This window comes from Cynocephalus volans, chromosome 4 (genome assembly GCF_027409185.1).
Source record: "Cynocephalus volans isolate mCynVol1 chromosome 4, mCynVol1.pri, whole genome shotgun sequence".
NCBI lineage: Eukaryota > Metazoa > Chordata > Mammalia > Dermoptera > Cynocephalidae > Cynocephalus > Cynocephalus volans.
Genome location: NC_084463.1, coordinates 88,039,626 through 88,111,714, shown reverse-complemented (window position 1 = coordinate 88,111,714; position 72,089 = coordinate 88,039,626).

The following is a 72,089-nucleotide window of genomic DNA, read 5'->3' as shown; positions in this document are numbered from 1 at the left end:
TCTATATTAGTTTTCTGTCACTTATAACAGAATGCCTGAAATTGGGTAATTTATAGAGAAAATAAATTAGTATCTTTCAGTTTTGAAAGCTGTGAATTTAGAATTTGAAAGCAAGGTTGGGAGGCACATTTGGTGAGGGCTTTCCTCCTGGTGGGCTCATTCTTACCTTTATTCCTATTTACATGTAACTTGTCCTTTTTTTCTTCTGGCTGTTTTTAAGATTTTTCTTCTTATCACTTGTTTTGAGCAATTTGATTATGATACTGCCTTGGTGTAGTTTTCTCCATGTTTCTTGTGCTTAAAATTCACTGAGCTTCTTGGCTATGGATTTATAGCTTTCATCAAATATGGAACAATTCTGACCATTATTCTTTAAATATTTTTTCTATCTTTGTGGGATCTACTTACTTGTATATTATTAGGAATCTTGATCCTCTCCTCTCTTTCTCCTTCCCTTTCCCTCACTGTCCTCCTCCTCCTTTGTTTCCTCCTATGTACTTTTTCTGTGGTTCATTTTGGATAGCTTCTATTGCTATGTCTTCCACTTCACTAGTCTTCTCTTCTGTGATGTCTAATTGGCTGTTTATTTCAATCAGTGTAGTTTTCATTTCACACATTTTAGTTTTATTTCTGGAAGTACAATTTATGTCTTTTAAAAATATCTCTCACTTTTCTACTTAACAGTTTAACATATGGAATACAGTTACAATATGTTTTAATTTCCTTTTTTTGCTTACTTTAACATTTATGCTAGTTTTGGGTGAGCTTGGATTAATTAATTTTTCTCCTCACGATGGGTTTTATTTTCCTGCTTCTTTGCATGTGTGACTGGATGGTAGATGTGGATTTTTACCTTGTTGCATGCTAGATATTTTTGTATTTCTATAAATTTTCTTGAGTTTTGTTCTGGGATGCAGTTAATTTGCTTAGATCAAGTAAATAGCTTGATCCTTTTGAGTCTTGCTGTTAAGATTTGTTAGGTGGGTCTGAAGTAGTACTCAGTCTGGAAATCCCAAATTTCCCCTAAAACACAAGAATTTCGTTTGTGTGATACCCAATCCCTCATGATTTATGATGGTTTGCAATCTACCTATGTGAAGTCAGGCACTGTTGCTTCAAATTCTTTTGGGTGGTTCTCCCAGTCTCAGGGGATTTCTTTACATGCATGTGTTCATCAGTACTTAGCCAAATAATCTATGGGAAACTTTTTCAGATCTTCGGAGTTCTCTCTCTACACAGTTCTATCCTCTCCAATAGCCTGTTCTCCAACTACCTTGGTCCTTCAGGACCCTCAGTGTTATTACCTCAATTTGGGAGTTCAGTGGTCTCTTCCTGATTTCCTTCTCCTTGCATTGAATGGCTTCAAGAGAGTAGGGAAAGTTGAGCCCTTACCTCACTTATTTCTCATCTCTCAGAGACCACTGTCATCCTTTGCCTGATTTCCAGTGTCTTGAAGACCATTGTTTCATATATTTTGTCCATTTTGTGGTTGTTCCAGGGAGCGGGTAAATCGATCGCTCTTTTTTTAGATTTTCAGTGATACATACTCTATATTAGCTGAGAGTAGTGTCCATTGTCCAAGGCAGTAGGTATCCTACAGTGCAGTGGTTAAAATTTTAAGCGCTTTAAGGGCACCTAGTGAATATATTTCTTTTCTTTGCTTATATTTAGAATGAAATATTAGGAAATAGTTATGTAGTCAGAGAGGTGGGGATTATAAGGTCAATGCCTTTCTAATAAAGTTGGAGAAAGTAGCTAAGATTTGCAGTCAGCTCAGTACATTTTATCTTGATTTAGACAGACTAATCCACCCAGTCACAGGGAACCTAAACAAACATAGACCAACCTCATGGGCCAACATAGATAAACTTGCAGCAACGGGCAATTAAGTGTTGCTTAAGGCAGGTGGGAAAATGCCACGAAAGAAAAAAAAGAAGAAGGGGCTGGATGGAGCTCCTTTTCCCAAACTCCCCACCCTCAAGCTGAATGTAGTCTTTGAAAGAGGAATTGAATGCTACTCTAGGGAAGATTCCTACTTGTGGAAACTAGAGAGGTAGAGATGAATCATCTCACAAAGACAGAGGGTTCAGGAGTAGATGGCTCTTGGTTCTCTCAAATGACCTTGGACAAATTAACTTTGAGCCTTATTTCTTCTTTGAAGCTATCCCACAGGCTTCAGTGGGTTTATGCAGTTTGTGCTCCCTCTCTCTGTGTCTATCTCTCTCTCTTCCACTCTTTCTCTCAGTCCTTTTGTTATGATAGTACCAGCTTATAAGGCATATGAGATTGTGATAGCCTCATGTGTAACTTCCCACTTCCACAGAATGATAACCAGCCCTGTATTTACATGAATGAGAATTACGATGATAAGAAAGTTGCCATTGATTTCCTCCTCTCTGGAGAAGCAATCCTGTCTTCCTAACAGTGAGGTTATTAAAGCTGTTCGGTTCAGAGATACACACAGGGCTGCCACAGATAGGAGGTTTGGGCTCAAACCTGCTATTTTCTCTAGTGTTCCCCTGCTTCACTGCAGTATTCAGTAAGAAATTTAGGAAACACTTTGCCAGGCCGAGGTCCTGCAGCCCAGTGATGGCTCTCTTGCTGTCTGTCATCTGCCCGTTGAACATGGCAGATGGAGGAAGAAGCACCCATTCCTCCTGCAAAGTACTTGGTAATCCAATCTAAGCAGAGGGCTTTGAAAAGCTCAATAACAATATACCTCCATGTATTTCATCTCAGTTAATTAGGAAGCAGCTAGCAGGCTGACAAAGGCCTAGGCTGAAATTGACCTTTGCTTTGAAAAGCCTTTCTTCACACACAGAAAATTAATTGGGTAAAACAGAATGTCAGGTGAATGATGGGGAAAAGAAGCTGAAGGAGAAAAAAGCATTTAATTGCTCTCATGGAAAAAACAGCCTTTTACAAAGAAATAAGAGCCATCTCAGAGCAATGAAGAATAGTAAGGGCTGGATGTTCAGAGCCCCGAGACTGTTCCATAGCAACTGTGTCATTACGTATGCCACTTTCTCTCCCTGGGCCCAGGTTGATTCCTCTATAAAATCAGAAGTTGTTCTTCATGGCCTTTTATAACTTCACGCAATGATAAAAATTGATGTGTTCCATTTAAAATGAACCCTAGGTCCTCATTAAGCTGGAAAACCCATGTAAATGCTGCAGTAGGAAGGCCTGTTCCCTGCTAGGACATCTAGATACAATTACCACAACTGCAGAAGGCCAGTCTCACCCAGTTCCGATCTGTTCTCCTCACTTTGCCAGTGATATTTCCAAAAGTCAGTTCTGACCTTGTCTCTTCCCTTTTGGTGGCTCTTGGGACCACAGGATTCAGTCTAAATATTTTAGCAAGGCACATAGAGCTTCCAGTATCTCCTGTGTCAGCCTTGCCCATCCTCTTTATAGACCTTGGGTGTGAGCTATGCTGGACTGTGGGCAGTTCCCTCAGTGCTTTCTGCTCCTTCAGACTCAAGGAGTTTGCCTTTGGAACCACTGTTTTGCCTGGGAATTGCTATGATTCCTCCTCATCTTAGCTCAAGAAGCTGCTCTTTGTAAAGCCTCCCTTGAGTTCCCCAGACAGAGTTGGTGACTCCTCATCCATCATTTCCCTCGATTGCGGTTACGAGATGGCATGTTTCCCTCCTCCGATAGAGGGTGGATTCCTTAAGCCTGGGGATCTTGTCCTAATCATCTTTGTGTTTGTGAAGTCTGGCATGGGGATACAAAAGGGTTTATCGCATGGACGAATGAAAGCAGCATTTGAGAGTAATAAAGAGGCAATTACATAGCTATTTCATAATTCTGAAATTTCCTTATTTGAGATTGGCTTATCCCTGGTAATTTGAATTACTGAAGGGTAGTGTCATTTTTTAGGTTTCTATAAGAACCATTAGTCAGGAAGATTCTGCCTTGAGAATTGCATTTAAGATGAAAAAGGGTTTGGTTAGTGAACTGAGACTGGATGTTAAAGAAAAGTCGTTTGGAAAATGTCATGGGCAATTTTTTTTCAAAGTCCTTTTATCAGCTCATGATAGTAGAGGCTGGTTTATCTGATGTTTTGTTAAGCAGAATTATATCCACATTTCTGCATGCCCATTATGAATTATAATTAATTGCTGTAGAAATGGGTGGGCTTCCCCAGAATCTATGTTTTTGGTCCCTGAAAACGTTCAGGTAGAGGCTACAGGCCATCTGATGTGGCGGCTGAAAATGGATTTCATGTGCTTGGATGGGAGTACTTTCAACTGAAAGACTTTTTTATTGATACTATGAACTTCTAGATTTATAGACGAGAAGAGTGAAGCTGAAAAGTGCTTTATATTTTTTGAATGAATCCAGAGTTTCTCGATCTCAGCACTCAACATTTTAGACTGGAAAATCCTCTGTTGTCACAGGCCAGCTTGTGCATTGTAGCATCATCCCAGCTGCTCCCCACTAGATGCCAGTAGCACCCTATCCCCTGTTGTGACAGAGGTCTCCAGACATCAACGAATGTCCCCATTTGAAGACAAAATTGCCCTATTGAGAACCACTGGATTAAATAAAAGAATTAATAAACATTATTCAAGGAAAGCTAAAAGGCTGGATCAAGTCTGCGCTTAAATTTTTATTTTTGATTTTGATGTTAAAATGAATTAGATTTAATAAACGTTGTTGCACATTTGCCTGTGAGGCAATGACCAAGACACCATGCCAGGCACTGTGGAATTACGGAGAGCTGAGAAAAAATCCACTGTCTCTTTAAAAATGTACAAAAAAACTTAAACAGACATTTGAGAAAGAAAAGCAGCGTGAATAAAGCTGATGTAGCATAGTGGTAAAGAATGTAGCACTAAAGAATAGAATGCTGTTGTTATGACCACAGGGTCTGGAATTGGAATACCTGGGTTTCAAGTGCCAGACTCAATACGCTATACCTCTTTAACTGAAGAGAGGGGACAAGTTACTTAACAGCCCCATGCCTCTGTCTTCTTATCTGTAGGATGGATGTGATAACAACAGACTATATCATAGGGTTTCAGTGAGGATTAGATGAGTTAATAGATGTAAAGTGTTTGGAACGATGCCTGCTTCATAAAAAGTGCTATTAACATAGTTTATTGAATCAAAAACCATTGACTGAGAAATACTCCATATATTATGACCATTAAGAAAGGAAAAATGCTAACAATTATAATTTAAAAAACCCATCAATTATAAGACTCATCCAGATTTTAGAGGTGTAAAAATATGAAAAAGTGCATCTTAGATTTGATGTAATACAAGCATTTAGTATTATCATGGCTTTGTAGTCAGACACTATATGTGAATTCTTATGGCACCACTTTCTAGCTGGGTCACTTTGAATAAATTATTAACTTCTTTGAGCTTGTTTCCTCATCTGTGAAATGGAAATAATAACAGCCATCTCACAGGGTTGTAGCAGATATGAAAGGAGATCATATATGACTGCCTTAGCAAAAATTAAGTGCTCAGCACATAATAGCTATTATTATGGAGTGAAAATGTGAGAAGCAGGAAACCTAGTGTTTGGCATGTAAAGCTTTGTCATATGAAAATGTTTATTAGGAGATGCTATTAGGTAAGAGAATGGTGTCATCAAAGAAGGACATGGATGCCCTCTGTCAGTTCTAGAAAAGAGAATTAATTTCTCTTTCTTCTCTCCCTTATTTCCTGAGTTCCTAAAATGTATGTAACTCTGAGTATGTGGTGCTGGAACTATAAGACATGTGTCAACCGCAGTCTGATGAGTCAGAGTATCTACCCATCAGATGGGAAGAAAAGGCACATGTGAGTACAGGAGAGGGACACCAGCTTTTACGCAGTGCTTTCTACATGTCAGAAACCACGCTATGTGCGTGGTTTGTTTCTCACAATAACACTGTGCATAAGTCCTATTATTCCCATTTGCAGATGAGGTAACTGACACTCACAGAGGTTAAAAAACTTGTTTAAGGCTATATACCCAAGAGGAGGCAGAGCTGGGTATTCCATCCAAGTTTTTCTTACTGCTAATGCTGTAATCTGTTCATAGCATGGGTAAAATAGAATAGAAGACAGAATTGAAGACAGAAGCTAATTAAATGCTATGACATAGGAAATCAGAAGAAGGAGAGAGTACTTGGAGTTGAATTGTCAGAGAATGCTTCTGGAGGAGGGCTCTTTGAAGGAAAGCTAAGATTTGATTAGGCAGAAAGGAGAGTCCTAACTTTTTCTCAAGCACTCCAGTAGAAGGCATTTTGAATAAAGGTCAAGATAAACTTGACATATCAAGGGATAATAGGGAGGCTGGGCTGTGAGTCAACGAATCATGCGTCTCATGTTCTGTATACCTCCAGCACTTAACACATTGCTTGCCACATGGTAAGAGCTCAGTAGTGATTGGTTGGAAAATACTATTGAATTGATAGTGGTAAATAAAGCTGAAGATGTGGTTTAGGATCTCAGAATGTCCAGCTGAGGAGTTTGGATCTAGCCTTTTGGAGTTGAAAGCCATTACAGGTTTTCATGCAAGGGAGTGGTAATAATAATTGTACTTATCTAGTGCTTGCTATTTATCAGGTGCTCTTCCAGGTACCTTAAGCATAATACTTCATTTCCACTTCACAGCAAACCTATGAGCTCGATACTGTTATATTCCGCCCCATTTTCTAGATGGGACACTGAGGCATTGGGGAGTTAAGAAACTTGTCCAATGTCATACAGCTAGTAGGTGAGAGAGCTGGAGTTTGATACTAGGAAGTGGCCTAGCTTCTGTGTTTATACTCTTAATCACATACTATACTGACTTTTAGTGAAGATAGTTTTTTTTATATTGTGTTTCTTTAAGGGCTCCATTTTCCAGGTCCCCTTCGCAGCCTATGAATCTATAAATCAGTGTCATAAATGAGCACTTATGTAAAGACCTTGGGTTAATAGTTACAAAGTTCCCAATTCCTGTCTCCAATGCATTGTTTTCAGTCCTTACCCATGCCACAAGTTCTGCTCTTTCTGCCTGACAAAAGCAGGGAGAGCAGAGAAGTAACTGTCATCTGCTTAAGCATGTTGGTGTCTTTGTTAGCTAATTAGTGATCACAGAGATTATCCAAGACATGACATGTTTTCACATATGTCAAATGTATTATCAACTCTTATGATGGCAAATAAAATATTAAGTTTTGGAGTCCAAATGGAAGCAGTTCTGAGGCCACACATTATCTTGAATGTGTGGGAACTAGGCGTGGAGTCTTCATCTGCATAAAATGATTCTCTTGGAAAGCCTGGAGCTCCCAGAGGGTACATGGTGAGGAGAGCTGTGCCTGGCACTGAGCAGGGCTTCATCAGACTTACATGTGAAATGGATGAGTAGATCAAAAAGGCAGCAGAAATTTAGGCTTAGAAGATGTAGATTTAAAAGTTACCTGCTGCATCTACAGACTGTGTGACCTTGGGCAAGTTACTTTAGCCCTCTGATTCTTGGTTTCCTCATCTTGTCAATGGTGTGAAATCAAGCTAAAATTGGCCCAAGGAGGCCTCCATATGAGTTCCTAACTGCAACCTAACTCATTACATAAACAATCAGAAAACCTAACTCGAGAACAAATAGCTGATTCTCAGCCAATTACAGGCAGCTAACTCTTCAAACCGTGTTCAAATAAGACAGATGCAAGCTGTAGCCATTTGGACTGTCGCTGCCTATCACTTTCATTTTCTGTATGTCACTTCCTTTTCTCTGGCTATAAATCTAACCTGCACATGTGGTGGGGTGGAGCATTCTGAATCATTTTTGGTCCAAATTGCTGCCTGATGAGAATCACAAATAAAAGCCAGATGAGATCTACAAACTAAGAGAGGCAGGAAAGGGGATGGGGGATAAGGAGAGGTCGGTTAAGGGAAACAAAACTACAGCTAGACAGGAAAAGTAAGTTCTAACGATGTATAGTGGTGCTAGGCATCTACAATTAGCAATCATTTATTGTACATTGTCAAATGGCTAAAGGTAGGAGCTCAAATGTTCTCATTAAAAAATGATAAATTTCAGTGATGGTGATAAATTCACTAACTACCCTTATTTGATAACTACATATTGTATACATGTATTGAAATACAACTCTGTACCTCATAAATATGTACAATCAGTACATTTCAATTACATACAAAAACCTAAAACAACTAAATTTGTTATAATTTTGTCTTAACAGTTTAGACAAGAATAACTACCTTACAGGCTTGTGGGAAGGATTCAATGAATCAAAAGCAGATCACTGTATACAAGTTACCCAACAAACTTGTATGACAATATCAGACCCAATTTTTCCTAGCTCTCTGTCAGAGCAAACCTCAATACCTCTCCTCGTTGCTTGTACAGTCAGTCCAAAACTGTAGTTGCCAATCTATTATTGTACCTTACTGATCCAACATATGATATTCTAATGCCATAATAAACTTTGACTAGGTGGGGAGGGGTACACATAATTGTTACTACAGCTGTTAGTTATTCTTTGGGAAAATATTTTATTATATCCCCATATGACAGAAGTGCATGATGGAAGTTTTGTTTCCATTGGTGTGTAAGGAAAAGAAAATAGATTCCATTTCCATACTTTGAAAAGTCTGAAAAGTACTGTGCTTAAACCAAAGGGGAGAGGCAGAGTGCAAAAACGGGGTATGAACAGAATTAGGGAGTGGATTCTATCATTTCACCTTCAGCTGTAGAACCAAGGCAATTGGAATAGACTATCAAATGTAACATGGTTTAGGGGTTCAAATCCCAGCTCTCCTGCTTATTAGACATGAGGCCCAAGTTCACCTGTCATGGCGTGGTTGTAAAAATTAAGCAACTAATATCTAGTGTCTGGCACATTGCAGGCAATTCTAAGGGTAGTTTCAGTTTCCTCTTACATCAGAACACATTTAATGACTCAATCCTTCAATCAACATGGAGACTCCAGAGACAACAGAGGCCAATATGCTGTATTAGAAAGTGGGCTGAGAATGCAGGTAGCGGCTAGATCATTGTGGTCCTTGAGCAATCTCTTCTGTAGATGATGGGGGCAACTGAAGGTTTTTTAGAAAGGGAATGATAGTACGTGATCCATGTTTCAACTCATTTACACAACAGTAATCACTATTCTTCTCCCTTTCCTCTTCTCTCACACTCTCCCTCTTACATTTTTATTCTATTCTGTAATTTTTGTTATGCTTTTATTCTCACTAGTTAATTTGATTCCCAAAGCTATGTACTGGTGTATGTATTATCACTACCTGCACTTTACCAATTGGGAAATAGAAGCACTGTTTGCCCAAGATTACACAGCTCGTGAGAGGCAGAACTTATGCTTGAACTCAAATCATAATATTCCAAGTCCTGTCCTGTTTCTTCTCTACTTCACCACCATCATGGGAAAATAAAAACCATTGTGGAGCTTATGTGTCATCTACTCGGCAGGGAAAAGTACAGAACAGCTCCAAATACCTTGCTTCTAGGCCATAAAAATAACCATTAGATCTAGAATAACTTGTTTTCCCATTTTGTTTCAGTACTATTTAGTGATTATTCTCTAAGTGTCTTTCTGATGGCTATCATTTGATTTACGGACCCACTGAAAAAGAAAGTAATTTCAAACTATTATTTCACAAACAGGACTTTAACCATGACAATTTTGCCCCCAGCCCAATGCCTTTCAGAATATGTGCTTTTTGAAACCACATCTATTGCAGATAGTGTTCTCTTCAGTTTGGTATCACAACTAAATCCTAGTTTATTTTAATGTCGCTACTAAATCCTGGTTAGTTTTTCACAGGGTGCACTGCACAGAAATGGGTTACCTCTTGGTAGCTACCGTTCATAGATTTCAGCTCTCCATCTAAGCTATTAGAACAGATAAAAACTTCAGGAATTGTTGAGTCCAGTTACCTCATTTCACAGCTGAAGACACTGCAGCCCAGACAGGGGAGTGGTCTGAAGGGAAGTAGTGGCAGAGGTGAGAATCTAACTCAGGTAAACTGGTTCCCACTTACCCTTGTTACTTTGAGAGTGGCCAGCAGCAACAGTAAAACCTGGAAGTTGTTAGAAATTCAGAATCTGGGGCCCCACTCCAGATTTCCTGAATCAGAATCTGAATTGTAGCAAGATACCCAGGTGATTTGTATGCACATTAAGGATTTTTAAAAAATGTATTTATTAATATTATTATGATTTTACCTTCTAAGATGTTGAGGAGCAGTTGAGGGGGAGGGAGAGAGGGGGAAGAGGAGAGAAATAGGGTGGGAGGAGGAGGGAGGGGGTGTGTAAGGTTCAAGGAGTGCTGTTTTATATTACATGCTGCGTAGGTATTTCCAGGTGTGTGTGCTCCACAGTGAGGATGGGAGGGGGATTAGGGATGGGGGAAGAGAGAGAAGGAAAGGAAGAGGGGAGAGGAAGGAACAAGAGGGGGAAGGAGAGAGAGAAAAAGAGAGAATGATTAGTTGCTTCTGGGGAAATATGAAGTGAAGGTAATGAAAAGCCCACGTGATGTCCTTTAAACACCTGATAAATGGGACTGGCATTCAGGAATGGGGTCTAGGGGGGGATACTAGTCGGCAGGGCTTCTCTAAATAGGCGGTAGATAAAGCATGGAGGGGACAAAATCATCCAGAGAGAGTAGGACGGAAACACTGATATTTAGAAGCTGGCAGACCAGCTAAAAGAGCCATAAGGAGAGGCCGGGAGTTAGCAAGAGAACCTCAGGGTCCCAGAAGCCAAGGAGAAGTGTTTTAAGTTCTTTGGCTAGTGCTGTCAGATGACAAAGAAAGATCAGAGAGATGAAAACTAAACCTTCTCCCTCGTATTTATTAAGCCACTAGACCACTGATTATTTGGCTAGGGGTCCCAGCTAAGCACTGTGTCCTCCCAATTTTAGAACCTTTTCTTGGGCAGGTGTGTCAGATGCTAACCTTGGCCACTGTGGGCATTCCTGGTGGAACTGTGAGAGCCCACCTCAGTGGACAGTCATGGATAATCAGCCTCGAAGGAGCTATTGAGTAAGGTGCAGCTTCAATCAGAACACTAGCTAAAAAGTTTCTTTCTGTGACCTTGACAGACAACGTAGCTGATGAAAATGCCGCAGGCCTTGGTGCTTAGGAGGAAAAGGATAATAAGTTCATCAGCATCTTACAGAACTAACCATTCTTCCCTTTCAAGTCACAGCTCTCCGGGAGCTAGATAACACCTATCCAGCTTGTGGGAGCCAGACAGCAAGCACAATCCAGGATGAATGAAAGAATTCGAAGGAAAGAGTTACAGAACCGGCCCCTGAGATTAAAAAAAAAAAAAAAAAAAAAGCCCAGAACCAGCAAGATCTCACGTCAGCCTAAATGTCCATCGACAGACGACTGGGTAAGGCAAATGTGGTATATATCCACCATGGAATACTACTCTGCTATAAAAAAGAATGAATTTCTGCCATTCACAGCAACATGGATGAGCCTGGAGAAAATGAGTGAAGTGAGATGTCATGTAGCAGCTTTCTGAATGGGACTAAACTCCCCCTCTTTTTCCCTACACTATTCCCTTTGAAAGCCCTTGCTGAGGCTCTGTAGACTCTGAGACAGTTTGCAGCTGAAACTGTCTCCCAGGTTGTACTTCCTGATAATAAAGCTTCCAAACCTTATAACAGCATAAACTCTGGAATCTTTCATTTCCAGGTGAAGGAGCAGCCGTTCTTGGTTGCTGGTTACAGAACCTTGAGCCAGCAAATGCCTCATCTGCTCTGGTGCAGCCTGGTCCTGGCCTCTGTCCTGCCTCTCTCCATCTCTTTCTTGGCTCTTGACTTGCCTGTTGGTTGCTGGACTCTACTTCCCTTCTGACCTTTTCCTGCTGCTTTGTGTGTTCCCTCCTTCAGACCACTAGCACCTCCTAACTTAGGTATTGCTTGGACTGATCTCCACTACCAGACTGTTCTGTTCCCCTCAACTCCCAGCACATGTTCCAGGAGTTGAAATTATCCCAGCTATTAAGTCCCCACACAAAATAACTGGGGGCACCAAACTCTGTTTACATCTCAGCTTAATGTTATAGGAACATCTCCCCCCTTAGAGAAAGTAGATTATGGTTTAAAATAAGCCGTGGGGAGCAGATGTCTGCCTAGAAAAGGGTCTGGATTTGCCCTTGGTGCCAGTGCTTCCCCAATGCACAGGAGGGAAGTATTAAACATTGAAGCCATTTACTCCAACACAGTCATCTGTACAGAATTTTTAATGTGTTTTTTAGGCATTAGCACAATTCTGGAAGGAAATAGAAAACTCTTTACAACTTTTTAAAATAGCTGGTAGAATTTAGACTTCTAGTTACTGCTTTAAAAACAAGATTATTAAAAGTTATTACATAAGGTCTCCAGTTGCTGGCTTCCTTCTCTTTTTTAGGCTGAATTGCCTGGAATTGGAGACACTAGTGATTTCCTGTTGTCAAAGACAATAGCAGAGCTATGAAAAGTCAGGAGGAGGAAGTATGTCAAGAATAGGTGATAATAGCAAAGCACACTGAAATTCACTGATACCAGCCCCCAGCACTGCCTGTTTTGTGCCAGGAACATACTCGTTGCCTCCACACATTACCATGCTTCATCCTCACAATGACCATATGGAGCAGGTGTTATCTACATTTTGTAGATGAGTCTCAGTAAAGTTACACAGCTCTTTTGTAGCAAGAGACAAGACACAAACTTAGTATGCATTGATTCAGTGTATAATGGGGTAATTTTCAAACTTGGGTCAGTGGAAAAAGTATTGTAAAGGAGCATTTTCTATATTTACTTTATAAAATGTTACAAGCAGATGCCTATTATATTTCACCAGAGGTAAGATAGTCCTAAATCTGTCATTCAAAGAAAGAACTACAGATGGTGCCTTGAAGCTGGACAGCTTCTGGAGACAAAGGAGGATTTCAAGGTCCTGGGCCAGCTGGGTCTGCTCTCAACTCTGCTTCCACTTATGCTTAACGGGCTGTTCGTGACACCTGGAATGTTTATCTGCCCTGTTTGTCATCTCTCTACCTTCAGCCACCATCTTCAAAAAGTGCCCTTCTCAAGGGCATCCATGTGGCTACTTAGGTGCCATGAGCCTCAGCTTCTCCAAGTAATTTAGGAATAATAGAACTAACCCATGAGGTTGTCCGGTGTTTGAATGACACAGGGATATAACTTATGTGGTAATTTTGATGAGTTTCATAACTATTTGTTTCACTTTTGTAGAAACTGTTCTTTAAATACAAATTAGGCAACTCAATAATAAGAGATATTTGAGACATTTTAGTTTACCCAGCTACACTCTAGATCTTATCATGAGTTCTATTCTGTGCTCATATACAGTTAGTTTATATTTTTCCCGAATCAGTAATTATAATAAGGATTTTTTCTTACTGTCTACACCTGACTCTTTCCATAATTACAATTCAATGTAATAAGTATTTATTTAGTGTCTTATAAATATAGTACATGATATTAGGCACTGTGTAGAATCTGATAATTTGCACAAAATTTGTCTTCATGGGATCAGTTTCAAATATGTCTCATGAGGGCACAGAGTGTTTTATCCAAGTTCTGCACATGAAGACAAGGCAGGGAGTGGTGGTTTAAGAAGCTAGAAATAACATAAGTAATTTTGGGTTTCTTAGAGACTGTCTGTTAAGCAAGACAAATGATGAATTAGGCAAGGCCTGGGACATTTTTGTGTTCTTTGAAGATACTATGTTGCAAATGGAGAAAGCTGTTAGCACAGGATGGATGGTAAATGGAGATTTAAATTTTCTTCCAGGCTCATAATAGACTCTGGCTTTAATTGCTGCTAAAGTAGGTAAAAGTTTTTGTGCACACACATATTGCTTTTGCTAAAAGTCATAACTGGGTCATGGCAAGCAGAAAATGAAGAAAGTCACCACTCATGCCCAAGACGTGAAGGCCAGATTCATACTGGCAGTATGCCTATTACAAAAAATTGCATTCGTGGGGTGACAATCAGCTCTGTATCTCATGAATATTCATAACCAATAAAAACATAAACAAACAAACAAAAGAAAATGAAGAAAGTCTTTGTAAAATAAAGACAACTGAAACAGAGGATTTTACAGAAAGTAGAGGAGGAAGAGTTGGTATGAGGGACAGACTTGGAGTAGCGATAGGCAGGACATTTCCTTTGTAAATTGCACAGTTTTGAGCTTGGCTGGAGGCATATTCTTGCTGACTACTTACTCTCCATGGGCAAGGTGGCTAAGAAAGTGCTTTGGTTTGAATGTGTCCCTCAGAATTCATGTCTTAGAAACTTAATCCCCAATGGGATTGTGTTGGGAGGTGCGGCCTAGGGGGATGTGTTTAGGTCAAGAGAGCAAAGCCCCCATGAATAGATTAATGCCACTATAAAAAGGGCATGTGGGAGTGGATTCACTCTTTTGCTCTCTTACCCTCCTATCTTCTGCCATGTGATGACACAGCAAGAAGGTCTTTGAAAGATGATGGTGCCTTGATCTTGGACTTTCCAGCCTCCAGAATTGTGAGCCAATAAATTTCTGTTTACTATAAATTACCCAGCCTCAGGCAGTCTGTTATAGCAGCACAAAATGGACTAAGATGGAAGGTAATAACTAAAAACATGGGCTTGACTGACCTGTCTCATACTTGAGGTGTGATGGGACAATTGGTGTCATTCTCCTAACTCTTGGTGCCAAAGGTGGGGGCCCTGAGAAGGGGTTGCCCAGGACTCAAGTTCTGGGAGGACTGGCACAGTCAGCTGCTCAGCTTTTGTGGAATGAGTAATGGCCATCATCAGTTTAAGAGGCAGTGGAAAGAGAATGGTTGGAAGTCAGAAGTGAGAAGCCTGAAGACGAGAAGCTTCACTCCTTCATTAATTAGCTGTGTGACCTTGGGAGAAGAATGCTGAGCTGAACTTCCTTCTCACTGAAATACCTTCTCTGCCTGATGTAAGATTCACATGGGATGATTTCTGTGAACATGCCCTGTAAACTGAAAATTGCCCTAGCAATTGCCCCCAAATTTCCATCCCTATTTGTGAATAGATGGGTATCATTCCAGGGCAGGGTGGGGTGAGGCTGTTTTTATTGTTTATTATATTTCTTCTTTTTTAAACACGAAATTATGCTCATTGGTAAATACACAACAGATTCTTTTTCAACATTTTCTCTGAAATGACCCTATACTTTCTTCAAGTCTTGTCCAAGTGTGGTCTCAGCAGAATTGTTTGTAGAAAGTTTGGAGACTGATTTGTCAGAGCTGCATCATATTTATATTTTGGTGCAGTTTGATTTGTCTTTGCATAATTCACATCTTTCTTGATTTTATTCTAGTTGGTCATCCATTAAAAAATGGGTCTGCCTGATATTGCTCCTTTGAGACCTATTAGGAAACAGCAAAAGAAGATCTTATGAATATAATGAACCTTCCTTCCCAGACTTCTATCTGTCTCTGGTGGAGTAATTAAAAGTTGATCACAGTGATGAAAAGGAAGAAAAATAGAGGTAGAAGATGAAAAACCCGAGAGAGGGGTTTTTAGGTAGTTTTTAGTTACAAGCTGAGCTAGAATAGTCTGTTTACTTATTTAAAAAGGCACTTAAAATGGAAAACTTGGAAAAGTTACCCCAGAAAAAAGTTGATTGCAGTAATACAGGATGAGAATGCCTGGCCTAATATAGTGAGGAATTTCTGTTGCATTGGGTAAGTGAATATGAAATCTTCAAGAAGCTATGAAGAGTGATTTAGTTGTGCTTCTAGCACTATGGAAATAACTTATTGATGAAGCAGGATTTGTAACTTGTAATTCTACAAGCTGGCTGTAAAATGTTAGAAACCAGACAAGAGTGTGCAGACTAGTTAATAAGTTGTACTGATCCCTAAGGTGTTGTCTTTCTATGCAGAGTTGTTAGGAAAGTGTGACATTGTGTGAAGTTGTTGATTTACTGGTCATCAAAGTACTGAAAGTCTTCTGTCCAAGTCAGTTTTGTAGTTTCAGTGAGAAAGCCAAACCAATTGGAACAGGTTTTCTTCCCTATTTTACCTCCTCTGTTTGTTTCATGATTGACAGATTGACAGATGTGTGAGCATAAATGCAAGCCACTGTGACAGCTACTGTAAAGAAAGAGTAGCTTATGGTGACAAGGTATTTGTATTCAGCCAGCTTCTACGGTGCTTGTGTTATATAGCAGGTGACTATATAATGCACATATGACTTATATGACTGCTGTCTTAGCCAATAAAAACCCCTTATTCATACAGTATGGAATTATATGCAATTGATTTTAAATATTCGAATATGAAATATTTCCAGACAAACTTCAGTTGAGGATGCATATGGGAATGTTCCTTAACAATTCTAAAAGTCTTAGCTTTAATAGGTCCAAATATGGTAGATCCTGAGATGGGGCAGAAGGGCTCAGTGGCTGACCCCATGGTCTCAGTACCCAATGCTAAAGCAGCAACTTTTGACTAGCAACAGCTGAAGTGTCAGCAGCATTCAAGATATGATGAGCCTGTCATTTGGGAATAGTAGTACTAAGAATAGTAATAACAATGTCTCATCTCTTAACTATGTACAACTGAGCTGCTGCTTCTTGAATTCCTCTCCTAATGTAAGATTGAAAAATCGAAAGCAATGACCTTTCAGCTCTGTGCTAAGGCTCTGCTCTTTCACTCTCAGTGCCTCCACACATGCTATTCCTACTTGATTTATTTTGTTTGTACCTTTTTAGACTTCTGAAGTGGACCTCTGTCATTCTTTCTGGATGCCCAGTAATGTCAAATACTCTTCCTATTCTAAAGGCAGTCTCTACTTCTTAAGTCCCAAATGCAGAAAGCAGGCTTTTTTTTTTTTTTGACCAGTAAGGGGATCGCAACCCTCGGCACGGTGTGGTCTGCACCACTCTCAGCCAGTGAGTGCACCAGCCATCTCCATATAGGATCCGAACCTGCAGCCTCGGTGCTACCAGCGCCGCACTCTCCTGAGTGAGCCACGGGGCCGGCCCCAGAAAGCAGGCTTTTCTAATGTTGCTTGCACACTGACCCAGGTCCCACCAGTCAAATGCATTTTCGCCAGACTTGAAATCAGAAGCCAGAGCTGTGCAAAAGTGGCAGCAGCATGGAACCACTCTAGGCAGGAGATGGCAGGTCCATCCAGTTTCTGGAGGCAGCAGTCTTCCAACTTCTGTGGCCAAGTGGCTAGGTTAGAGTCCAGCCGTGTTGGCAGTGGTTTCTCCACTGAAACAGTTCCATGGTGAGATTTGGAGTGTTTTTCCTGGCTGTCTGGATTCTCAGGAAATCTATGAATTTTGCTCTGACAAGTTTATTTGTTGCTAAAAATAAACAAATGTAGTTCCTGTTGTTTGTAACTAAGTTCCCTATGTGATATGCTCAAAACCCAGTTCAGAGACCTCATCTCTGTGAAGCTACCCCTGCTCCTTCTAGAATGAGTTTACCCACCCCACTTTACTTCCCCTGCCTCACTGTTGCTTCATTCAACACAGGACATGGTCAGTACTTGTTTAAGGGCCTGTGCTTCCCTTCTGCCCATGTCCAGCACGGTGCCTGATGCATGGTGGTCTCTCAGTAAACATGTGTGAGTTGGGACAGTACCCATAGTGACCTGCAGACCAGCCTGCGCACCGTGCTTGGAGAATCTGAAATAAGCATGGTGTGACCGTGAAGGAACCTTGCCAGAAACCTGCCTCCTGCCTCATTTAGCATTTCTTGTTTAAAAGTCACATCCTGATCTGAGTAGTACCAGATTCTCTGTTGGTCCCCAATAGTGCATACTCACACCTCATTTGCATTTGTTAGTTTCTCTTTTACTGTTTCCAGTCTTACCAACTGCAATGCCCCTCCTAGTAACAGGCCTGAATGAATTTGTTGGATTTTATTGTGTCTATTATGTTTTTTTTAATATCAGTTTCTATCTGATAGCAGCAACTTGGTGTCACAGCTGAGGTCTATGATACTGAAGCAAAGAGATGAGCATTTTTAACTTCATCTCCCTGATTCACCACCATGTGCCCTTACATGCAGGGGGACCCAATTGCTGCTTTTTTTCTCTGTGTGTAGCTGTGGAAGTGTATTAGTCTCAGTTTCCTGATTTCTCTGCAGGCACAGCAGTTTTATTCACGACCATTCCTTGTTCTGTAATGATTTCAAACCTTTTGTGGGGTGCAGGATCTTGTCTTCCACCATTATTCTCTTTCCAAAACCTCTCTTCTATTATCCACCCAGAATTAATTGTACTTCCTCATCTCATGAACATGATTTTTGTTTCTGAAATCTATTTCCCTCTCTGGCAACTTTACACCATATCCATAGTTTTATGCACTTATGAGCAAAGAAATTGAGGAGAGAAATGCATCCTGGATGGCCAAGGAAAGCTGTTAACAAACTATGATCCTTTAATTATTGTTTAAATATCTGTCTGAAATCTTGGCATTTCAAGAGCCAACAAAAAAGGGAAGGAGGATACCATCTAGATGAAATGGGGCAATTTCACTTTACTGTGCTCTCTTAATTAATCTCAAGGTGAAACCCAAAGGGACCATGAAAAGGTAAAATGAAAATAAGACATTTCAGCCCCATTCTATTTTTGTTTCCTGAACTCAGTATCTCTTAAAGTTGGATGGTGGAATCTGGGTGTTAGCATGGTATTAGCCTGGGTATTAGCCTGGGTGTTACCATGGTATTAGATGTGAGAGCAGAGGTCATGCAGTAAAAGGGTGCTAAAGTATGCATATTGCAAGAGGGATTAATTTCCAGGAGCATGTGAGAAGAATTATTGCAGTTAATATTTATAACTTGAACAAATACCAAGAAATGGTCACATATTTGCAAACACAGGAGGCCTCTAAACCAATGAATAAAGAAGAAATTAGTATCTTTCTTCATAAATGATAGAAGATGCTGTTGGGTAAAGTCATTGAAGATAAGCTGCTTGGGTAGTTGACCTTACATATTCTTTTTCTAAAAAATTTTATTTTATTAATATATACATTTTTTACATTCTATGATGTGTTGCAGAGCAGTTGGGAGGGAGAGGGAGAGGGGAAAGGGGAAAGAAATGTGATGGAAGAAGGAGGAAGGAGGAGGGGCGGGATTGAGGCCTGTGGCACCCCCCACATTCCCACAGGGGAGACTGGGGGCTTCCAGTGGTGGCTTGGTCATTGTTGGGCTGGGTGCAGATGTGAGGGGTGTGTGGCAAAAGCCCTCACTTCCCACCTCCCCAGCTTGGGAATCCGGGGCCCTTCTTGCTGTGACTTGGTAGTCATCACTGGACTGACTGTGAGTATGGGGGGTGTGGCTAAGGCCCTCGGCCCCCCACCACCCCAGCTCACAAGGGCCCAGAGTGCTTCCTGTGGCGGTTCGGTGGTTGTCACTGGGCTGGCTGCGGCTGTGGGGGTGTGTGGCCAAGGCCCTCAGCCCCCAACTGCCCTGGCTTGAGAGAGCCTGGGGTGCTTCCTGTGGTGGCTTAGTGGTTGTCGCTGGGCTGGCTATAGGTGTGGGGGGTCTGGCTGACGCCCAAGGCCCCCCACAACCCCAGCTCAGGAGAGCCCAGGGTGCCTCCTGCAGTGGCTCAGTGGTCATCACTGGGTTGGTTGCTTGTGTTTGGGGGGCATAGCTGGAGCCTGAGGCCCCCACCCTCAGGACTGATTGTGGGTGTCGGGTGGCATGGCTGAGGCCCCCGGCCCTCCCCTCTTTCTGGTTTGGTAGCCCAGGGGACTTCCAGTTCTTCTAGGTGTTATAGGTGTTCTTTGGTGAAATGACACCGTTACTAGTTAATATCAAACTTAGTCTCTGGTGGTGGGTACTTTGTTTTTTCCTTCAGTTCTGTGTTGGATTATTTGTTGTTCCCTCCACTCAAACTCTGTGCTGGAACTAATTTGCTGTCCTTTGCTTACTTCTAAAATGGGGGAACTTCCTGTGGGGACCAGCACTTGAGCTCTGTGGTTGAGCTAAATTGCTGCTTTGCTGCTGATTCCCTAGGGAAGGCTTTTTGTGCAGCTCAGTTTTTAATGGTTGACTTTACAGGTACTTCTGGGTCTAGTGAAATCCTGTGCACCTGGGTTGTATAGAAACATTGGTCTGGGCCTGAGTCTTTTTATCAAACTGCACCCCATGCAATTCTATATTCCTGACCAGTCTCCTCTGAGTGGTCCTGTGCTGATTGGGGTGGAGATCAGCTGTCCTTGCTGTGTCCTAGTGTTACCGCAGTGGGCCCATCTCCCCTACCATCTGTGCTCTAAACACGTTCCATGGGACAGGCCATGCTCCGGTCCTTTGTGATGACTCACTGGCCTCTGAGTGGCTCCTTTCTTTTCAGTTGTTGTGGCTCCTCATCCTATGTGGGCCCATGAGGACTCTATTAGTGGTATTGCTGGCCTGGGGGCCACCAAGGCCCTCTTCTCCCCCGCCACCTCCAAGCAACTTCATCTGAAAGGCACAGCTGCAGCTTTTTGCCAGCTACTGCTCCGTGCGCTCAGCAGCTCCACCCTGGAAACAGCTGGGATTTGAATTGGTTGGAGGGTTTTTTTTCTTTCTCTCATCAAGATTTCTCCCCCTTCATGCACTCTGTAGGTCTCTCCTCCTCTTCCCCTGAGCTCTAGTGGCCCCAGCTTGCTTTTTTATAGTTGTAAATTGTTTGATTTGTGGGAGACAGTGATGCTGGGGACCATCTATTTTGCCATCTTCTAAATATTCTTAAGTTTAAATTCTGAACAATGCTTATGGTAATTGAGACCATGTGAAAAAAATAGTGGAGGGGTACCTTGCAGAGTTTCTAGGCTTTGCGGTACACCTTCTAGTCAAATTTGCTTGTTTTGTGAATCTGTAGCTATAATGCTGTATCCTGAAGATTTAAGCTTATCATTCAGAGGCTCAGGTGCTATTAAAACCTAGGCACTAAATGGGAATTCAATTATATTCTTTCTACCTTATTTACTAAAGCAGAAAATTGGAATCATTAGTCCTTAGATGATTCTTCCTTGTGGGTTGGGAGGGGACAGATATGCCTTCCCCCAGAAAAATATGTCATACTTTCCCAGGGGTGTATGAAAGTACACAATTAATATAAAAAAAATTTAAATTGAAAAGTCATTTTTCTTTTAATGTAAACTTTATCAGAAAAGCTACAGGAAACTTCTTGGTTGATGAGAATATATAGGAAGAACACTCTGCTCTGTCTCTCAGTGATTCCACAACAGAGATGAGAGCAAGGCCTCTGGACGTATTTAATGGAGCAGAAGCTCTGGAAAAGGGAGGATATTTTTATATTCATCAAGAGAAGATATAGGTTACAAAATATTGAGAAGCATAGTCATATAACAGGGTACCAAGCAGCAGGTTTCATAACAAGGCTATGATGCTTACCCTTTACTTCACTGAAATTCAATTTAATAGAGACTTCCTCAGCATTTTGATTAATAAAATATCAACTGTTACTCATTTTTTCCCCCATCTTTCTTTTGCATTAGCTGTTTTTGGTAGTATGCAGACCTGACCTCTATACAATGGCCTATTTGAAGCCAGAGGGATTCTTTATGGCACTACAGAATTCTTCCAGTGCTGGGGCAGTTTGCTAATATAGAAATAAGAGATATTATGTAGAACAGATGGCTGTTTTGATTTAATTCTTAGCAAAATGGGGTAATAGGGTGCTCACGAATGCACAGAATCTGTTATGTCTATTCTTTTGCTTTGCTTGGAAGAAGTACACAAGTAAGAAATGTCTTTTCTTTCATCTTTTCATTTCTCACTAAGCTTGTTAGGAGAAGAAATGATGTTAGGAAATTCTGCTAAATTTGTCCCTGCGTTCAAATATAGCACAGTTTAAAGTTACAACCATCAGGAGAATTTGAGTAAAGGAAGAAAAGGATGTAAGCCATGTAATTATAAGATAGTTTGAAGAATAATGGTTTCTACCGTGTTTTCCTTAAAACCCAAGACCTCCTGCCAAAATTAAAATTCTTAATTCTTAATATGGGGTAATCATTCAAGAATTTTTATCAGCTGAGTTCACAGGCAAAATGCTGCATTAGCTTTAAGGATCACATTTTTCTTTCCTTTTTACCTTTTTAAATTGAAGAGTGTGCTTTTTAACAAAAATACTGTCTAAGTATCCTTTCAATGATTATATCCACTGTAACTGACAGAAATGTGCACTCCAATATTGATGCACACTGTAGGGTAATCTTCTTTTACACAGCAGGGATGCTATGCTCAGGAGGGCTCTGTACACATTGCTGAGTTTCTCAACTTAGGAAGAATTTGGAGAAATCCAGAAGAGGCCAACAATATTAATAAAGAAGTTAAAGGATCTGGATTCTAATGCTGAGGCCAAAAATTATATTATGTATATACTCAGGAGAGAACAGGAGACTCAAGTTTCCGTATGAGGGATCTACACCAGTGTTTGTCATCCATGTTTGGAGAGACAGTAATTGCTCTTTTAAGTGAAAGCCTGCTTCTTTAAATAAAGTAATTGTTAACCATCCTGGTGTTGAATGGTTTCAAGGAATATTCCTAACACTTACTATGCCAGGCATTGTGACATGTAGACGCAAGGCTAGACATCACAACACAATACAAATGTGCCCTGCTATGCCTGGCCTTCTAGTTATGTGGGTAAAGTTTACTAGAAGGTGCTAGAATCCAGTTTGTGGGATGTTCTTCCAATCAGCAGACATATCACATTGTAAGCAAAGGAGTCAGTTCTCATTGATGCTTTCCAAACCACCATAATATAAAATGATATTTGATCAGCCATGCTAGAAAAAGAGCTCATTCTATTTTTCTACAAGGAATGATTCATATGAAGAGGCAATCAAAGAGTAAGCAGCAAAGAAAAAGAAAAAGAAAAAGAAAAGAAAAAAAAAAGAAAAAAGAATATATGAAGAAAGTGTAGGGGTGGAAAGTTGTGATACCTTTCCCCACTCATCATGGCCAACATCCCTATAACAAAAGACAGGTTAACAAGAGAAAAGCATAACAAATTTATTTAATGGTAGTTTTATGTGACATGGGAGACTTCAGATTGAATCGCCCAAAGACTCAGGATGAATGATCCATTTTTATGTTTAAGTTTGATGAAGCAGGGACAGCTGTGTAGAAATATGATTGGACAAAAAGGGTACTATCTCATAATAGTCGACTGAGAGGGGAAACCCAGCAAGGCCTGCCTGTTCAGATTCTTCTTGACATTTCTACTCAGCATCCCTTCCTTCCAGGTATGGAGTAGGATTCTTTCTAGAATGGGGCCTTAGGACCTACAATCAAACAAGGTAGGTCAGAGAACGTGTTAATGGCCAGTTTTTACACAGAAAGGGGCAGGAAAGTTAGGGTAATGTTAGGTTTTTATGGCTGGCTTTGGAAAAAAGGGGTTCTGGCTTCTATGACCAGCCTTTGGGAAGAGGGATTCAATATTCCAGGGCTTGCCCTGGGGGAGAATGAGGGTTAGTGAAAGACAGGAGGGCAAGAAAAGGTCAGAGAGAGACTTTCTTCTGAGGCTGATTTTGAGGCCTTCATTTAGGGTATTGTTTTCTGAGCTCCAGCAAAAGTATTATAGAAGTGAAACAGGCAGTTACTTAGTAAACATAGTACTCTATTTTTGTAAACTTTGGTAATGTTTGTAGTCTTTGTCACCTTTAACATTTTTCAATTATTAGGATTTTCTTAAAGTCTAATTCTGTATTGAATTTTGCACCTAATTTACGACCTATAAGTAAAAATTTTTTTCTTCAAAATGCCCCTCCCCCCCAATTGCATAAGCTTCAGGCCTCCCCAGACCTGAATTTGTAACTGTGACTGCCATCCTAGTTTATAATGACAGATCCCAGGCTTTTGTCTTTATAGATGTGTGTGCAAAATCTGAAACACAGCCCAAGAAAGGCATTTCTCAAGTGTTTCAGGAGGCAGTTTATCTCTTCTGTCAGTGTTCTCATTGCTCTCGCAGTTTTCCATTAGGAAGTCTGTGGAGGATTTGGTCTCTGACAGGGCTGATGATTAAGTAGCTCATCCAATATTTGATTCTCAGCGCTGCCCAGAAAGATTAATTCAACATAATTTATCGAGAAGGAAATAAATCTTGTTAATTCAAATGAGTCTAAATAAGAGTACATTTTCCTTGTTCTTAAAGACAATAGCTATGAACAAAATAAAATGGAAAAGAATGTAAGGACTTCCGTTCATTAATAAAATACGTAGTCTGTTTGCATTGGTTACTGATATATTTCAGCTGAGTCTTATCTTAACTATCATTTGGAATATATCTAACTACAACAACAAAAAAACAGAGTATGCAATTCATCATTCAGCTGCTGTTTGCCCTCAGAACATAATAAAGCCAGAGCACTTTGCTTCCCAATGAGTGATTTCTCTTTGGGGCTTGGTGAGAACTCAGATTCTCCTAGTACAGATATCAATCTTAATTGAATGTACGTAAGGACAAAACACAGACAACAGACAGGAAAGACAGCTAAATAGCTCTGCTAGAGTGAATTATACCTCAACACTTTCTGGACGGCAGAAGCCAGTAAAGCAACAAGGTGTCATTGTCATGGATTCCAGGGTGATATGAGGTGCTCCTCTTCTGCAGCTGACAGGCTCTGGAAGTCATAACCTCAAATGAGAATTCCAAGTTCTTCCATGCTGTGTACTGTGTCCATGAGGACCTGAAACACTAATGAGCCCACCTATGCTGTGAATACGTATTAGGGCTGTTGCCTTCTCTCCACCTTTATATACAAAGCCTGTTCAAAGCCTCCATCTAGCCTTCCCCACTTCTCTCTCGACCAAACAACCTAACTTCATTTCTTGTCAACATTTTTACTTTTTTGCTTATGTTGCATTGGTTATCATAGTGCCTAGCAGTGGGTAGGTATTCAATCATTTGCTAAACTAATGATCATGATAATTTACTTTAATGATAGCAAATGAAATTTATTATTAATGATAACAATGAAAATCATACAACAAAGAGCAACATTAGTAGTTACCATATAATAAATGCCAGAAACTTTTGACTTACTTTTTTGAGTCTTCACAGAAACTTTGCACAGTAGTTATAACTGCTTCAATTTAACAGTTCAGAAAACCAGGACTCAGAGAAATAAAATAATGTATCCAATATTATGCATTTAAAATTATTCAGATAAGATCTTGTTTAGGCAGGGGAGTGAACCTAAGCACCGCTTATTTCCATATTCATTCTCTATAGAATAAAATTATGTTTTATATATCCTATAAGTAACTATTTAATACATCATTTATATATGTGTGTTTACGTATCTACACGAGTCTGTTATCTGTCTCTCTTACCATACTATGAGCTCAATGAGGAAAGAGAAGGCTCCTATTTCATATTTGTATTCCCAAATCCTTCTAGAACCTACTATTTTAATAAATTCATCTGTGGATCTTTGTTTGTTTTCCCTTGAAAAGCCTTTCTGGGCATTTGTTCTGGTGCTTGAGACTAGCAGAATGTATAGTTGCTTTGAATTAAGCCAGATTAGTTTATTGGATTTAAAGTACTCTATGTAAAGCATTTAATGTCCAATACAGTGCAGAAAGACATCAGATTAGAAATGATGTGACTCTTTACTTCCAATACAAAAATAGGCATAAATTAAGTATGTAATTTGAAAGAGATGGACTCATTAAATGGGTTATAGCTTTCTAATCAACTGTCTATTCGTGTACTCAGTGGTTAGATTCTAGAAAAGTATCTTTATCTTAAGCTTCCCTGAAAACAGAACTTAGATAAAAAACTTGAAGGCAGGTGGTTTATTTGGGAATATCGTCCGAGGAGCAAAAGGGAGTGAGGAAGAAAATAAACGAGGAAGAAGGGAAGCCAATACAATGATGCCAATGTAATGGCCATTGTTAAGCATGACTGGTTGCTTAATCCTGTGGGGGAAAATATGTGTAATAACCATCCACCTGAGGGAAGAAAGGAGAAGCGTCTATTTATCAGCTCCTCTCCCCATCGGTCAAGGGGGGCCTCACACGTTGTTAAATCCCCTGCACTTGCAGATTACAGATATGTGAGTGAGACAGGTGGGGGGAAGGGACTGTGGGCGATCAAAGCCTGCTGGATCAAAGCCTGCTTGCTGGAGCAGCGGCTGACATGAGAGATGAAGCTGAGAAAGCTTTCAGTGGTGTTCGAGAAGCGTCAGGTACACTTGAGTAATTAAAAATACTTTTGTCAAGATAGATTTGCACTTAAGAAAGAAAGAAAAAGAAAAAGAAGGATAAAACATGTTTTTTTAAATCATCACATTAACAGGAAGGGCAAATCATCACCAGTTTGTGGGGAAGAAATAAACTTAAAAAAGTATTACAATATGAACAAGTTTCTGATAAAGTCCATTGATCCGGAAAACAATAGCAATAGTCTATTAGCTATGCTAGTCTCTTACCTTCTATATGAAAACTATTTTTACATATGAAGTTTCTGTTGTAATCAACAACATTCTGAACTTAATGCTTTTTAAACTTTTTTTTTGTTTCAATAAAAAATTTTATTTTTTAAAATTGTTTTTATTAGTATATTCATCCTTACAAATTGCAACATTTCCCCATGTCCTTCACCCAACCTATCACTCCCCACCCCCCCTTTCTCCCTTCCCCCTCTAGTATCCTTAGCTTTGTTCTCTCCTGAAAGTTCAACATAATATTGTGGTCCTTTCTCTCTTTCTTTTCCTTCTTTCTTTCTTCTCTCCCTCCCTCCTTCCCTCCTTCCCTCCCTCCTCCTTTCCCTTTCTCTCTTTCTTTTCCTTCTTTCTTTCTTCTCTCCTTCCCTCCTGCCCTCCCTCCTTCTTTCCCTCCCTTCCTTTCTTCCTTCCTTCTTTCTTTCCTTCCCTTTTGGGACCCAGTTATGAGTGAGAACATGTAGTATTTCTCATTCTGTGTCTGGCTTATTTCACTTAAGGTAATTTTCTCTAGGCTCATCCATCTTGCTGCAAATGGCAGAATCTCATTCTTTTTTTATGGCTGACTAGTATTCCATGGTGTACATATACCATATTTTCCTTATCCAGTCATCTGTTGATGGGCATTTAAATTGATTCCTTATCTTGGCTATCATAGATAGTGCTGCCATGAACATGGGAGTGCAGGTATCCCTTAAACATGATGATTTCTATTCCTTTGGATACATACCCGGTGGTGGGATTGCTGGATCATATGGTTGTTCTATCCGTAGTTGTTTGAGAAAACTCCATACTATTTTCCATAAATGCCATACTATTTTACATATTTTCCAGTCCCACCATCAGTGTAGAAGGGCTCTCCTTTCCCTGCATCCTCACCAGCATTTTTTATTTTTGATCTTTTGAATAATGGCCAGTCTAACTGGGTGAGATGATATCTCAATGTAGTCTTGATTTGCATTTCTTGATGATTAGTGATACAGAGCATTTTTTCATTTACCTATTTGCCATTTGTATGTATTCCTTTGAAAAATGTCTATTCATCTCCTTTGATCATTTTTTAATTGGAATATTATTATTATTATTATTATTTATTTACTGTATAATTGTTTGAGTTCTTTATATATTCTGTATATTAATCCTTTGTTGGATGTATAGTTTGCAAATATTTTTTCTCATTTCATAGGTTGTCTTCTTGCTCTGTTGATTCCTTTCTGTGCAGAAGCTTTTTAGTTTAATATAATTCCATCTGTTTGTTTTTCTTTTGTTGCTTGTGCTTTTGAGGTCTTATTCATAAAGTCTTTGCCTGGTCCTACCTCCTGGAGTGTTTCCCCTATATTTTCCTTTAGTAATTTTATATTTTCAGGTCTTATATTTAAGTTTTTAATCCATTTTGAGTTGATTTTGGTATACAGTGAGAGGTACAGGTCCAGTTTCATTTTTCTGCATATGAATGTCCATTTTCCCAGCACCATTTATTGAAGAGGCAGTCTTTTCCCCAATGCATGTTCTTGTTGCCTTTGTCAAAGGTCAGTTGGCCTGGGTTTTCTACTCTGTTCCCCTGATCTGAGTGTCTGTTTTTATGCCAGTATCATACTGTTTTGGTTACAATAGCTTTGTAATATAATTTGAAGTTGGGAAGTGTCATGAGTCTGGCTTTTTTTCTTTTCTTTTCTCAAGATTGCTTTGGCTATTCAGGGTCTTATGTTGTTCCATATGAATGTTAGGATTGCTTTTCTATTTCTGCAAAGAATGTCATTGGTATTTCAATGGCGATTGCATTGAATCTGTAGATTGCTTTGAGTAGAATGGACATTTTCACAATGTTAATTCTTCTAAGAGCAATGTATGTCTTCAGTACTTTGGTAAAGAGGAGTGGTGAGAGTGGGCATCCTTGTCTTGTTCCTGTTCATATGGGAAAAGCTTTTCCCTGTGCAGGATGATATTGGCAATTGGTTTGTCATATATGGCTTTTATTGTATGGAGATAATTTTCTTCTATACCTAATTTGCTGAGAGTCGTTATCATGAAGGGAGTTTGAATTTTGTTAATGCCTTTTCTGCATCTATTGAGATAGTCATGCGGATTTTGTCCTTGATTTCCTGATGTGGTGTATCATATTTATTGACTTGTGTATGTTGAACCACCCTTACATCCCCGGGATAAATCCCATTTGATCACAGTGTATAATTTTTTGATGTGTTGCTGTATTCTGATTGCTAACATTTTGTTGAGGAGTTTTGCATCTATGTTCATCAAAGATATTGGATTATAACTTTTATTTTTTGTTGTGTCTTTGTCTGGTTTTGGTATCAGGGTGATGCTGGCTTCATAGAATGAGTTTGGGAGAATGGCTTCTGTTTCAATTTTTGGAGTAGCTTGAAGAGAATTGGTATTAATTCCTCTTTAAAGGTTTGATAGAATTCAGCAGTAAAGCCATCTGATCCTGGCCGTTTCTTTTTGGAAGACTACTGATTACTGCTTCAATCTTATTGTTTGGTATTGGTCTGTTCAGGTTTTCTGTTTCTTCTTGGTTCAATCTTGGTAGTTTGTATATGTCCAGAAATTTATCCATTTCCTTCAGGTTTTCATATTTGCTGGTATACAGTTGCTTATAGTAATCTATAATGTGAAGGGATAGAAAAAGATATACCATGCAAATAGAAACCAAAAATGAGCAGGAGTAGTTATTCTTATATCAGATAAAATAGACTTTAAACCAAAAACCATGTAAAGAGACAACAAAGGTGATTATGTAATGATAAAGGGATCTATTCAGTTAGAAGACATAACAATCATAAACATGTATGCTTTCAACATGGGAGCACCCAGGTATATAAAGCAAATGCTCTTAGGCCTAACCAAAGAGATTGACCCAAAGATGATAATTGTGAGTGACCTGAACACCCCTCTCTCAGCACTGGACAGGTCTTCTGGGCAACAAAGCAACAAAGAAACACAGGATTTAAACTATACCTTAGACCAATTGGACCTGGAAGATATCTACAGAACATTTCATCCAACAACTACAGAATACACATTCTTCTCATCTGCACATTGTACATTTTCCAGTATAGACCCCATGTTAGGTCACAATTCAAGTATCAAAAAATTTTAAAAAAAATCAAAATCATTCCAAATATCTTTTCAGAGCACAATGGGTGAAAACTAGAAATCAATAAAAAGTGAAACTCTGAAAACTAGTCAAGTGCATGGAAACTAAATACCAGACTCCTGAAAGACCTATGGGTCCAAGAAGAAATTAAACAGGAAATCAAAAAAAATCCTTGAAACTAACAAAAATAAAGACACATCAAACCAAAACCTGTGGGATACTGCAAAAGTAGTAATAAGAGGGAAGTTTGTTGCAATAAACATGTACATCAAAAGAATAGAAAAGCTTCTAATAAACGACCTAACACTACATGTCAAAGAATTAGAAAAACAACAAAAATCCAATTCTAAAAGTAGTAGATGGAAAGAAATGATTAAGATCAGAGCAGAACTAAATGAAAGAGACCCCCAAAATGATACAAAAGATCAATGAAACAAAAAGTGAGTTTTTTGAGAAGATAAATAAAATATAAAATATACAAACTGTTAGCTAGGTTAACAAAAAACAAACAAACAAACAACAGCAACAACAACAAAAGAACCAGAATAACAAAAGTCAGAAGTGAAAAGGGAAACATTACAACTTTTGTTAATATTGATAATATTAGCACCTACTCTTATTTCACCAGGATGAGCCATTTACCTGGTGTTCATGACATCTTTACTTTTTGCATTGAAGTGAAAGTTGAAAGGCTTTTGCTCCTGATTTATTCTTGTGATGTAAACTAATGTTTTCCAGTGTAATATTTTAACTTTAAACTGAATATTTTAAACTTGTACATTGAAACAAAACACTTGGTGTACATATGAGTTCATAGATTGTAATCTCTGTACATATAAAGAATGCGGTAACATGAAAATTATGGGTACTTTTGAATGGGAGGAAATCACCTTACATCATGCTATGCACATGCTAAACTGTTTTTATTTCATGACCTTCCAGGCCTTTTGAGCAGCACTTCTTTCTAATCTGGCCTAATTACTGAAATAATCTGTCTAGAGTTTTGACTAGTGGATGTGAGATCTGTACAATGTCATTTTGGGTAGAAGTCCTGAACTGCTGTTGTAAGATCATGTTTAAGTATAGGACTGTGGAGGACTGCATGGAAACTACCATAAAACTGTTACATTTGGAGGGGTTATCACAGAGGGAAAGTGAAAATGAAAACAATGAGAAAATAAGAGAAAAGAAACTTAACCTCACATGTGAATGACGGAGAAGATAATAACCAAGGAAGAGAAACAAGAGTTCTCAAGTTTATAAAACACACTATCAAGTAGAATCAATAAAAATGTACCAATCTCTAGTCACAGTAGTGAAAATTGAAAATGTCAAGGAAAGGTAAATAATATTAAAAGCTATCAGAAGGAAAAATATTGCCTTTGAAGGAACAAAAATTAGACAAAGGGTAGATTTTACGCAAGGTAGAATGGGTTTGGCAAGAAAACAGAGTAACATTATCCAAGTGCCGAGTGACATTAATTTCTAGGTTGGAATTTTATACCCAGCTAAATTACCATTACAGAGCGAATAAAAGTGAAGTCCTTTTGATTTGCATTTCCCGGATGCTGAGTGATGCTGAGCATTTTTTCATATGTCTGTTGGCCATTTGTATATCGTCCTTAGAGAAAAGCCTACTTAGCTCTTTTGCCCATTTTTTAATTGGGTTGCTTGTTTTTCTCATGTAAAGTTGTTTGAGTTCCTTATATATTCTGGATATTAATCCTTTGTCAGATGTATATTTTGCAAATATTTTCTCCCACTCTGTTGGTTGTCTTTTAACTCTGTTAATTGTTTCTTTTGCTGTGCAGAAGCTTTTTAGTTTGATATAATCCCATTTGTTTATTTTTCCTTTGGTTGCCCGTGCTTTTGGGGTCGTATTCATGAAGTTTGTGTCCAGTCCTACTTCCTGAAGTGTTTCTCCTATGTTTTCTTTAAGAAGTTTTATTGTTTCAGGGTGTATATTTAATTCCTTAATCCATTTTGAGTTGATTTTAGTATACGGTGAGAGGTATGGATCTAGTTTCATTCTCCTGCATATGGATATCCAGTTATCCCAGCACCATTTGCTGAAGAGGCAGTCCCTTCCCCAGTGAATAGGCTTGGTGCCTTTGTCAAAGATCAGATGGCAGTAAGTGTGTGGGTTGATTTCTGGATTCTCTATTCTATTCCATTGGTCAGTGTGTCTGTTTTTATGCCAGTACCATACTCTTTTGGTTATTATATCTTTGTAGTATAGCTTAAAGTTGGGTAGTGTTATGCCTCCAGCTTTATTTTTTTTGCTGAGCATTGCTTTGGCTATGCGTGGTCTTTTATTGTTCCATATAAATGTCTGGATAGTTCTTTCCATTTCTGAGAAAAATGTCTTTGGAATTTTGATGGGGATTGTATTGAATTTTTATATCACTTTGGGTAGTATGGACATTTTCACTATATTAATTCTTCCAATCCAAGAGCATGGGATATCTTTCCATCTTCTTGTATCCTCTCTAATTTCTCTCAGCAGTGGTTTGTAGTTCTCATTATAGAGATTTTTCACATCCTTGGTTAACTCAATTCCTAAGTATTTTATTTTTTTGGTGGCTATTGTAAATGGGCAGGCTTTCTTGATTTCTCTTTCGGCATGTTCACTATTGGAGAAAAGAAATGCTACTGATTTTTGTGTGTTGATTTTGTATCCTACAACCTTACTGAATTCATTTATCAGCTCTAAGAGTTTTTTGGTAGAGTCTCTTGGGTTTTCTATATAAAGAATCATCTCATCTGTGAACAGACACAATTTGATTTCCTCTTTACCTATTTGGATGCCACTTATTTCTTTCTCTTGTCTAATTGCTCTGGCAAGTACTTCCAATACTATGTTAAATAGGAGTGGAGAGAGCTAGCATCTTTGTCTTGTTCCTGATCTTAAGAGGAAAGCTTTCAGCTTTTCCCCATTCAGGATGATATTGGCAGTGGGTTTATTGTATATGGCTTTAAACAGACATGTGGACCAATGGCACAGAATAGAGAACTCAGAAATCAACCCACGTATTTACAGCCATCTGATCTTTGACAAAGGCACCAAGAACATACATTGGGGAAAAGACTGCCTCTACAATAAATGGTGCTGGGAAAACTGGATATCCATTTGTAGAAGAATGAAACTTGATCTGTATCTTTCACCATATACCAAAATAAACTGAAAATGGATTGTAGACCTAAATATAAGAAACTTTAAACTGCCCAGATAATATGTAGGTAAAGCACTCCAGAATTTAGGACTGGGCCATGACTTATGAATAACACCCCAAAAGCACAGGCAACAAAAGAAAAAAATAAACAAATGGGATTATATCAAACTAAAAAGCTTCTGCCCAGCAAAGGAAACACTCAATAAAGTGAAAAGACATCCTACAGAATGGGAGAAAATATTTGCAAACTGTGCATCCAACAAGGGATTAATATCCAGAATATACAAAGAGCTCAGACAACTTTCCAGCAAAAACCCACAAAATCCAATTAAAAATAATCAAAGGAGCTGAATAGACATTTCTCAAAGGAAGACATACAAATGGCCAATAGGTATATGAAAAAAATGCTCAACATCACTAATCATCAGGGAAATGTAAATCAAAGTCACTCTGAGATATCACTTCACCCCAATCAGACTGGCTGTTATAAAAAAGACAGAGAATAACAAATGCTGAGAGGATGTGGAGAGAGGGGAACCCTCCTGCACTCTTGGTGGGACTGTAAATTAGTACAGTCATAATGGAGAACAGTATGGAGATATATCCAGAGGATTGGAAAACATCAGGTCAAAGGGATGCCTGCACTCCCATGTTTATTGCAGCTCTATTTACAATTGCTAGGTGATGGAACCAAAATAAATGTCCATCAATGGATGACTGTAAAAGAAACTGTGGTATATATACACAATGGAATACTACTCAGATATAAAAAAGAATGAAATTCTACCATTTGCAGCAACATGGATAAGCCTGGAGAAAATTATTCTAAGTGAAACAACCCAGGTACAGAAAGAGAAATACTGCATGTTCTCAATCATAACTGGGAGCTGAATCCATAAATAAACAAATGGACGAGAAAGAGAGACAGAGAGAAAAAAAGAAAGAAACAACAATCAGAGTAATATGTTGAACTTTTAGAAAACTAGAGGTGGAAAAGGGGAGGGGAGGGGGAGAGGAAAGGGGGCTAATGAGGAATTGGTCAACTGGCAGAAAGAATGATCGCATATTGTAATGAAGAATAAGCTAACTATACTGATTTAACCACCACACACTCCACACAATTATTGAAAATCAACATTGTTGTATAATATGTACATGTATGTATAATAAGAAAAAAAGAAAGAAAAATGTTTGAGTTCCTTAAATGTACTGGGTAATAGCCTCTTATTTCATGTGTAGTTTGCAAACACTTTCTCACATTCTGTAGGTTGTCTCTTCACTTTGTTGATAGTGTGCCTTGCTATGCAGAAGCTTTTCACTTTGATTTAGTCTCATTTGTGTATTTTTGCTTTAGTCGCCTGTACCTTTGTCCTCTCATTCAATATAGTGCTGCCCATTTCCATTTGTAGCATTCTCCCTAGGTATTCTTCTAGTAATTTCATAATTTTGGGTCTTAAATTTAGGTCTTTAATCCATTCTGAGTTGATTTTTGTGTATGGCAGGAGATAGAGGTCTACTTTCAATCTTCTGCATGTGGATATCCTGTTTTCCTAAGACTATTTATTGAAGAGGCTGTCTTTTTCTCTCTCTATGTCCTTGGCACTTTTGTCAAAAATCAGTTGGCTGTAAGTGTGTGGGTTTATTTTCGGGCTCTTTATTCTGTTCTATTGGTCTATTTGTCTTTTTTTATGCCAGTACCATGCTGTTTTGGTTACTATAGCTTTATGGTATATTTTGAAGTCAGGAAGCATGGTACCTCCAACTTTGCTATTTTTGTTAAAAATTGTTTTAGCTATATGGAGTTTTTGTGGTTCCACACATTTCTTCTACTTCTGTGAAGAATTTCATTGATATTTTGATAGGAATTGCATTGAATGGGTAGATGGCTTTGGGTAATATGGACATTTTGATGATAATTCTTCCAACCCAGGAACATGAAATGTCTTTCCATTTATTTGTGTCTTCTTCAATTTCTTTCACCAATGTTTTATAGTTTTCATTGTAGAGGTCTTTCACCTCTGTGTTTAAATTTACTCATAGGTATTTCATTTTTTGGTGACTATTGTGAACAGAATTACTTTATTTCTTCTTCCACTATTTTGTTATTGGCATATGTGTACTGCCTCTATACTGAATTCATTTAATAGTTCTAGTAATTTTTCAGTGGAATCTTTAGGGCTTTCTAAGTATAGGATCATGTCATCTGCAAATAGGGATAGTTTGGCTTCTTTTCAGATTTGGATGCCTTTTATTGCTTTCTCTTGCCTTATTGCACTGGCTAGACCTTCTAGAACAGTGTTGAATAAGATTGGGGAAAGTGAGCATCCTTGCCTTGTTCCAGATCTTAGGGTAAAAGCCTCCAGCTTTGTCCATTGAGTGTAATATTAGCTGTGGGTGTGTCATGTATGGCCTTTATCATGTTAGGGTATGTTCCTTCTATACCTAGTTCATTGAGTATTTTTTTTTATCATGAAGTGGTATTGGCTTTTATCAAATGCCTTTTCTGCATCTATTGAAATGGTCTTTTTTTTTCATTCATTCTGTGGATATGATGTATCATATTTATTGATTTTTATATGGTGAAACATCTTTGCATTCCGGGCATGAGTCCCACTTGATCCTGGTGAATGATCTTTTTCGTGTGCTGTTGGATTCGGTTTGCTAGGATTCTGTTGAGGATCTTCTCATCTGTGTTCATTAGGGATATTGGTCTGTAGTTTTCTTTCTTTGTTGTATCTTTTTCTGGTTTTGATATGAAGTTAATGTGGGCCTTGTAGGAAGAGTTTATTCCTTCTCTTCAATTTTTTGAAGAGTTTGACAAGAATTGGTGTTCTTCTTTAGATGTTTGGTAGAATTCAGCAGCGAAGCCATCTGAACCAGGGGTGTTCTTTGTTGCGAGACTTTTTATTACGGCTTCAATCTCATTGCTTGCTATTGGTCTGTTTAGGTTTTCTAGTTCTTCATGATTCAACCTTAGAAAGTTGTATTTGTCCAAGAATTTATCATTTTTTCTATGTTTTCCAATTTGTTTGTATATAGTTGTTTGTAGCACTCTTTTATGATCCTTTGTATTTCTGTTGTATCAGTTGTAATGTCTTTTTCATTTACAATTTTATTTATTTGAGTCTCCTCTTTTTTTCTTCTTTAATCTAGGTAATTGTTTACCAATTTTCATTATCTTTTTGAAAAAATCTTCGTTTCACCAATCTTTTGTATTTTTTTAAAAAATCTCTAATTCATTTATTTTTTCTCTGATCTTTGTTATTTCTCTCCTTGTATTAATTTTGGGTTTGGTTTGTTCTTGTTTTTCTAGTTCCTTGAGGTGTAATGTTAGGTTGTTTGAAGTCCTTCTTCTTTTTTGACATGGGCATTAATTACTGTAGACTTCCCTCTTAGAACTGCTTTTGCTGTAGCACATAGGTAGGTTCCAGTAATGATGTGTTTTCATTTTCATTTGTATCCTGGAATTTTTTAATTTCCTTTTTTTTTCTAGTTGAAACATCATTGATTGCACATATCTGTGGGATACAGTGTTGAATATCACTACCTATGTGCAGTATATGATGCTCAAATCAGGGTAGTTAGCATATTCAACATTACACAATGTAATCCTTTTTTATGGGCTTTTACCAATTTCTCGCTAATTTCCCTACTCCCATTTCCCACTTATAGTGGCCTCAGGTCTATTCTCTTTTTTTGAAAATTGAACAAATTATTGTTATTGTTGTATCTTTCTTTCCTTTTTAAAAAAATTTGCTTATTTTTAAATTCCCCCTTATGAATGAGGATGTGGTATTTCTCTTTCTGTGCCTGACTTATTTCACTTAATGTAATTTTCTTTAAGTTCATCCAAATATCCTTTTTGATTTCCTCTTTGACTTACTCATTGTTTAGGAGCATGTTGTTTAATTTCCATGTATTTGTTTAGTTTCTACTGTCCCTTTTGTTGTTAACTTCTAATTTTATTTCATTGTGGTTGAGCAAGGTAGTTGATATGATTTCAATTTTTTAAAATTTGTTGAGGCTGGTTTTGTGACCGAACATATGGTCATTTTTAGAGAATGTTCCATATGCTGCTGAGAAGAATGTGTGTTTTGCAGTTGTTGGATGAAATATTATATATATATATATATATATCTGTTAGGTTCAATTGGCCTAGAGTAGAGATTAATTCTGACATTTCCTGGTTAATTTTCTGTCTGAATGATCTGTCCCTTGCTGAAATAGGGGTGTTAAAGTCCCCAAATATTGTATTGGAGTCTATTTCTCCCACTAGGTGTAATAGTAATTGCTTTATATAACTGGGTGCTCTAGAGTTAGGTGCATATATATTTTGAAGTGTTATATCCTCTGGTCAAATTGATCCCTTTATCATTACATAATGACTTTTCTTATCTTTCTTTACTTTCCTTGGCTTAAAGTCTATTTTATCTAATATAAGTGTAGCTATTCCTGCTCTTTCTAGTTTCCATTTGTATGAAATATCTTTTCCATCACTTCACTTTCAGACAGTGTGTGCCTTTATAGGTGAAGTGAGTTTTTGTAGAATATTGGTGGTTCTTGTTATGGTGACTATGAGGCTTATAAAAAACATGTTATAGTTATAACAGATTCCTTTAGACTGATAACAGCTTAACTTTACTATATAGGAAGAATGAATGAACCAAAGCAAAGTCTACACTTTGGTGTCATTCCCCCCACTTTTGACATATTGTTGTTTCAAGTTACATCTTTTAATATTGCCTCTTATATGGTTGGTGTATTTGTTGTTGTCTTGTTGGTTTGTTTTTCAGTCTTCATGCTAAGGATGTAAGTGGTTTATTCACCATCCTTACAACACTGGTGTATTCTGAGCTTGCCTGTGAACTTATTTTACTAAACAGGTTTGTACCTTCAAATGATCTCTTGCTGCTCCTTAGTGTCATCTTCTTTCATATTTAAGAATCCACTTTAGCATTTATTGAAAGTCAAGTCTGGTGTTGGTGAATTTCTTAGCTCTTCTTTGTCTGGGAAAGACTTTATTTCTCCTTCACGTTTGAAGGTTAGTTTTGCTGGATAGAGAATCCTTGGCTGACAATCATTTTCCTTCATTCCATTTTCTTCTGGCTTGTAGAGTTTCTACTGAGAAATCTGCTGAAGCAACATATTGGGGCTGCATTGAATGTTATGTGTTTCTTTTCTCTTACTGCTTTCAATATCCTTTCTTTGTCTTTGGGTTTTAATAATTTGATTATGATGTGCCTTGGGGCGTTCCTCCTTGGATTGAATTTGATTGGCAACCTCTGAGCTTTGTTTACCTGCATGCTATCATCTTTCTGCATGCTTTGAAAATTTACAGCCATTATCTTCTTGGACATGCTTTCTACATTCTTCCTTTTTCTTTTCCTTTGGATATGCTAATTATGTGGGGGTTATTTCACTTGAGGGAGTCCCATATTTGCTGTATTTCTGTTTCATTTTTTCTTACTTTTTTTCTCCTCTGATTTGATAATTTCATATGTTCTATCTTTGAGCTCCCTGACACTTTTCTCTCTTTGATTAAGTCTGCTGTTGGAACTTTCTATTGAGTTTTTCAGTTCAGATGATGTATTCTTTGTTTCTAGATTTCTATCCTTTTTAAAAATTGATTCAATTCTTTTGTCAAGTTTCTCATTCTGCTCCTGGATTGTTTTAGAGATATCATTTAATTTTTTAATCTGTATTTTCTTGTGACTCTCTGAATGTCCTTAAGAGTATTATTCTGAATTCTGTGTCAGATATTTCATAATTCTGCTATTCCTCTGGTTCCACTGCTGGTGTTTAGTTTGTTTCCTTTAATGGTGTGATATTTTCTGCTTTTTCTTTATCTTTCTGTCTTTACATTGTTGCCTGGGCATGTGAGGAGACCACAACCTCTTCTAGGTTTAACAGGTGTTCTTTGATGGCGTTAGACCTTTACTGAATAACATCAAAGCTTTATCTCTGATCTCTCTCTGTGTGTATGTGTGTGTGCGTGTTTCATTTAAGCTCGGCACTGGAACTAATTTCTTGCTCCTTGGTTAATTTCAAAATTAGGGGAAGTTTCTGTGGGGACCAACATTTGAGCCCTGTGGTTGAGCTAAATTACTGCTTTGCTGTTGATTCTCTGGGAAGGCTTTTTCTGCATCTCAGAGTTTGTTTTCCTTTTAATTACTTCTGGGTCATGTGAGGTCAGATACACCTGGGCTATGTTATTTCTGGTCCAGGGCAGAGTCTTTCTAGTGAAATGTGCCCTCTGCAGGTCTCTCTCCCTGCCCAGTCTCCACTGAGTGGGTCTGTGCTGATTGGAAGGCAAGGCAGATTAGCTAACCACACTCTACCCTAATGTTCTCCAGTGGGCCAGCCTCTCCCACACTCCAAACACTTCCCATTGGGTGGGATGTGCATGGGTCCCTTGTGATGACTTGCTGGCCTCTGGGCGGCTTTTTTTTGGTTGGCTGTGGCCCTCACCATGTTGTTCTACTGGAACCCTGGCAGTGGTCTTGCTGGCCTGGGGTCTGATATGCTGTGCTCCGAGGCCCTCTTCTCCCCTGCAGACTCCAAGAAACTACACACAAAGGACACAGATGTGGCTTTTATTGGCTCCTGCCCCATGTGCTATACATACTTCCTGCCCCTTCTGGGCCAGCCCTAATGTGGTTGGGGCTCAAAATGATTAGAGCATTTCCTTCTTTCTTTTGCTGTGCTTCTCCCACTTTCATGAACACTGTGGTTCTCTTTTCCTCTTACCCCAAGCTCCAGTGGTCCCAGGTTGGCAGTCTTTGCTTTTTAATAAAATTGATCAGTTTGTAAATTGATTGGAGGTAGGGGTGAGTGATGCTGGGAACTGTCTATTCTGCCATCTTTATCACCCTCTGTGCTTTTTGAGCTGAATTCACCACCGGAAGCACTGACCACGTTTACTAAAGTCCAGCATCACCCATCTGGTTCTTGGTTGGCCATCTTGAGCTCTGTGCCTGGCCTATGCAGTGCAATGTGTCCTAAACTGAATGCTTCTTTTCCCTCAAGCCTTTGACTGTCACTGTCTTCCTCTAATGACTTCAGTCACTCAGCTTGAAGTCTTGCCTTCTTTTGAGGACTTCTCATTTTCCTTGCCTTCTACATCAATCACTTGCTAAGTTCTGCTGAGTCCTTTCTGAGTGATGTATTCCTTTCTCCATTCCATCTTGTTGTCTCTTCTGTAACTCAGGTTTCATTATCTCTTACCTGAAGAACTCTCAATGACTACCTTCTCCTCTAAAGAAGAAAAACCAAACAGGTAACTTGGAATTCCAATTCTAGGCCCTTCTCCATTTTACTCAAATCTCTTATTTTCCTACAACTCCATTGTACATCCTTTGCTTCAGGGAAGTACTTGCCCTCCTACTCAGAGGCTGCCTTCAGGGAGAGGAAGATGAGTAAGTGGCCTCTGGTTTCCCATTCCCATTTTAAAAAGAACAGCTCCATTTGCTTATTGGGATTCCAAATGAGATTTTGTTTAAACTAAAGCTTTCACGGATTTATAAAGTTTGGAAACCATTACTGTTCCAGAAAAACTGAGTCCTCTGCTCTGTCCAGTCCAGGCTCGAAATCTTCTGATGTCCAGGTGCTTATGTTCATATTCCCCGGTATGGTCCCCACATGTGGAGAGTTTGGAATCTTTATCATGGAGGAAAAAGCCATCAAAGCAGGGTAGAGGTGCTGTGTACACAGGACATTCATCTGGGTGGGAGGGGGAAAGGTCTGAGGACAGAGACTTGAAGGGCCTTCACAGCAGGCCTTTGCTATCTGTCCCTTACTACCATTCCAGCTTTATTTTTCACAGCTGTCTTCATGAAAATACACTTTAGCCAAGTAGAGCTTATTTTTCTCCTACCTACAGGTCCTTTCATCTCTCTTCTACATGTTTGCTAATGCTGTGCTCTACTTCTGGAATGCCCAGCCTTTCATCTCCACACAGCCAAGAGAATACTCTTTCTTCCTGGCCAAGCTTAGAGTCCACTCCCACAGAAATCCTCCTGAAGCCACAGCTGAACTCACTTTCTCTTTCTAGCCTTACCATCTATTTCTCCCAATTACTCTACTTAACATTTCTCACATGCGGAGATGCTTATCTATTTATTTATGTTCAAGGCTCAGTCCTTCCACAATACTGTGACCTCTGGAAAGCATGATCTCTGATTTTGATTTTGTATATCTCCTGCCAGTTGTCATGGCCATCTTCAGATTGGCTAATTTAAAAAGACAAATTTGATTTTTTTCACTTATAGCTGAAGATGTTGGACTGCTTACATCAATTGTGACACATAATATGGGCACAATAGCACATTGGAATGTGAGAACCTTCTGAGAACTCTCGGAGCAGCTAATTTAATTCCCTCTGGTTATGGGAATAACTTCGTGCAATGAGCTACACAGTCATTCAGAGGCAATAAAACTCCTTCTCCTGCCAGTTATATTTATAGCATGGTCAGTGTGGAACATTCTTCCCCACTGGTGCTGAGAAGGTTTCAGGGAAGATGTGGGCATTATTAATAAGCCTCTTCAAGGTTTATACCCATTCACTATTGGAGACAATGATTTGCACTTCATTGTAAGCATGTAGTTTCTTTTCATTTTTTTGGGTAAGATTTATATCTGATTCTATCCACTAAATTATGCTTGCCAGGCATAGATTTTTCTCACTTTGTAAAGGCTTTAGAAAATTTGTAACATAACTCTTATTTTCCATTTTAAGAAAAAACCCAGTGTTCATATTGATGTTATTGTCAGTATCTGTGAGACAGAGACTATGTCAGAACCCATTTGACAAAAATGAATACAAGGTTTGTGGTTGACAATAATTGAATAAGAATGTTATTGGTAGAACATGGATGACATCATCTCCTGAAAATAATCATAAAAATTTAACTTTCAACACTAAGGGAAAAGTTAGATAACATAGGGGATGACTTTTCTGCTTTGGAAATCTAATTGTTTAAGAAGAAATATTAAAGATTCACTATGCCAGTGATTGCTTTACTTATACAGGGAGGTGATTTAGTTGAGGAGAATCTATGATTTATATTAGGTTTTTATATCTGCCATGCCTTAGAAATCAGTCAGCAGACACTGATTTTACGTCTAAGTGTGAGGGCACTGGACAAACCTAGATGGTAGACGTTCATAAGAGCAGCAAAATCAGTAGACTGTGAGTTCCTTAAAAGTAGACTTCAAGTTCCTTAAAAGTAGACTGTATATTCATTCACTCAACAAACATCAAGTGTCTCCAACATGCCAAGCACTGTCTAGGCTGTAGTTGACAGGCCTTTATAAGAGCAGATATTATTAAGCTGTGTGTCTTTTGGTGAAAGACATTTGAAATTCATTCAATAAACATGTATCAAGTGCTTACTGTGTACTAGGTGAAGGGAGTTGCGGTGGGGGCAGGTAAGTGGACTCAGCATAATATTGTAGTGCTGTGCTCTGATGACTTTTTTTTAACTCCTTAGGCATAAGTCTCTGACCAGAGCTGGCCACAGAGTAGCAACTCACCAAATGTTTGTGAGATAAGGATGAATGAACAAATTGTTTAACGATACTTTCCGAAAAAGGGTAAATTTACTATTCTCATACAGATAGAAAAGTGAACGTGTTAAAGATTTTTGTTTAACTCATGAGGGAACCAGACAGATATGATAACTGATTCAAAAGAGAGTCCCCAAAATAATAAAAAAAGGACACATTTATATATCAGGAATATTTAAATAAAGGTATAAATGGTGACAAAACTAATTTTTCCTCAGAGTGGTAAGGAAGACAATTCAACCTCCACTGAATAGGACAGAATTTATATGTCTGTAGACAAGAATTATCTTGCATGATTTCTATTAGTAACCTACAGTTTCCGCATTTACAAAATTGCTCAAAGACAAGGAAATGAAAGAGTAGAATCAGATAACCTGGAGGGGTGTCCTCTAGACAATGCACAGTTTTCCATGGAAGAACAATTCTTTTTCTCTACAGAATGGATTGAATGTGGCATGGCTTACATAGCTTCTCCAGTGGCAGAGAACTCATGGGTCACCTGTCATTAATGGTTGAATATTGGACTTCTGTTCTCAAGTAGAGCACACCGTAATGGAACTTATTTTATTTTCTTTATAAAGAAGGAACTTTACTTTCTTGTGAGATAATAATGTGGTAATATAACATTTTGATATTTTTGTCAATATTTTGATATTATGACAAAGCACCTCCACATACTATTAAATTCTTATAACAACTCTGTGAAGTAGTCAGGGAGAAGATAATTATTTCTTTTGCAATGAGCATGATGAAGGCTCAGAGAGGCTCTCGCTAAACTAAGGAGGAAATTGTGGTCCTGGACTCACACCTGCATTTTCTGATTACAAACCTCTTGCTCTTTTCATCACAAAAAGCTAAAATTACATTAGCCATGAAGTGTGAACAAATCCTTTATATTTATTTATGGTACAGGCTTTGGCCAGGATTTTAACAGGGAAGAGAAAAATCATCACATCTTAATCACTGCAACCTACAATGCAAATCACTGTAAGTTCTTTAAGCTGTATCCGGTGATTTGTTATTACTGTTGAATGATTATCACTGAGAAGAGTGATGGACATGTGTGAAATGTTGACACAGTGGGAGGCATCTGCTAAACTCAAATATCCACAAGAAAACACCAGGAGACTGATGCTTACATTATATGAGTGCCATTGGAGGGAATGAGAAGGAGACTTCAACTGCATTTTAGACTCAGGGAAACGTCAGCGATAAAGCTGGATTATGTCTTATTCATAATAAACCTGTGTTCAGGCAGGGCTTTTTCCTCCTTCATGACTCCCCATGAGAAAGCTTAGGCTTCTCAGATGAGCCTTTCTATTCTTCCTTCATCACCTCAAGTATGTTCTCTACAGCACGATGTCTATGGTTTAATTACTCAAGCAATGGGGTTCCTCTAATTTCCCTTGGAAGGTAGTTTCCCAACCTAATTGTCTTCTATACTTTGCTATTTCCCTTGGTGTTCAGTCTGCATTCTCCTAGACTTAATTTTGTTTCCCTTCTCTAGCTTCTTTCGTCTCTATTATAATTATCCCCATTTGGGCAATAGCATTTCCTACTTAAAGTGTTTTTAGTTCTTCCAAAAACCACATGGAAAGGTAATTAAATGCACTCTGGTCTTCGTCATTTGTGTGAGCAAGTGTCCCCTTTATCCTGACCTCACCAGAGTCTTCTCTTAGTTTTTCCTCACCGTCCTTTTAACCACACAGGGAAGCAAAGAGAGTCAACCTCTGAACAATTACGTTTGAGTCCATTAGAAATAAACCAAGCAGAAAACAAACAAAACCACCATGTTTTTTAAACGTTAAACTACCAGCTTATAAGATAAAACTGAATTTCTTTCTGCCTTCCCTTTTCTCTGGCGCCACATTCAGAAGGCAGAATCGTATGGTTAAAAGTCTACTACAGACTTTTCTCTTTTCTTTCTTCAGTTTTAGACTGTTGAGATGAAGACTCAGAAGGATTGGGTGCTATTCCTTTTTTGGTCCTTTTCTGATTGACCAGAGATAGTTCACTACGCCCGACTGTAGTTCGGTTTCCTCATCTAATGGGTAGCAATATGTCCTTTAACTTAAAATGGGAAAACCCTACTATACTTGAGCTACCCCTCCTGGACTCTGGGTGGCTTCCTGTCTTCACTTAAGACAGACCTTTAGCCACATGTCCTCCTGTAGATCAGACCTTTAGTTTTCTAATTGCCCTGAACCTGAACCTCTGCTCCCCTGTTGATTTGAGAACAGATTCCTGGACACACGCCCAAGCTCACACTGCTGTTCTCACAGGTTCTTCTTTTTCCTTTGGCATCTATCACAGTTGATCTGCCTCCTCTGCTCTGCAGCAATAGCAACTGCACACGAATTATCTTGATGTGTACAGTGCAGAATAAAATCTTTTATTAATGCAGGCTGTTCCTGAGAACACTGGAAAGTTGTTTCCACTTGGAGTTGGGAGACATGAATTTAAGCTCCAGCACTGCTATTCATGCCGTGTGTTATAAAAGCAACTTGTTAGTTTCTAGGAAGCTCAGTTTCTGCATAAGTAAAGTGGGAGTTATAACAACACCTGCTTTATATGTTTAACTGGAGCATAATCCAAGGCAAAATGCTTTCCGTTCAAGTGCTATACAGTTGTTTGCAAGTTTATTTCCTGGGGAAAAACCATTAACCTATTCAAGATGGCATATAAATAATTCCTTATTGTCTGAAACAATTCTGTGATTTCTAATGCAAGGGATTCCACAGGGGTTTAGGGCCAAAATCTCATCTTAAAGGTATCCAGCATCTACACTCATTCTGTATTCATGTGCCCCTTGAGGACAAATGGGGTTGGTTATGATCTTGGTACTTGCTAGTTCAAGATTCTAGTTGTTTCTTCCTAGACACTTTTCTAATAAAAAATGTTTGTTTTATTTCATTTGCTCTTCCAGATATTTTGACTTTTCTTTCTTTTACATTGCTGCACATTCTGAAGTGTGACATACCTTCAACACAAAAGTTCTTGTACTGTTGCTCTTGCCTCGATGAAGATGCAAAGTGATAACAACTAGGGTTTTTCATTTCTTCATTAATGGGTATGTAAGCCACACTATAGCAAATTTACTCCATTACTTTATTAAAGGATTGGCAGATGACTATCTGTTTTAGGGTAATTTATTTTTCTCAACAATCTTGCTCTGAAATGTGCAAACAGTTGGCATGTGATGCTGCAGTACTATTTATTATTACAGCGGACTGTCCATTTTTTAAAAGCTATCATAATTCATTTGGTGTGCATCTCAGATAGATGTCTTTTTGTTGTTACATGTGATGAATATTTTTCTCCAATACAGTCAATCTTTCCAAAGAATATTCCTTATCAGATTTATTTCTGTTAGAAATACAACACTCTACTCCAGAAGTGTTGGTGCATTTAATTTTAATTGTTTATCTTCTATCTGTTTTGTTGCAATTACAGATGGAAGGAACTTTGAAAAGCAATTTAATCAGTTGTTTGCCTTTTAGGCAGGAAGGAGCCTAATAGAATCACTTATAGGATCTGTGCAGAGAGATCTGCAAAAAAGGCAATTCCACTCTCCTTTTGGGCACTTTTTAAAGATAAAATTTGCATCTCTAGTGTAATTTTCCTTCTTTTGAGAAAAAAGCATGTGTTTTTCCTTTAATAAAATTAGATCTGATCATTGATTTGCATTTATTGTCATAAGTGAGGCTTGGCTGCTTATGCTGCTTTTTAACAGTTTCCTCTGATTTCTATATTTTGTTTGCTTTTACCCTGTAGTGATTTGCAAAATATAAGTCCAATTTTTAATTATGCCTGTGGTTAGTTTTGCCTGCTTGAAATTAAGAACCAAGTACTTAGCTTGTGACTCTCCCCTATGAACCATGTAAAATTTATCCCACTTTTACTTTTCTTGTCCTTCGCCAGAATGTATTCTGCTGGGCCCTTGTTAATTTGATCTGGGGTTATAAACCAGTTTATTGTCACATTCTCATGATTGTTTACTTACTGTCCTGTGGATTCAGCATGCTCCCTATTTCCTCCTCACTGGCCATTCTCCTCTCTGCTTGTCTAATTCCTACAAAATTTACTCTCACTAAAGTCAGAAGTTATGTTTTTTATAAAAACTTATTTATTTATTTCAGTTTACGCATTGGAATTGTGCATACTTATGGGGTCCAATCTGATGTTTTGATACATATATATGTGTTGTATAATGTTTAGGTCAGGGTAGTTAATGTGTCCATCGCCTTATGCATTTATCATTTCTCTGTAGTGAAAGTGTTACAAAACTGGAAGGAGTTGATAACCCGATGGGCAGTGAGACTAGTAAGTCTACACACCATGATTTGCAGTAGAAAAGATCAACATTTATTGAGTGGCACCAACCAAAGAGAACAAGGCAGCAAATGCTCTTATCATCCAAACTCCTCAATGACTTAAAATCACAAGCATTTATAGAATAAAATTACAAGTACAGGATTTGGGAGTGGTGTGTGGATCTGACTGGCTCATGACGAAGTCAGCACAACTGTTTCTGGCGTCTTTACTAAGTCTTCCTCTGCTCCTTCGAGTCTGAGGTTGTATGAACTTCAAAGCAGGCTTGTGGTTGATAGTGGTCTGCAAAAGGACTCATGATCGGCATCACAGATAATATTTTAAGCTATTCTGTTAAAGGACAAACAACTTGTGACCATGAAATTGTGCTAAACTTAAGGAAAGTGTATGTTTAACTAACTCTGTTCTTATCTTATTGTTAGACAAACTTTGCTGTTACCCCTAGGAATTCAGCCCACCCTGCTCGGTCAAGCAGATTTTTTTCTTTAGCTATTTTCTCCTTCCCTCAGCCAAGGAATGCTCTGCCTGGGGTCAGGGGAACTGTTTGGGGGAAATCTCAGATCTGTTCTCAGTCACAAAAATATTCAAAAGTCTCTCCTCTAGCTATTATGTAATATACAAAGCTTAACTGTTAACCATAGTCAACCTACTGAGCAGTAGAACACCACAGCTTATTCCTCATATCTAATGGTAATTTTTTTATCCATCAGCCAACCTCTCCCTATACTCCCATCCCACTTCCCCTCCCCCATCTCTGGTAACTGCTGTTCTATCCTCTGTCTCTACAATATCAACTTTTTTTTTAAAGTTTCCACATATGGGTGAGATCATGTGGTATTTGTCTTTCTGTTCCTGGCTTACTTTGCTTAATATAATGACCACCAAGTCCATCCACGTTGCTGCAAATGACAGGATTTCATTCTTTTTTATGGCTTAGTAGTATTCCATCGTGTATATACACCACATTTAAAAAAATCCATTCATCCATTTTTGGACACTTAGGTTGATTCCATTTCCTGGCTACTGTAAATTGTACTGGAATAAATATGGGAATGAAGATATCTCTTTTACATACTGACTTCATTTCCTTTGGATATATACCCGGTAGTAGGATTGATGGATCATATGGTAGCTCTATTTTTAATTTTTTGAGGAAGCCCCATACTGTTTTCCATAATGATTGTATTAGTTTACATTCCTACCAACAGTATGCAAGTGTTTCCTTTTCTCTACATCCTTGCCAACCCTTGTTTTTGTTTTTTGTTTTTTTGTTTTTGTCTTTTTGATAATAGCTTTCTAACTGGAGTGAGGTGGTATCTTATTGTTGTTTTGATTTACATTTCCCTGATGATTAGTGATACTGAGCATTTTATCATGTGCCTGTTGGCCATATGTATATCTTCTTTTGAGAAATGTCTATTCAGGCCATTTGCCCATTCTCAATTGGGTTACTTGTTTTTTTTGCTATTGAGTTGTTTAAGTTTCTTATATATTCTTGATATCAACCCCTTGTCCAATGTATAGTTTGCAAGTATTTCTTTCATTCTGTAAGGTGTCTCTTCACTCTGTTAACAGTTTCTTTGATGTGCAAAGCTTTTTTAGTTTGATGTAATCCACTTGTCTATTTTTGCTTTTATTGCTTGTGATTTTGAAGTCTTATTTAAAAAATCCTTGCCCAGCCCCATGTTGTGGATTGTTTACCCTATTTTTCTTCTGATAGTTTATAGTTTTGTGTTTTACATTTAAATCTTTAATCCATTTTGAGTTTATTTTTGTGTATGTTGAGAGGTAGGGGTTTAGGTAGTCTCATTCTTCTTGGGAAAATCCAGTTTTCCCAACACCATTCATTGAAGAGACTGTCTTTTCCCCGATATGTATTTTTGGCAGCTTTGTTGAAAATCAGCTGGCCGTAGGTGTGTGAATTTATTTCTGGGCTCTCTATTCTGTTCCATTGGTCAATGTGTCTGTTTTTGTGCTACTACCATGAAGTTTTAGTTACTATGCTGGGAAAATTCAAAATTAATTCTTTCAGTCACTTGTTTTGCCTTTAAAACAGAACCTGCTTATTGTATCAGCTTTACTGATAATCAGTTGCACTCCTGCTTTTGTAAATGTGCTTATTTATTGCAATGGCTACTCCACTGGCTACATGAATGCTGTGAAAATGAAAATTACTACTGCACTAGCTACATGGATGCTGAGAAAACAAAACTTAAAAGAACCCAGAAGAGTCTTCCTATATAAACCCTGTAAGACCTAAACTTGGGGCTCAGATCTTGGAGTGCTAGCTCATCTGGGCACACCAGGGTAATAAAATACCTGACTCTCCAACCCTCTGAGTGCTGACCACTTCTCTGTCGAGTCCGTTCCATAACCAAAATAGCTTTGTAGTATGATTTGAAGTCAGTGAGTGTGATGTCTCCAGCTTTGTTAGTCTTTGTCAGGATTGCTTTGGCTATTCAAAGTCTTTTTTGGTTCCATATGGAACCAAATATGTTAGGATTGCTTTTTTATTTCAGTGAAGAATGTCATTGGTATTTTGTTATGGATTCTATTGAATCTGTAGGTTGCTTTGGGTAGAATGGCCATTTTAACAATTTAAAATCTTTGAATTCATGAACATAGGATATATTTCTATTTTTTAATATCCTCTTCAATTTCTTTCTTCAAAGTTTTATAGTTTTCATTGTAGAGATCTTTCATATTCTATGTTAAGTTTATTCCTAAGTATCATTATTTTTTCTGTAGTTATCATAAAAGGAATTGTTTTCTTGATTTCTTTTTTAGATAGTTCACTATTAGTTTATAGAAATGCTGCTGACTTTTGTGTGTTGATTTTATATCCTGTAACTTTACTGAATTTATTAGCTCTAGTAGTGTTTTGATGGAGTCTTTAGGGTTTTCTATATATAAGATAATGTTGTCTGCAAACAAAGACAGTTTGTCTTCCTCCTTTCCAATTTGAATGTCATTTATTTCTTTTTCTTGTTTAATTGCTCTTGCTAGGGTTTCCAGTACTATGTTAAATAGAAGTGGTGAAAGTGGGCATCCTTGTACTATTCCTGATTGAAAAGGAAAAGACTTCAGGTTTTTCCCATTCAGTATGATGTTAGCTGTGTGTTGTCATATATGGCCTTTATTGTATTGATGCACATACCTTGTATTATTGGTTTGTTAAGAGTTTTTACCATGAAAGAATGTTGAATTTTGTCAAATGTTTCTTCTGTGTCAATTGAAATGATCATATGGTTTTTGTGTTTCTTTCTATTAATGTGGTATACCACATTTATTGATTTGTGTATGTTAAAACATCCTTGCATCCTGGGATAAATCCCACTTGATCATAGAAAATTATCTTTTTAATGTGCTTTTGCATGTGATTTGCTAGTATCTTGTTGATAATTTTTGCATCTATGTTCATCAGGTGTATTGGACTGTAATTTTCTTTTTTTCTTCTATCTTTGTCCAATTTTAGAATCAGAGTAATGCTGGCTTCATCAGAGGAGCTGGGAAGTATTCCCTCTTCTTCAATTTTAAAAAATAATCTGAATAAAATTGTTATTATTTTTTCTTTAAATGTTTGGTAGGATTCAGCAGAGAAACCATCAGACCCTGGGATTTTCTTTAATAAAAGACTTTGTACTACTGATTCAATTTCCTCATTTGTTATTGGTCTGTTCAGATTTTCTATTTCTTCATAATTTATCCTTGGTAGATTGTATTTGTCTGGGAATTTATCCATTTTTTCTATGTCATCCAATTTGTTGGCATATAGTTGTTTATAATAGTCTCTTGTGATCCTTTGTATTTCTGTGGTATCAGCTGTAATGTTTCCCTTTTCAAGACTGATTTTTTTTAATTTGAGTCTTCTCTCTTTTTTTCTTGGTTTGTCTAGCTAAAGGTTTGCCAATTTTGTTTATCTTTTTAAAAAACCAACTCTTTGTTTCACTGATGTTTTCAATTTTTTTTTGTTTGTTTCTGTTTCATTTATTTCTGCTTTTAGCTTTATTATTTTTTTCCTTCTGCCAATTTTGGGTTGAGTTTGTTGTTTTTCTAGTTCCTTTAGGTGCATCATTAGGTCATTTATTATAAATCTTTTTTCTTTTTTGATATAGGCACTTATTACTGTAAATTTTTCTTTTAGAACTTCTTTTGTTGTATCCCTTAGGTTTTGGTATGATGTTTCTATTCTCATTTGTCTCAAGACATTTTAAATTTCCCTTTAAATTTCTTCATTAAGCCATTGGCTGTTTAGGAGCATGTTGTTTAATTTTAATGTGTTTGTAAAACTTCCAAGGATTTTTTGTTATTGATTTCTAGTTTTATACCATTGTGGTCAGAAAAGATACTTGTTATGATCTCTATCTTTTAAAATTTGTGTAGACTTCTTTTGTGTCCTAACATACAGTCTATCCAGGACAATGTACCATGTGCAGTTGAGACAAATGTTCATTATGCAGCTGTTGGCTGAAATGTTCTGTAAATATTTGTAAAGTCCATGTGGTTTATGGTGGAGTTTAAATCAGATTTTCTTGGTTTATTTCCTATCTAGATGATCCATGCATTTTTGAAAGTGGGGTGTTAAAAATTCTCTACTATTTCTGAATTGCAATCTATCTCTCCCTGTAGGTCTAATAATGTTTGTTTTATATATAAGGGATCTTGGTGTTGGGTGTATATATATATATTAACAATTGTTACATCCTCTTGTTGAATTGATCCCTTTGTTATATAATGACCTTCTTTGTCTCTTTTTGCAGTTTTTGATTTAAAGTCTATTTTGTCTGATGTAAGCATGGCTACTCCCACTTGCTTTTTGTTTACATTGGCATGGAATATCTTTTCCAGCCCTTCACTTTTAGTCTATGGTTGTTTTTAATAGTTAGTTGAGTCTCTGGAAGGCAGCGTATTGTTGAGTCTTGTTTTTATTTATCCATTCGGCCACTCTATATCTTTTGGAGAGTTTAATCCATTCACACCTACGATTATTAGTGATACGTGAGAACTTATTCCTGACATTTTGTTAATTCTTTTCTGGTTGTTTTGTAGCTCCTTAGTTCCTTTCTTTTTCTTTACTTATTTACCTCTATGAGTTGGTGGTTTTATGCGGTGCTAAGCTTTGTTTTCTTTCTTTTTTGCATTTGTGTATTTGCTGTAACTTTTTCTGTGGTTACCTTGGGGCTAAAATAAGGAGTCTTGTAGTTATAATAAAGTATTTTAAGCTGAAGACAATTTAACTTTGGTCACATGGCAACACTCTAAAATCACCCCCACCCCAACTTATATTTTTGTTGCCATAATTTACATTTATATCTAGTGCATGTTCCTTAGCCATTAGTTGTAGCTGTTTTTTTTCTTCTCTTTCCTTCTTTTTTATTTTTATTTTTAACCATTGCCTTTAAACCTTCATATTAGATGACTGAAGAATTTAGGGTTTCAAGATGGCGGCGGCTGAGGCGGCTGGCGCGGAGTAGCTGAGGTGGTAAAGGCGGCCACTGGGCCTCAGGCAGCCGGGAAACTTGTGGACCTTCCTCTCACCATCTCTTAAGGGAGGACTACAGCTGCTGGCTGGTCGTGGGGGCTCAACGCCACTTTGCCCCCGGCAGGAGAGGCTGCCTCATTTACAGGCAACAGCTTTGAAGTGTGGAGCAGGAAAAGAACTGATTCTTAGCTGCAAAAGCGAGTCTTGAAACAGGGAACACGGCGCCAGGGCTGCTGTGGATGCAGCCAGGATCCCAGAGGCTGGGGCCGCACTGAAGGCGGCCAGCTGCCCTATTCAGGATTCGAGGTTTCAGGCCGGCATTAAAGAAGACTCCTGGGAGCGCCCGAGCCGCGCCGCGACTGAACAGCCCGAGGCGGCAGCGCCGAGAACACGGAAGGCGACGAACCAGAGACAGAGAGCGAGCACCCGACCTGGCACAGCACTATGAGTGATCCCTGGCACAGCTCTGTTTGGGGGGTGGATGCCCACGCGGCTCCCGCCTGCACCACCAGGCCACTCACCGCCCCAGTGCTGCCTCCATTTGCCCAGATGCGGGCAGCTCCGCCCTGTTCGGCCATCACTGAGCCCATTTGCTTGGCCTGGCACGGGGCTTTCCGGAGCCTGCGGGCCGGTCTCCTCTCCCACTCCCTCCGCGGTTCTCTGGCGGGGCTGGGGGCGTGGGGCGTCCCGACCAGTGTTGGGAGGGCAAGGAAGTACGGGCGGGCCGACTGTCACTCCACCACACCCTGGACTCCGCCCCGGTAAACTTCCTGTTACTGGGAGGCAGATACCATCTCTGTGACCACCAGTTTGGAAAAAAGCCTAACGAATTTCTGGTTGGGAATAGTGTGGTAGGAGAGTTCCCAGGTCCGCTTGAACCTGCCGGAGAGCAGGCTGCAGGCGGGCACTAGACTCGGTTTATACCGGGGGGATACAAAGGTGAACAAGACCCGAGAAAGATCTACACAGTGCTACAAAGGCACCCAGAGAGACCGGTCGTCTGTGCCTAGCAGAAACCTGGTAGACTACCAGGGCGAGGTGGTGCTGAGCAGGGTCTTGAAGGCCCAGCTGATAGACGAGGGGTGCAGAAGACACACCCCAGCCCAGCACAGTGTGCACAGAGGGGGAAGACGTGCGGCCAGGGAGGCAGAGACTCGACAGAAACCACACACCCGGTGGGGTCGCCACTGCACGATCTAACAGCCTGGGCCAGAGCACACGGAACGGGGAGAAGTCCTGTACAGGAAGTGAAAGCTCAACAGAGATCATACACCCTGTGGTACGTGATCCACCAGCCCAGCAGAGTCCAAGCTGACCAGAAAGGTGGATCCCCAGAGAAGCCCAAGACCCGAGGCAACCACACACACAAGACACTAGAGGCCAACTGAGCAGTCAAGGTGGGAGCCATACCAAATTGGCAACCACAGCAACATCCTAGTTAGTCATTAGTCTCAAACCAGTGGACTGTGAAACCCCCTGCCACAATGAATAAATACCAAAAAAAAGACACCAGAAATACAAAAAATCAAGAAAGTACACCACCAAAAGTTAATAAATCTCATACTCTAGATCCTATAGAACAAGAAGCCCTTGTAATAACTGACAAGGAATTTCGAGTGATAATTCTAAGGAAACTGAATGAGATACAAGAAAACTCAGCTAGACATCATGATGAAATGAGGAAAAGAATACAGGATCTGAAAGAGGAAATGTACAAGGAAATCAATGTCCTGAAAAAAAATGTAGCAGAACTTGCTGAACTGAAGAAGTTATTCAATGAAATAAAAAACACAACGGAGAGTTTAACCAGCAGGCTTGTCGAAATTGAAGAGAGAACCTCTGAACTTGAAGATGGGCTGTTTGAAATAACACAAGCAGACAAAAAGAAAGAAAAAAGAATCAAGGACATGGAAGAAAATCTGAGAGAGATATCAGACAACCTCAAGCGCTCAAATATACGAGTCATGGGTATTCCAGAAGGGGAGGAAAATGGAGATTCCATTGAAAACATATTCAACAAAATAGTGGCAGAAAACTTCCCAGGTATAGGAAAAATCACAGATCTTCAGATCCAGGAAGCTCAACGATCTCCAAACGTATTCAACCCAAAAAGGCCTTCTCCAAGACATGTCATAGTCAAATTGGCAAAACTCAGAGACAAAGAGAGAATCTTAAAAGCTGCAAGAGAGAAGCGTCAAATCACCTACAAGGGAGCCCCAATCAGGTTAACATCAGACTTTTCATCACAAACCCTAAAAGCTAGAAAGGAATGGGATGATATTTTCAAAATACTAAAAGACAAAGATTGCCAGCCAAGAATACTCTACCCTGCAAGGCTATCCTTCCGAAATGAGGGGCAAATAGTATATTTCTCAGACAAACAAAAACTGCGGGAGTTCACTACCACACGACCACCCTTACAAGAAATCCTCAAGGGAGTACTGGGTTTGGTTCCTGAAAAATAACTACCACTGCCATAAAGACCCAAGAAAAATCTAAACCCGCTAGTATAATAAAAATGGCATTCATGAAGAGAAAACAAGCTAACAAAAACACTATCTACAACCTAAGGAACCAACAAACACAGAAAACAAACAGTAAATCAGAAAGCAAGGAACAAAAGACACCTAAGACAACCAAACAACTAATAAAATGCTAGGAATAAATCAACACCTTTCAATAGCAACTCTTAATGTAAAAGGCTTAAATTCCCCAATTAAAAGACACAGACTGGCTGACTGGATCAAAAAGCAGGACCCAACTATATGCTGCCTACAAGAGACCCACCTCACCCATAAAGATTCACACAGACTAAGAGTGAAAGGATGGAAAAAGATTTACCATGCAAACAGAAAAGAAAAACGAGCTGGAGTAGCTATTCCTATATCTAACAAAATAGACTTTAAACTAAAAACCATAAAAAGAGACAATGAGGGACACTACTTAATGATAAAAGGACTGATCCATCAAGAAGACATAACAATCATAAATATGTACGCACCCAATGTTGGAGCAGCCAGATTTATAAAACAAACTCTATTAGACCTAAAGAAGGAAATAGACACTAATACCATAATAGCAGGGGACCTGAACACTCCACTGTCAATATTAGACAGATCATCTAGGCAAAGAATCAGTAGAGAAACACAAGATCTAAACAAGACTCTAGACCAATTGGAATTGGCAGATATCTACAGAACATTCCACCCAACAACCTCAGAATATTCATTTTTCTCATCACCACATGGATCATTCTCCAGGATAGATCACATATTAGGTCACAAATCAAGTCCCAATAAATTCAAAAAAATTGGAATTATCCCATGTATCTTCTCAGACCACAACGGATTAAAACTAGAAATGAATAACAAACAAAACTCTGGAAACTATACAAACACATGGAAATTAAACAGCATTCTACTTAATGACATATGGGTCCAAGAAGAAATCAGCAGGAAATCAAAAAGTTTATTGAAACTAATGAAAACAATGATACATCATACCAAAATCTGTGGGATACTGCAAAAGCAGTATTAAGGGGGAAATTTATTGCATTAAATGCTCACTTCAGAAGAATAGAAAGATGGCAAGTGAACAACCTAACACTTCACCTTAAAGAACTAGAAAAACAAGAACAATTCAAACCTAAAGTTAGCAGATGGAAAGAAATCATTAAGATCAGAGCAGAACTGAATGAAGTTGAAAACCAAAAAACAATTCAAAAGATCAACGAATCAAAAAGTTGGTTTTTTGAAAAGATAAATAAAATAGACAAACCATTAGCATGGCTAACAAAAAAAAGAAGAGAGAAGACTCAAATAACAAAAATTCGAAATGAAGAAGGCGATATTACAACTGATTCATCTGAAATACAAGGAATCATTCGAGACTACTATAAACAACTATATGCCAACAAATTTGAAAATCTGGAGGAAATGGATAAATTTCTGGACACACACAAGCTCCCAAAAATGAACCATGAAGACGTAGAAAATTTGAACAGACCAATAACAATAAAGGAGATTGAAGCTGTTATCAGAAGGCTCCCAACAAAGAAAAGCCCAGGACCAGATGGATTCACAGCAGAATTTTACCAAACATTCAAAGAGGAATTGACACCGATTCTTTACAAACTATTCCAAAAGATTGAAATGGACGAAAATCTCCCAAACTCATTCTATGAAGCAAACATCATCCTGATACCAAAACCAGGTAAAGATATAACCAAAAAAGAAAACTACAGGCCGATATCCTTGATGAATATAGATGCAAAAATCCTCACTAAAATACTAGCAAACAGAATACAGCAACACATACGAAAAATTATTCATCACGATCAAGTGGGATTCATCCCAGGGATGCAAGGTTGGTTCAACATACGCAAATCAATAAATGTGATACACCATATTAATAAACTCAAACACAAGGACCATATGATCATCTCTATAGATGCTGAAAAAGCATTTGATAACGTTCAGCACTCATTCATGACAAAGACCCTCTATAAGTTAGGTATAGAGGGAAAGTATCTCAACATAATTAAAGCCATATATGCCAAACCCACTGCCAATATCATCCTGAATGGGGAAAAGCTGAAAGCTTTTCCTTTAAGAACAGGCACTAGACAAGGATGCCCACTCTCACCACTCCTATTCAACATAGTGTTGGAAGTACTAGCCAGAGCAATCAGAGAAGAGAAGGAAATAAAGGGCATCCAGATTGGAAAAGATGAAGTCAAACTGTCCCTGTTTGCAGATGACATGATCCTATATATCGAACAGCCTAAAACCTCTACAAAAAAACTGTTGGAATTGATAAATGATTTCAGCACAGTAGCAGGATACAAAATCAACACACAAAAATCAGTAGCATTTCTTTTCTCCAATAGTGAACATGCAGAAGGAGAAATCAAGAAAGCCTGCCCATTTACAATAGCCACCAAAAAAATAAAATACTTCGGAATTGAGTTAACCAAGGATGTGAAAAATCTCTATAATGAGAACTACAAACCACTGCTGAGAGAAATTAGAGAGGATACAAGAAGATGGAAAGATATTCCATGCTCTTGGATTGGAAGAATCAACATAGTGAAAATGTCCATTCTACCCAAAGTGATATACAAATTCAACGCAATCCCCATCAAAATTCCAAAGACATTTTTCTCAGAAATGGAAAAAACTATCCAGACATTTATATGGAACAATAAAAGACCACGCATAGCCAAAGCAATGGTGAGCAAAAAAAATAAAGCTGGAGGCATAACACTACCTGACTTTAAGCTATACTACAAAGCTATAATAACCAAAACAGTATGGTACTGGCATAAAAACAGACACACTGACCAATGGAATAGAACAGAGAATCCAGAAATCAACCCACACACTTACTGCCATCTGATCTTTGACAAAGGCAACAAGCCTATTCACTGGGGAAGGGACTGCCTCTTCAGCAAGTGGTGTTGGGATAACTGGATATCGATATGCAGGAGAATGAAACTAGATCCATACCTCTCACCGTATACTAAAATCAACTCAAAATGGATTAAGGATTTAAATATACACCCTGAGACAATAAAACTTCTTAAAGAAAACACAGGAGAAACACTTCAGGAAATAGGACTGGGCACAGACTTCATGAATACGACCCCAAAAGCACGGGCAACCAAAGGAAAAATAAACAAATGGGATTATATCAAACTAAAAAGCTTCTGCACAGCAAAAGAAACAATTAAAAGAGTTAAAAGACAACCAACAGAGTGGGAGAAAATATTTGCAAAATATACATCTGACAAAGGATTAATATCCAGAATATATAAGGAACTCAAACAACTGTACAAGAAGAAAACAAGCAACCCAATTAAAAAATGGGCAAAAGAGCTAAGTAGGCATTTCTCTAAGGAAGATATACAAATGGCCAACAGACATATGAAAAAATGCTCAACATCACTCAGCATCCAGGAAATGCAAATCCAAACCACATTGAGATACCATCTAACCCCAGTTAGGATGGCTAAAATCCAAAAGACTATGAATGATAAATGCTGGCGAGGCTGCGGAGAAAAAGGAACTCTCATACATTGTTGGTGGGACTGCAAAATGGTGCAGCCTCTATGGAAAATGGTATGGAGGTTCCTTAAACAATTGCAAATAGATCTACCATACGACCCAGCCATCCCACTCTTGGGAATATACCCAGAGGAATGGAAATCATCAAGTCGAAGGTATACCTTTTCCCCAATGTTTATCACAGCACTCTTTACAATAGCCAAGAGTTGGAACCAGCCCAAATGCCCATCATCAGATGAGTGGATACGGAAAATGTGGTACATCTACACAATGGAATACTACTCAGCTATAAAAACGAATGAAATACTGCCATTTGCAACAACATGGATGGACCTTGAGAGAATTATATTAAGTGAAACAAGTCAGGCACAGAAAGAGAAATACCACATGTTCTCACTTATTGGAGGGAGCTAAAAATTAATATATAAATTCACACACACACACACACACACACACACAAACCGGGGGGGGGGCGGGGAAGAAGATATAACAACCACAATTATTTGAAGTTGATATGACAAGCAAACAGAAAAGACATTGTTGGGGGGGATGGGGGGAGGGAGAAGGGAGGGAGGTTTTGTTGATGGGGAGCAATAATCAGCTACAATGTATATCGACAAAATAAAATTAAAAAAAATATATAAAAAAAAAAAGAAATTACATAGAAACATTACCTCACTGAGGGGTGTTTTGAATTTGAATCATGAATTTACCTCTATTGGTGAGTATTGTACCTTTTCATGTTTTCATGATAGTAATGGTTGTCTTTTCATTACTAGTTGTAGCACTCCCTTAAGCATTTCTTGTGAAGCTGGTCCAGTAGTGATGAATTCTTTCTGCTTTTACTTGTCTGAGAAGTTTTCTATTTTCTCTCATTTCTGAAAGATAACTTCTCAAGATAAAGTATTCTTGGCTGACAGTTTTTTCTTTCAGCACTTTAAATATATCATCCCATTCTCTCTCAGCTTGCATGGTTTCTGTTGAGAAATCTACTGATAGTCTAATGTGTAATTTCCTACATGTTATGATGCTTTTCTCTTGCAGTGTTTAGAATGACACTTTGATTATGCTGTGCCTTTGACAGTATTTTTTGGAGTTGAGTCTAATTGGAGATCTTTGAGCTTCCTGAGTCTGAATGTTCATATCTCTCCCAACATTTGAGAAGTTTTCAGCTATTATTTCATTAAATAGGGTATCCATGCCTTTCTCCATCTGTTTTCTCTTGGAACATCTATTATTCAAACACTTACTCACTTAATGATATCCTATAAGTCTCCTAGCCTCTTTTCAGTTTTTTCATTCTTATTTCCTTTTTTCTCCTGATTGGGAAACTTCCAAAGATCTTCAAGTTCAGAAATTCTCTCTTCTGCTTGATCTAGTCTGTTATCAAAGCTCTCAATTGTATTTTTTATTTCACTCATTGAATTCTTTAGCTCTAAGATTTCTGTTTGGTTCTTTTGTATGATGTCTATCTCTTTGTTAAATTTCTCATTCAGATCATGAATTGTTTTCCTGATTTTATTGAACTGTTTGTATTCTCTTGTACCTCATTGAGTTTCCTTAAGATCATTATTTGAAATTCCTTTACAGGCATTTTGTAACTGTTCTTTTGTTTGGTGTCTGTTATTGAAGACTTATTGTGTTCCTTTGGGGGCATCATGTTTCCTTGCTTTTTCATGTTTCTTGAGTCCTTACATTGATATCTATGCATCTAATGGAGTAGTTGCTCTCCCTAATTTTATGAAATATATTACATAGAAATGACATTTTCCTGTAGGTGTGTCTTTGGGAGTCTGTTAGATATGTTATGTTGGTTTTGGTTTTGGGTAGTCTCAGTAGCATAGTCTCTTCACTGTTTCTTTGGTTGTAATTCTCTTTAGTTATGTCTGCAAATGCTTCAGTAGCTTAGACTGTGGGAGCTCATGCCAACATGGGCTCTGCTTTGCTGGGTTGGAGACTGGGCTGATTGTTGAGCCAGGGGTGTGCAGGCACAGAGGGCCAACCAGCTGTTTGGTGTCTCTCTGAGGCACAGAGTTACTGCCCAGCTAGCTATCAGGCCAGGTATGAGCATGCAGCTGTGAAGTTGTCTCTTCCAGGGAGTGGCGCATTGCCTGGCCAGCTTTCAGGATGGAAACAGGTAAGCCTGGGTGCAAGGTGGTTGGGGTTCAAGTGGCTCTGGGAAGGCCTGTCAGAGGAGTGGATGTCACTGCCTGGCAAGGGGCTGGTATATATGAGCACAGCAGGACCAGGTGGCTCTATGGAGGCCTGCTGAAGGTGGTGTAGCTATGCCTTATTTGCTGTTAAGCAGGTAGCAGGCATGCATAGGTGCAGAAGTGCCCAGCAGCTCTGTGGAGGGCTGCCAGGTGGAGGTGGAGCTGTGGACTGACTTGTTGTCCAGCAGGGAGCAGGTATGCACTGGTGCAGCAGGGTCCCAGAGCTCTGTGGAGGGCCCCTGGATTAGCTTTTGAGCCTGGAAAACCTATAAGGGTGCAGCAGGTCCTGGCAACTCTGTGGAGTACCGCTGGATCAGCTATTGAGCCTGGAACAAGCCTGCAAGAGTGCAGCAGGGTTTGGCTGCTCTGTAGAGGCCTGCTGGGGCAAGACAAAGCCACTGCTTGATCTGCTGTCCACCAAGGATCAGGTATACACTGGTACATCAGGGCCCAGCAGCTAGCTCTGTGGAAGGCTACTAGATCAGCTATTGAGCCCAGAGCAGACCCACAAGGGTGGAGCAGGCCTCAGCAGCTCTTTAGAGGCTTGCTGGGGGGAGGCAAAGCTGCTGCCCTATTTGCTGTCGAGCTGACCTGAGATCAGGGGTGCACTGGTGCAGCAGGTTTTGGCAGCTCTGAGGAGGGCTGCTTGATCAGCTGTTAAGCCTGGAGCAAGCCTGCAAGGGTGGAGCTGGCCTGACAGCTCTGTAGAGGCCTACTGTGGGGAGGAAAAGCTACCTGATCACTCTTGGTTAGGGAGTAGCTGTACACTAGTGCAGCAGGGCCCAGTGGCTCTATCAAGGGCCACTGGGGGAAGGCAGAGCCAGACAGGCTGTGGGACAAACATGGCCACCCATGGGCTCAGCAGTCCAGATGGTTGTGCAGGGTAGGTGCACATGAATGTGGTGGATTGGCCACTTATTGGCTGCTTCCTTGTTGAGCAGGTCTGCCTGTTCTTCAAGTGTGGGGTGGGGAGAGGGTGCCACATGGGTTCAGACTCTGGGGTCTCAGTCTTTCTGTCTGGCTTAGACTCTAGGCAGCCAGGATTGTGGTCCTGACGGCACCCATGTGAACATGGTGGGATCAAGCAGGGATTCAGTGTGGAAGGAGTCAGTTTTCACTGGCCACCAAGGCAGGACACACTCTAGCAGTGGGTTCAGTTCAAGATGTTGCTGTGCCATGGCTGCTTAGGATGAAAAGGTGGGGGTTTCTCTCCCTGGGCTTCTACTGTGGGGCTGTGCAGCTGCACAAACTCCCAGCCACTCTCCAAACTGGGCTTGGGGTCTTTGAGGACTGGAGGACTCTCTCGTGGCAAGGATTGCTGGTGTTTGTGGCAGCAGTGGGAACAGCTGGGGTTTTTCCAGCTGACCTCCTCTCCACCTGACTCTGACCTGGCTCTTTTGGGGAGACAGTGAAGCAGAGGCAGGATTCCCTGCTCTGCTCTCCATGGTGTTATCCTGGTCTTCTGTAACCCACAAGGATTTTGTCACTCTCTTGATGATCTGCAGCATATTTCTTCAGTCATTCTAGTCTAAATATAGTTGTTTATTTGTTATTTTGGTCTCTTTTTGTGGGGGGGACAAAGCACCAGACAACTCTAGTTGGCCATCTTGCTCCACCCTCAGTAGTTATGTTTTAATAGCCAGGCCATGGAATTCTCTTAGGCTACAGCCTTCCTGATTTTTATGAAAGACTCATTGTTGAATACTTAACATTTTCTCTTCCTGAGGACAGACAAATCTGAATGGCCGTAGACATTAATTTTCTTTGCTTTTCCCTTAACTTAGCAATTTGCCCTTTACTGAGGCAATGCTCTTCTGAGGACTCTGCTTGAGGTATCAGGTGATCGGAGCATTTTTCTCCCTGGTTAGTGGAAACAGGAACTATTCCTAGCCATGTGTGACCTTCCTGGATTGTTCTGCCTGATACGGTTTGGTGGGTTTTCCCCCTGGCCTCAGGCATTTTCCTCAAATGTATGTAATGGTTAGTACTCAGCTGCAGTTTTAAGGGGTACCGTTTGTGAATCTCCAGAGGTCACTCTGTAACTCTTCTCTGTGGTTCCCTGTGTTGCAAATTCTTGCCACTTGGCCTCCCTGAATTTTGAACTCTTTGGATATTTTCTCAACTCAGGGAGACCGCTGAACTTTACTTGGTGGGTACACCCTCCCTGCACCACAGTTTGATGACTCTCTCCAGGCAGTAAACTGGATTATCATAGGGTTTACCTAGCTGGTTTCCCCTCTCTCAAGGATCAATGTCCTGCCCAACCTGTTATCCAGTGTCTGGAACTGTTTTTTCATAAATTATATAATATGTATATGTATGTATGAATGTGTGTGTGTGTGTATATATATGTATATATATATATGTATATATATATATATATATACACACACACATATATATATATATGTATATTTTAAGGTTAGAAGGTAAATTCAGTCCCTGAACACATCTGAATTGTAAGCATTAAACCTGACCCCACTATAGTAGCACTGGAGGCAGAGTGGTGGAGAGACAGCGAGGTGTTTATCTTTCTCTCCTGCCCTTGAAGGTTCTATCTCCAGTTTTCTTCCTTCTGTGGACACTTGGATTTTTCCACATCATTGGCTGTTGATATCTCTCCAATCTCTCTTTTCTGGCTGTTACTTCTTACTGCTAACCTAGCCATCTTTATATAAACAGCTTAAAAGAACCTCAAATAAGAAAATGCTCCAAGCTTAACTTATCATCTTCTAGGCTTAAGTTGGCTTCACTTTACTCAATAAAAGTAGCACTACTATGTTAAAGTCATCATTATCTTCAGTTCTACACTCTTCACATTTGATTAGTAATCACCTCAGTTATTCACTCAGCAACTATTTATTGAGCACATATTATGTATTAAATACTCCTTTAGGCACTGGAGACGTCCAATGAACATCTTGTAGTTCATCTTCTTATGGGAGAAGGCAGACTATGGTGAAAGCAATTTATATAAAATGTTTGAAGTTAATATGTACTATGGAGAAAAATAAGGTAGGGAGCGGGGCAAGCAATGGAAAGGGTGGAAGGGGTGGGGGGATATTAATTTCACATACTATAATGAGGCATGTCCTAATAGTAAAGACTGCAACTGAGCAAAGATTTGAAGGAGGTGAGAGAGGGAGCCATGGGGGTATTTAGGGGAAGATTCAGGTAGAGAGAAGAGCTGGAGAAAAAACCCTCAGGTGGGAGTGTGCCTGGAGAGTTTCTAGTACAGCAAGAAGAACAGCAATGCTGGAATGGATGGAGTTAGAGGACATGGTCAAGGGAGTAATAGAGATTGCATTATTTAGGGGCTTATTAAGTTCTTTAACTTTAACTCTAAATGAGCCAGGAGTCCTTATAAATCCTTTGAGCTGAGGAGTGACATTATCTGACTTATGTCTTGAATGAATCACTCTACTACTGTGTTGAGACTGGAATAAAGGTGGCCAAGAGTGAAAACACAGAGAGAGTTTATCATGTTGTTGCAAAAATTCAGGTTGAGGTATCATGGTGATTTCAACTATAGTAATAATCATGGAATTTATAAGAAGTGGTTTTCTGAGTTAGTTTGAAGGTAGAACTGATCATATTTCCTGATGGACTGGACATGGGTATGAGAGAAAGGAGTCAAGGATCACTCTGAGTTTATATTTTGAGCAACCGAAAAAACTGAGTTATGGTTAACTGATATGGGGAAAACCATGGGTAAATCAAGTGTAGTGTAGACGATTAGGAGCTTGTTTTGGGGCATGTTAGGTTAGAAATGCCTGTTAGATATCCCAGTGGATATGTAGAGAAAGAAATTGCATATACAAGTCTGAAATTCTGTGATCAAGAGATAAGAACTCCAGAGTTATCATCTTATAGGTGAAATGTAATGCCATGAGACTGGAGGAAATACCAAGGGGATGAGTGTAGCTAGAAAAGAGATGAAGTTCTGGTACTAAGCCTTGGGAAACCCAAGGTTAAGAGAACAAGAAAAAGAAAACAGACCGCTAAGGGTACTGAAAAGGAGCTACCAGGGAAGCAAAAAGAAAAATAGGAGAGTTTGATGTTTTGGACTCCAAGAGAAGAAAGTGTTTCAAAGAGGAAAGAGTGATCAACTCTATGTGAAATACCTCTGATAAATTAAATAAGATGTGGACTGAGAATTGACCACGTTCAATAGTAGCAACATGACAAACAGCTCTTGCTTTTATCCTCTCCTTTTCATTCCTATTAATAGTACCCTTTCCTCAAACCTTTATGATATCTCACCTAGAATTCTCTATAAAAATTCCGAACATGTCAAAAAGTTCATGGAAAGATTTATATTATCTTTTAATTTTATTTTCCACAGACTTTCTTCCAGTACCCTCAAATGTACATATATTTCATATTGTCATCAGAGTAAACTTTTAAAATAATGCTCCCATCACATATTTTACAACATATTATGTTTGCTTTCCCTTGTTTCCACCACTAGATTAGTAACGTCTCAAAGTGAATCATGTAGATTCACTATTTAAAGAATGAATAAAGAAATAAAGAAAAGCTCTCCCTGATTACTGCAGCTATCATTAGTCCTCTGACTCCAATGCTACTCATGTCTATTTAACCCTTGATGGTTATTTATTCTCATTTCATATGCATTTGTTTTGTCAGATGACATTTGATTATAAAGGTTGATTTATTAAGCATCGTCTACTATGTTCCAAACACCACCCTAAGCATCTTTCTCCTCCATTTTTCTAAGCATATTTTTTCCCTCTCAATGATCCTATAAGGTAATAATATTATTTTTTTTCCCAGGGGAGAAATTCAAGGCTCAAAGAGGTTAATTCAACCTTGCACAGGGCTATTAAGTGGTAGAACCATGCTTTGCACACAAGCATTCTACCATATTAAATTATATTTGAAAGCATCGTGTATCATACTCTCCTTGAAGCTACTGTCCATGTGCTAAATTTTTTTCTGTACTCCTCTGACCCCTTCTCTGTCCCCAGCATACTGAGCACAGAGCAAGGCACATGATAGGATTTCAGGAAATATAAATGTCTGATGATTACTTTGTGGGATGGCCAAGCTTGCCTCAGGAGAGCCAGGTCTACAAGGTGGCTAACTTCTCCTTCCTAGTTACTGCCCAGCATATGGCAAAATTGGCAAAAAGCCCAGCATGAACAGAATTACTCTTCAGAAAATCTGTCATACAGGAAAGGTACATGCTGTGTATGAGAAAAATGTAAGTGCCTGTCAAACTGAAAAGAGCTTTGTTAAGGAGAAAAAAACATTGCAATAAAAAAAGGGATTTTTTTGGAAATTTCTTCAGATTGTTTGATTATACCATAAGTTTCTTAAAGAAAGGGGATACATTTTAACAATTTCTTCAGCAATACATACCAAGTACTATGAAAACTCTTCTGTACCCCTATCTATTCTAGCTGTTGTGAGCTAGGATGTTTTCTAGGCATTTGGGATATATCGGTGAATAAAACAGACCAAATTTCTGCCCCCACAGGAAGGTAAGGCAGATAATGAATGGATGAGAAATAAATATAGGGTATCACTAAATTATATGGTGTGTTAAAAGGTGATAAATGCTATGTAGAAAAGTAGAAGAATTGGGGGCAGAGGTTCCAGGGATGCCAAAGTGAGGGAAAGACAGATGCAATTTTCTGATCATTGTTGACATCATCCAAAGGTAATATTTATGCAAAATTTGAAGGAGCTGAGTGAATTATTCATACATACGTGTGGAGGATCTGCAAGCACCAGTGTGGCCAAAAAGCATGAAGAGGAGAGTGACAGAGGTGAGATCACTTAGGGCCATATCAACCTTTGTAAACAAGATTTGGTCTCATTTGATTTTATTCATTTATTTTTTAAAATACAGCTGGCCGAGACAGGGATCTGAATCCTTGACTTAAGTGTTATAAAACCTCGCTCTAACTAACTGAGCTAACTGGCCAAACCTCATTAGGTTTCAGTTAATCCTTAGGTCAATCATGTGAGATAGCGTTATCATTTCTGACTAAAAGATGAAGAAACTGCAGCCCAGAGAGGGGGCTAAGTGATTTGCCCACAGTTACATGGTGTGCAATCTGGGAAACTGGAATCCTGATTTTAGAATCAGACCTGAGTCATCGCCAAAAGAGGATTTTTTTTTGAAGTTCTATCACCTAAAATAATGCCCAATACATAGTATTTGTTAAATGATTTTTTTAAAGTGAAACATAGTTGATTGTACATATCTGTAGAGTACATATTGTGAATATCAACAACTGTATGCAATATGTGGTGTTGAAATCAGGATGATTAGTATATTCAACATTATACAATGTAATCATTTTTTGGATCCTTTACCAATCCCTCCCTTACTTCCCCCTCCCCCTTTCCCACAACTGGCAACATCAGTTCTGTTCTCTCCTTTTAAAAATTCAATGCGTTATTGTGATTGTTGCCTCTTTCTTTCTGTTTTTATTTATTTGTTTACTTTTTTAGCTCTCACTTATGAATGAGGACATGTGGTATTTCTCTTTCTGTGCCTGGCTTATTTCACTTTACATAGTTTTCTCCAAGCTCATCCACCTTGCTGCAAATGGCAGAATCTTATTCTTTTTAATGGCAGAATAGTATTCCATGGTGTATATACATCACAGTTTCTTTATCCAGTCATCTGATGATGGACATTTAGGCTGGTTCCAACACTTGGCTGTTGTAAACAGAGCTATACCCCTTTGACATGATGATTTCCATACCCAGTACTGGGATTGTTGGATCATATGGCAGTTCTATTTGTAGTAGTTTGAGGAACCTCCATATCATTTTCCATGATGGCTGCACCATGTACAGTCCCACCCACGGTGTAGGAGGGCTCCGCTTTCTCCACATCCTTGCCAGCATTGATTATTCTGTCTTTTTGATAATAGCCAGTCTAACTGGGATGAGATGATACTGCAGTGTGTTTTGATTTGCATTTCCCCAATGCTTAGTGATGTTGAGCATTTTTTCATGTCATTTGGCCATTTGTATGTCTTTCTCCGAAATGCATATTCAGCTCCTTCACCCATTTTTTAAAATCAGGTTATTTGTTATTTTACTGTTAAGTTGTTTGAATTCCTTGTAAATTCTGGATATTAATCCTTTGTTGGATGCATAATTTGCAGATATCTTCTCTACCTCTACAGGTTGTCTTTTCCCTCTGTTAATTCTTTATTTTGCTGTGCAGAAGCTTTTTAGTGTGGCATAATCCCATTTGTTTATTTTTCCTTTTGTTGCCTGTGCTTTTGGGGTCATATTCATAATGTCTTTGCCCAGTCCTACTTCCTGAAGTATTTTCCTTGTTTTCTTTTAGGAGTTTTATAGTTTCAGGTCTTATATTTAATCCTTTAATGTGTTTTGAGTTGATTTTAGTATATGGCAAGAGGTATGGGTCTAATTTCATTCTTCTGCAAATGGATATCCAGTTTGCCCAGAACCATTTATTGAAGAGGCAGTCTTTCCCCCAATCTATATTCTTGGTGACTTTGTCCAAAATTAATTGGCTGTAAATCTGTGGGTTGATTTCTTGTTTCTCTATTCTGTTCCATTGGTCTGTGTGTCTATTTTTATGCCAGTACCATGCTGTTGTAGTTACTGTAGCTTTGTAGTATAATTTGAAGTCAGGTAGTGTTATGCCTCTGGCTTTATTTTTTTTGCTCAAGATTGCTTTGGCTGTACAGGGTCTTTTGTTGTTCCATATGAATTTAGGATATATATTTTTCTATTTCTGTGAAGAATGTCATTGGTATTTTGATGAGGATTGCATTGAATCTGTAGATTGCTTTGGGTAGGATGGACATTTTCACTATGTTAATTCTTCCAATCCAAGAGTGTTGAATGTCTTTCCATCTTTTTGTGTCCTTTTTAATTTCTTTCAAGAGTGATTTGTTGTTCTCATTGTAGAAATCTTTCACCTCCTTGGTTAAATTTGTTGCTAGGTCTTTTATTTTTTTGGTGACTGTTGTGAATGGTGCTCAATGAATGTTGATGAATGAGTAAGTAAACTTTTTAAACATTTTTTTCAGCTGGCAATCTTTCATTTCTATATTCTGTTTTCATATTCACTTTATAAGAGTCATATTAAAACCTAACATTGATCCAGGGATGACTAAAATTAATAATTTTTGACTTAGATATGGTAGGTAAGAAAGGTGAATTTATATTCATTTTGTTTGGTTTCAAATTCTGGTTGTACTATTTATAAGCTGTGTGATATTGGGCAGTTTCCTTATCTGAAAAATGAGGGTAGAAATAGACACACATAAACTAATGTATATATACGTATATATGTATGTAATTTGTATGTCGATATATACTATAGAGCTGTTAATTAACAACAAAAGACTTATAACAGTGTGGCACGTAGTAAACACTTATGAGATGATAAGGAGGAACGGTTGGAAGAAAGGCAGGAAGATTATCAAGTTTCAAATCATTCTACACAAAAATCTTTTTGAGGCCTGACTTTTGTTTGGCTAAAGACTCTGCAAGGGAAGTGTGACCTTGAACGTGGCTGTTTCAGCTCGAAGCTTACCTATTAACAAGTGGGAGCTGGTCTAAGGCTCATGGTACAGGATTACTGTGGGATTGCTGCTCATTGCTTGTTTTAATCCTGCCTTTGGGGTTGTTGGCCTTTTGCCATTTTGTGATTTTATGGTCCCTATAATGCAAAAGAAATGAAAGGAGGGAAAGAATAAGGTCAGGTGAGATCCATAGTTGGTCTCAAAAACACAGAAGTGACAAGAGTTTTATCCAAGATTTCGCTGAAGCCTGAACGTGAATTCAGTAATATCCAGAAAATATTAATGGAACCCTGAGCTTATGCCAGTCCCTGTGTTGGGCTATAGTTACAGAGGCTGATAAAGTGACATTCTCGTTCTCAAGGAATTCATCATCTAATAGAGGAGACCAGCACACAAGCAAATAATTATAACGTAGATGGTTGGGACTGAACTATGAGCAGGTACACGCTGGGCACAGAGCAAGGCTTTGTATATTTGGCCTCGTTGTGTTGGTGGTAGAAAGGTGTCAAGAGCGTTTCTCAGCTGTAACTCTCAGACATCACACTTTCACTAATGGTTTTAGTTTCAGGGGAAGAAATTCAAGTCATAAATTTAAATAGTAAAATGTACCTGATACTTTCAGGCTTTTCAGAGTTCTTGATGCTTCAAGAAACTTCTGGATTCGCAATCTAGATTTGCGCAAGCCTCTTTCATTTTACGGCTTGAATCTACGTATTTGTTAAATGGGACAATAGCAAACAAAGCCAGTTTCTGTGGTTATAAAGGGATCAGTCTCTTAGAACTGTGACTCTGACAAAGTCACTTAGCTTTCCTACATTTATATACTGACCTCATAGGTAAAGAAAGCAACAGTTTCTCAATGAAGCAGGATATGGAAAACTCAGAGGTCCAGTGCAGCTTTGAGAATCTTATTTAGAAATTCAGTAATTTATTTCACAAACACTTGTTGAGTTTTTACTATGATCCAGCACAATGTTAGGTGTGGGGCCATGATCCTTGCTGAGTTGTCGTGAGCTGTTTATACGTGAACACTTTGATTCTTCTGTGCCTACAACACCAACTAAATTAAGCTTTCTTTACTACAGGTATTAAAAAGGAGGCAACTACCTATAAATACCATAAAATATGAAAGAGGCACCAACTTCCTCTCACCCAGACCAACAGTCTTTGGTCCCAGGGCTAGAAATATCATGACCTAGGTCTTTCTCTTGGGACATTGTGGCTGATGGCAGACAGTGTCTTTGGTGCCTACCTAGGATGTGCTGGTCCTCTGGCAGAGTTGAGTATCAGGCATATGTACAGGTTAGGAGCTAGCTGTATTTTCTGTATGTGATAACCAATCAACGTTTCCTATTGAATTCGAGTTTCTGACAACCCCAGGTTGTGAATTAAAAAATAAGAGAAATATCCTTTTTTTAAATTTAGAAGCTTGAATGGATTGGCATTTTCTTGTTGATGTCCTTCTGATTTAAGTCTATGTTTAGGACATTTTTTATACAGAATCATTTCTGTCAAGAAAATCTTTGGATTTATGATATGGACAAAATTTAACTACTCTCTGGTTTGTACCTGTAAGAGCCACAATCACATCAACTGAAGTCCTGGAGTTGAAAACCTGATTTTGACTTGACTATTGTTCTGAGGACAGTTGTACTACCAGTAAGCTACTTTTATTAAATGTTATCCTTGTGCTAGCTTTACATTATGTTAAATTGTGTCACAACCACCGTGTTAAATTAATTGTTAAATAAATAAATAAGTTAGTTAATTGTGTTAAATTAATTGTGTTGCAAAATTAATTAATTAATTGTGTTAAATTGTGTCACAACCACTGTGATGTCAGTGGTTGTCCACAGCTTCAAAAATGAGGGCCTCTTTTTCATGTAAAAAGTACCGCACGACTATAACTCTGCAGCTCCCTGAAATCCTTAGCCCTCAGGCTGGGAGCTGCAGCGCCACAAACACCACTGCAAGGCTGCTTCCCACCTTTGTTGGACTTTCCTTTCTCTTAAGAGCTTTTTAACAACTAACTGAGCCTGTAATAGTACAGCTAAAGATTCTATGCCAAGGAAAGCATGCCTATCCATTAGAGGAAATAAAAAATCCAACAAAGTGAGAAATGCAACTTGACCACTTTGGTACAAGCAAAGCAATAACTATTTAATGGCCAGTAAACTTAATTGCAGAGATGATTTTTTTCTTAGTAGCAGTTAATGTCATTCCACTTGGTTCTGCATTTCTGTGGCTAGCTGTGAAAAGCCTTTGACTCTTGCTGTCGGAGGTACTGCTAACCAGACCAGAACCAAGCAAGCTTAATTGACCCCAGTCACGTCCTAGCAGGTCACCTCTCCGTAGTTGCTTTTTGGGAAGAGAAGCACATGAAGCTTATTTAAGCTTTGAATATTTAGCTTTCACTGATTAAGAAAGCGGTACCTGGCTTAATTTAGTTTTAAATAATATGATGTCTTGACTATAAAGTTTCTTTTCAGCCTAGAATACCAATGGTCTCGAGGTAGCTGAGTTGGTTGGATATCAGTCACTATCCCCATATTTAAAATCCCAGACTAAGAATTTTCTTTTGGACAGCCTGGAGATCCAGTTTTGTCAAACTGAGTATTCTCATTCTGGGTTATGTAGTCAGGGTAACCATTCACTTCTATTTTAGTCTGAAGGAGTTGCTGGGATCAGTGCTGAGAGCTGAGTTTAACTGGGGAAGGAAGTTAGAGTGCGGTGAGTGTGGAGAGGTGTGGAGGGAAGGAATGACAAAGACGAGAAAGCACATGAACGAGGGGCAGATGCAGCCTGTGACAATTGGGCATGTGACATTTCCAATGGATACTGCCAGAGCCACTTGAGTGTATCTCTGGACATCAGGAATCTTTCTTCCTTTGGGAGGAATGTGGTAATTAGTCAGACCTGAGTTTGAATACTGCCTCTGCCACTGTATACATGTGTGAGATGCCGCATATGTAAAATGATAGTAATGCTATTTTATGGGGCATGATGTGTATAAATGGCCATCACTGTTTATGTGTAACACTTTCTAGGTGTGGCAAGATAGAACTTTCTGTCATTCTCATTCCCTTTTGTTCCTTCTCTTCCTTATCTGTGGTAGAGAAGCTCTTTTAGCATAATAGCACAGGGAGATTATGTTATTAGAGGCATTCA